General features: G+C 46.5%; 3 protein-coding genes across 6 annotated transcripts in view; 2 read left to right on the top strand and 1 right to left on the bottom strand.

Moving 5' to 3' along the window:
- LOC120643646 overlaps positions 1-1,680 on the top strand; it is a 9,027-nt gene extending 7,347 nt beyond the window's left edge. The window contains exons 3-6 of one of the 2 annotated variants that reach the window (XM_039920068.1): positions 1-298; positions 388-600; positions 680-804; positions 1,041-1,680. The exon at positions 1-298 is cut by the window's left edge and continues 2,207 nt beyond it. In XM_039920068.1, coding sequence (XP_039776002.1) covers positions 1-298; positions 388-600; positions 680-804; positions 1,041-1,450 — 1,046 coding nt within the window. In that variant the 3' untranslated portion in view covers positions 1,451-1,680. The remainder of the gene's footprint in view (positions 299-387; positions 601-679; positions 805-1,040) is intronic. The other variant, XM_039920069.1, reaches the window with a different exon arrangement.
- Positions 1,681-42,892: 41,212 nt separating this feature from the next.
- LOC120643645 lies at positions 42,893-45,792 on the bottom strand. Of its 3 annotated transcripts, none has more exons than XM_039920064.1 (3): positions 44,802-45,792; positions 44,521-44,628; positions 42,893-44,429 (listed from the first exon to the last, which is right to left on the bottom strand). In XM_039920064.1, the coding sequence occupies exon 3, from the start codon at positions 44,123-44,125 to the stop codon at positions 43,397-43,399; it is 729 nt and encodes a 242-aa protein (XP_039775998.1). In that variant the 5' UTR covers positions 44,126-44,429; positions 44,521-44,628; positions 44,802-45,792; the 3' UTR covers positions 42,893-43,396. The 3 variants fall into 3 exon arrangements, with proteins under 3 accessions (XP_039775998.1, XP_039775999.1, XP_039776001.1); XM_039920065.1 differs by having other exon boundaries at positions 44,521-44,602; XM_039920067.1 differs by having other exon boundaries at positions 44,521-45,366; positions 45,583-45,792.
- Positions 45,793-47,010: 1,218 nt separating this feature from the next.
- LOC120643644 lies at positions 47,011-61,769 on the top strand. Its single transcript, XM_039920063.1, has 15 exons — positions 47,011-47,345; positions 48,317-48,719; positions 48,807-48,984; positions 49,064-49,203; positions 50,205-51,069; positions 58,013-58,113; positions 58,291-58,435; positions 58,512-58,580; positions 58,703-58,748; positions 58,839-59,275; positions 59,360-59,439; positions 59,891-60,026; positions 60,380-60,560; positions 60,989-61,071; positions 61,156-61,769. The coding sequence occupies exons 1-15, from the start codon at positions 47,243-47,245 to the stop codon at positions 61,294-61,296; spliced, it is 3,108 nt and encodes a 1,035-aa protein (XP_039775997.1). The 5' UTR covers positions 47,011-47,242; the 3' UTR covers positions 61,297-61,769.
- Positions 61,770-71,582: the final 9,813 nt, after the last annotated feature.

The raw sequence follows: 71,582 nt of genomic DNA, 5'->3' as shown, positions 1-71,582 counted from the left end.
TGAATAGGAGACATGTAGAAAATGGTGCAATGAACAAGAGAAGATCTGGAGGGAATCATGAGGAAGCGTCGCGTCCAGGAAATACACAGACAAAGAAGCAGAGAAGGGAAAATAAAGATAAAAATGCACCTCTAAGGAATCCTAGTGTGCGGTGCGCACCGAACGATGCTGAGCAGTTAGCATCAGAAGCTGCAGTGACAGAGGACCACTGTAGCATATCCGGGATGCCAGTCTTTTCAGCATCTACAGATCAAGAACGCTTTTTTTGTCCACGACCCGTTGATAGATCATATTGGATGTATGTTAGATGCCCTCAATCCTATTCATTCTAAATCATTTCAATATTTGTCTCTGCAGTGCTAATATTTTCACTTTTTGTACTGATAGTGGAATCATGAAGATTGGCCAAGAGTATATTTCCCTGGCTGCACATCTCTCAAATCAAGCATGCAAGAAGGTGCAGGAATTATCAAGATCATTACCACCTGTAATGAAAGTAACAAAGCATTCGAAGTTGAAAGCCTGGCCAAAGAGGTGGGAGGCATCATCAGAACCTACTGCTGAAAGCATTGGCTTGTATTTCTTTTCAGATAATATGAGGTGTGTGGCCTACCCTATGCCTACTTGCTTGTTTTGTATTTTCAGCTACATGCTAGTTTAAATGATGTTGCTTTTATAGGCCAAATAAAGATCTGGATCGACTAGTGCAGTATGTCACTGATCATAGCATAATTCTGAAATATGTTTTTGGCGTTGACAAGCTGCTGATCTTCCCTTCTGTTCTCCTACCAGAGCAATGTCAAAGTAAGTATCATATTGTTGATTTCACAATGTAATTTATTTACTAGTGCCATGGATACTATATGGCATGCTTGCATTTGCATTTGGTCAGCGCAATTTTGCATTGCAGTTGTTTCTACTGTCAACTACTACACTTGAAAAGTTATTTATTTTATTGCAGTTAAGTTCTTGCGTTTTATAGTTTAGACATCTACTGCTTATATTTTGCAGTTCACTTAACAAATCCTGTTGTATTGTAGCGTTCCAAGGGAAACCCTATCTGTGGGGAGTGTTCAGGCGCAGGTCATGCAAGAGCAAAGCAGCTAGTCAAGTGAAACAAAAGGTTTCTACATCACATGCTGCGGAGAGAAAGGACCGTGAAGATAAGGTGCAAGGTGACACCCAGGACCAAGAAATTCCTGTTTCAAAGGGTACCATGCCATCTGAGAGGCAACCGTCTCCAGGCGCTGTCCATGGTGTTGGCACTGAGATTGACCCCAGTGATCATGGACAGCCTCACGCAAATTCAGAAGCTCCCCCAACCAAGCTGCTTGGCCTTGTCGTTGCGCAGACACCAAGATCGGAGCAGTTTATCAAGGAGCTGGAAAATGAAGGCGCACTTGTGTTTGCTGTGAAGGGGTTGGTGAAGCCGGGTTCTTTAGGGCTTTAGGCCTCCGATGCTGTAGGGTCAGAGAACTAACCCGCGACAACAGCGTTCCGGCTTCTGAAGCGTAGCTGTAACCTTCTGTGATGTTTAGGACCAAATTAGATGGTCGTTAATCCTGTAGGAGTGTATGATGTACCAAACTGAAGCTCGACTGGAGCTTTTTTCAATTTGTCGCTTTTGAAAAACTCAAGATTGTACTGAGCAAAGAATATAAAATTGAGGTTTCCTTATGATGTGCGCATTGTCTCTTACTCTTCCAGAATATAGCTATGTTTATATTTTTTTTAAAGTTAAACTTTTTTAACTTTAACTAACGATATCTCTAAAAGTTGTAAATTGAACGGAGGAAGTAGGGGTGCAAATTGATGACATTTAGATATACCTTCAATCCTCTTTATTTCAAAGTTTTATACTAATTTTTCAAATTGAGATCTTATTTTCGAGAAATAAAATTTTGAACTAAAGAGGATTAAAAATGCACCTAAGAAACATCAATTAACACCCCTAGGAGGGAGTATTCTCTACTGCCAGATACCAAGGAAGTGCCAGAGTCCATCAAAGCAAATTTCTTGTTTGAGTGGTTCGTAAGAGTTGTCTTTAAAGATTAATGATGCCGAACTGAGATGTTCTCTCTGACCTAACTTTTGACTTGAGAACACAGTGCAAAAGAAAATAAAACGAATTACTTTAATTTACCACATGCTGGAGATTGAGATGCCGAGCCTCGGACGCACTTTCAGTAGAGTGGAGCACCGAGCACGGTCCGGCCCTCCGGCTAGGCTGCAGTGGCGGAGCTAGGAGTGGCCTGCAGCGACCATGGCCCTGCATTTGCAGGAAAATATAGCGGTATATATTCAGTAAAGGGGGAAAAACAATGAAAGCCTAACTACTCTGTGGCCGCATAGGTTCAGTCCGAGTCCCACACAACTACTAGATGGGAGCTCTTTTATTTTTCCAACCATCAAGAAGTGGTAACCTGCTAGTGCCTTCTCAGCTTGCTTTTTGCAATTTGCACCCGGGCCTAACTCGAAATCATGGCGCCACCTCTGTCAGGCCAGGGTAGAATGCCTAGCGTCCACATGATGTGAAGAGCTACTCTATCGGATTAGCGGATCTAGTACGCTCACGATGACATCTTCGTAAAAAAAATTGTTTATACTGGATCCCTAGTATCAAATTCTGCATTTACCATCCTTTTTTATGCATGAACTTGCATTTGCCACGAACATCAAATCAATGTGTTAGTGGCTGGTACAGGGGAGGACCGAAGCAGAGGCATAGATGGAGCCATGGAGGCGAGGTTGGAAGAGCCCGGCCAGGGGAGCTTGGCGGGCATTTGTGTTGGTTGGTGTTACTCCTGGGAATGGATTGGGTCTAATCCATAGTTGGATATGGACGTCCAACTATTTTAGATGTAAGGACTGGATTTGTTGGATATAGAAAATATAGGATAATCCAAATCTTATTGGATTGCGGATGGATGAAACGCTAGACTGCGGATCAGAAACTTCGCTCTGGCCGCCAGCCGCACCAGCTCGCCGTCGATGCTGCTCGCCGCCGAACGCATCCCATTGAGCCACCCCAGCGTGATGGCGTCCCTGGTGCCCATGGCGAGGATGTTGGCGCAGAAGACCGGCCTCGGCACCGCGTCGACGGCGACCTTGGCGCAGGAGCCGAGCAGCGCACGCTGCGGCGCTAGCTGCTATCACTAGCGGCACACGACACCGCCGCGCTCGTCATGAAGGGCCCCGCCGCCGTGCTCAACTTCCCTCCTCGCTCGTCATGATGCGGCATGCATGCATGCTTGGGTCAATGGCGCCCGCCAATCACCAGCCTCAGCTCTCCCCTCCTCGCCGAGTCGCAGCTCGATCGCGCGACGGGCTCACTTGCGGCCGCGCGACGGCTGCAACGTGCGCCGCCGGGCCCGTCGCATGCTGGGAAAGACGCACGAGCTGATGACCCAGGCCAGTTGCTTCGTTCCGTCCACGTACGGCTACTATATACTAGGGAGATATGCGCGCCCGTAGGATGGAGCGCGTGAGTGAGATGGTGACGCCAAATGTAAAATGTTCCTTTGTCCCACATGTGGAATCAGTAATTTATATTGAAACCCATATATTATATAGAATATGGCCATATGGAAATATGGAATGCAAGTGTAGCAATTCCAGAAAAAAAGATATATAAAGCAATCATATGCTTCCTGTTCTTGATGCAAATGAGACGACCGATATTTGTGAGATGATTTCTGATGGTGTGAAAAAAAATAGAGGAATTACAAAATTGCACTTATATCTGGGCTTCATTGCGCAATTGAAAGAATTCAAGCCTGAATCCTAAGTCCTAACACATTTTCTTTGGTATTAGATCTTCGGCAGCTCCCCTGCAACTCGGTGGTGCTCCTGAGACACCTCCGTTGACGGTTGCGTGCACTGTGCCACCGAGGTTGCACAGCAACAGCATGCACCATTACGGTGAACAGGCTTTGAGGAGTTGGCAGCTTCAAAGCCGTGCTCCATAATATCAGTGGGCAGTGGTGGTGGCGGCGCCACCGGATGCTCAACGCCATAAAATGCTGATTTTGGAGTAAAGCCGTGCAATTACGAAAAAGAATTACTACATATAAGGTTCTATTTGGATCCTCTTGCTAAAGTTCACTACAGTTAAGGTTCTATTTTGGAGTAGTTGCTAAAGTTTAGCACTTTGAATCCTAATGATCTCGCTAAACTTTAGTTGGACGCCAAAAATAGCTTTAGTCATTAGCCAGCTAAGAGTGGCTAAATTTGCTAATAGTGAGCAAAGTCTAAAATACTCCGCAATAACACTCCACCCGCTAGCCTTGGTGAAATAAAGCATAGGTGGAGGGTTGTTGCAGAGAATTAAAAAAAGGGTAGCACGGTGATTTAGAAGAGTTTAGTAAAGGTATTCAAACAACCTCTATTAAAGTTTAGCAATCTAAACTTTAGTTTGCTAAAAAAAGCTCCAAACTTTAGTAAGCTAAACTTTAGTTGGAGAGGATGCACCAGATTCAGCGAAGGAAGAGGCACAGCCACAGGCACTCACGCACCATCATTGGTGGTATTCGGAACTGTCCTTGTTATATGTCAGTAGCAAGACTGGATTTGGGCCCTGTTTGGATTTTTGGATCCAAAATTTTGGAACAAGGAATCTTGCATGCATGGTACATTAAATAAAATTTATTTGCGAAACCTTTTCATAGATGAGTGTAATTTGGCGTGACGAATCTAACGAGTCTAATTAAGTCACGATTTACTACAATGATGCTACAGTAACCATCCACTAATCATGGATTAATATACCTCGTTAGAATCGTCTCGCAAAGTAGCCTTAGGGTTCTGCAATTAGTTTTATAATTAGACTTTATTTAATACTTCAAATGACAAGATTTTTTAATCTAAAATCTAGATCTAGACGAATCAAACGGGGCCGGAATGAGAAGGGAGAGAGAGAGGAAAAATGATGATGAGAGGTGAAAACTGTCGCCGGACATTGACGGTGCCACTGCGTTCGGCTGGTGCCTCCAGCTCCAGCGCTACAATATTTTTCTCTCACATCTCTCCAGCTCCAGCCTCCAGCCACTAGTCAAATAACAATATTTTTCTCTCACACTACTCCAGATCCAGCCTGCTGAACGCAGTGGAAGTGGGTTCGCGAGGTGGAGCGGCACCGGGGACGGCGGGGAGAACGGCACCAGGAGTGAAGCGGAGGTGGCAGGGGTGTCGTCGATTTGCTTGACAGGCAAGGAGGACACACCTAGGCTCCATTTAGTTCTCAAAAATTTTTCTATAGTACCTGTCACATCGAATTTTTGAATATATGCATAGAGTATTAAATATAGTTAAAATATAATTAATTACACAGTCTAACTGATTAGTACGAGATGAATTTTTTAAATCTAATTAGTTTATGATTGAACATTATTTGTCAAATAACAACGAAATATGTTACAGTAATTTTTCACGGATTTTCCACAAACTAAACGGGCCCTAGCATTTGGTAAATTGTCACATCAAGATTTCACAAAAAGATAAACTTCCGCATGGAGTACTAAATGTAGTCTATTTGCAAAATCTTTTTAGGGATGAGTGTAACTTTTCGAGATGAATCTAATGACGCTAATTAATTGATGATTTACTACAGTGATGCTACAGTAACCATACTCTAATCACGCGGTCAAAGGCCTCTTTAGATTCGTCTCGCGATTTACACAGGAGTTATGGAGGTGGTTTTGTAATTAGACTTCGTTTGCTGCTCTAAATTTTTGGTCAAAAATGTAAAAAAATTTCGCGAAATTTTTTTCCACCTCAACCAAACACGGCCATTGTTTGATAGGGTCTCTATTTTCCCACCGCAATTGACACAGCCACAGATACGTGCCGTGTAGTAATTGACGTATCACGCACACTAGCTTCTTTCCTACTCGCGAATTCTTTTTTTACTCACGTACAGTACTCGGTCTGGGAGGCTTCTGTTTTCTTCGGCGATAAGGAACATACTCCGTATATGATGCGACGTGGTAAATGATGCGACGTGTTCAGCACCGACCGTATGTATGTGTACCCTGCGTTGCACATACGCGTATGGCTCCAAGGGTATGTGTACTTGTGTATGCACATACACATACGTCTCGGGAGTTCGGGCCAGCCGGAGTTCGACACGTAGGGTAGCAGGAAAACCGACCGCCGGCGCCCGTGCCGCCTCGATCGCGTGCCGTCCCATGGAACCGGACGCGCACCCACCATGGACGGATCTAGAGTGGCGGGCCCCACGGCCAGCCGTAGGCCATTACGCCTCCTGTGTGCCCACGCGCACCATGTTTACCATCCCATCCCTGACCTCCCAAACAATAGATCCAAATTAATTTGAACATGGACGTGATCACGATGGAGCTACAAAATTTCCACATATTTATATTAGTTCTTCTATCATGTGAGATCCGCGAATGAATGTATCATAATAAAATATACTTATCTTTATATTTCTTCTTTTCTAGGTTATAAAAATTATAAATTCATTCCATACTCCAATTCATCTTCCTATCAATCAAGCAGTAATTACTAAATTAGGATATTATTTGCCGCCGTGAATTTTTATTGTGCAGCTACCTTGATTGCTTCTGATATTCTTCTAGAACGTGCTGCCGTGCTTGTTTCTTTTCATTTCTTTCTTCTTAAAAAATTCATCATTTGGTTGCCTTTATTGACATATGATTGCATCCCTTTCAAAAGTAGGAGATCGTGGCACATATATATGGGGTCAATGATCGCCGTATGGTGGATACCATTTAATATGCACGCACGTATCATTGCTTCCTTCCTTTGAGGCCCTGTTTAGTTTTCAAAATATTTTCTACAATATTTGTCACATCGAATCTTCAAACATATGCATGAAGCATTAAATGTAGTTAAAAAAATAACTAATTACTCAGTCTAACTGATTAGCATGAGATGAATTTTTAAGCCTAATTAATTTATAATTAGATATTATTTGTCAAGTAATAACGAAATGTACTACAGTACCAAAATTCAAATTTTTTTACCAACTAAACACACCCTGAATATGCACGCACACGAGGGACACCACAAAAGAAACTTATTGTTTCCTTCCTTTCAATATGCATGCCATGCATGTTTCCTTACATCCAGATCAATCACGAAGCGAAGCATGCAAGTATTCTTTCTCCTCTCTACTTTCTCTTCCACCTATCCATCCCCATTTATACCTTGAAGCAACAATCATGACTTGGTAGATTAAAGGAATCGCACATGGCAAAATGAAATTCATTGTTTCCTTCCTTTGAATATGCACGCGCACGAGGGACACCACAAATGAAACTCATTGTTTCCTTCCTAAATATGCATGCACGTAAGTGGATTGCTACATTTTTAATAAAAAAATAATTTAGTTACTTTAGTAGTCATTCCATGTAATCCGACTATGCCATATAAGTTATATCAAATTTAAGTCTCATGTTTTTTTAAAAAATATGATTGTTCTTTAAACACGTGTTATTTTTAAATATAATTATTTTTTAAATACATGCCTGTGATATATGCATCTCCACTATTGACTACAAACAAAGCAGATACACAACTTAGACACTCACAACACATGCACACGCCGTTATAAGTATCTTTTATAAGCATCTTTGAAGACTGAGCAGACAAATCCTCAAAATAGATGAAGTCATCTCGTTGTCGAACAACGCCTACCACTGAAAGCATAACGCCGTTAAATCCTAAAAAATTCGCTCCCAATGGAAGTCGAATACAGAACCTGAATTGCTACTAAGGCTTCTGTAACCAGTAGACTACGTAAGTTTATACTAGAGAATCACCTTCAGTTACAGAATCACCTCTCTCATAGATAAGTTTCCATAAGTATTAAAATCAGATGGAGTTCTAGTAAACGGACCTTTGCATTGGACCACCTATCATCAAATTCTAGATTCACCCTCCTCTTTTTTGGAAGCATGAACTTGCATTTGCCATACATATCAAATCAAAGTGATGCGCTGGGATGTATAGCAGCTGTTACAGGGGAGACGCATACGGAGCCATGGAGTCAAGGTCGGAAGAGCCCGGGCCCGTGTTGGTTGGTCAAGCGAGCTGCGCTGCGCCTGCGTGAGCGGAAAGCATCACACACGTGAATACGCCTTGCTACACAGAAAGCATGGAAACTGTAAATACGCTTCCATGTCTCCACCCATCCACACCAATCTTTCTTGCCGGTTGCCGCCGCGAGGGTCGGAGTCCATGATGGCTCGCAGGATGGGTGGGACCGGGCTGTGTGTTGGACCGCCGGCCCCACGGTCGGTGGCCACTTGCGGGCGGCGTGGCGATTGGCGAATTTTTTTTTTCCGATCGAAATGGGATTATATTGTATAGTAAAGCATATTGTATAGTAAAGCACAGTACAAACCCATTTTACAAGGAAGCCCCTGAGCTTAACTAAAATTACAAAACACGCACACAGGAACACAAACGTCCCCAACTCTGGCAAGCATCGCTGCCCGTCGCCCCGCCCGAAGACGCCGACGCGAAGAGAAGCAGACACTCCCGGCCAAGGTCCACCTGCCACCGCTGGAGCGCAGCTCCAAACCTTGGAAACTGCCGCAGGAGCCAAGACCGGCAAGCCATGTCGCCGATCTACTAATGCCGCTGAACGCACATCGGCGCTGCCGCACCATTGATGGCAAGGGAAGAAAGAAACTGCCACCGCCCTCATCGATGACATCGAGGAAAGACGGCCGGTAACTCGATCCGCCATCGTCTTCACAGAAGAAGTCGATCTGGAAAAGAGGCACTCCCATCCGACCGCAAATCGAAAGGAGTAAACAAAACTCACGGGTTCCTAGCCAGAGTCGATGGCCACACCACCGCCGGCGCCCCCCCCCCCCCCCCCCCCCCCCCCGGAGTAGCAAAAGCTTCACACCTCCGACGAAGAAGCTGACGCCGTCGCCGGAGTGGAAGAAGATCCGTGCCGCCGCCATCGACCGGCGGAGCACGCCTGTACAGGGACCAGCAAGATCTGGAGCGCCACCTAGGTCTTCAGATCCGCCGCCCACCGACCCCCCCCCCCCCCCCGTTCCACCGCCGTCACCGGAGAAGCTGACGGCGAGGTGGACGAAGGCTAGGAGTACCTTATTCCGCAAGAGCCGCGCCGCCGCCACCAAGCAAGCGCCGCCGCCGGGAAACCTACCCCTAAGGGACCCTAATCTACATCGCCGGGAGGACAACCACCGTTCCCCCACGCATCCGATAGCTCGGAGGCCGACGGAGGCGGGGGAGAACGGCGGCATCGCCGGCGTGAGCACGAATCGCCCTCTTTTCGCCTCTCTCTACTGTAGCAGAGGGAGAGGGTTCGAGAGAACCACTGTATGGTAGCAATTCGTTTGGCGAATCTCTCCCTGTGGAAGGCCGAGGCCCGGGCCCGCCGGCTCGGGCGGGCGGGCGTCGCTAGCTAGCGTGCACTGTGCTGTTGGGCGATGCGTGCGGCGCTTCATTATTCGCAGGCTCCCGGGTGTAACACCCAGGTGTTAATCACCTGTAATTAGAGTTAATCATATATTTAATATGATGATTAGTACTAATATTAATCATGTAAAGGCATTCAATAAAGTTAGTTAGTACTTTAACACATGAAATGACGAGTTCTTCAAATTACAGCTTTTAAATGTTTAATTTATATTTCAAATTGTAACAAACAGGTTTAAAAATAAATTTCAAACCATTACTTAAATGGACTTTTGCCCAGAACCAATGTTATAGGTTTTCGAATGTTGAACAACTTTCGTGTTCAAAATTTTTTGAGTTTGCCACACAAAAGTGGGAGAAAAAAATTGAATTCCGAAGTGTATAGGACATTTTCAAATGCACTCAAATTTCAAATTTTATCTTTCAAATCATTGTTCAAATGGAAATGTGCCTAAAATGAAAGTTGTAGATTTCGAAATTTTAAGCAAGTTTGGTATTCAAAAGTTTTTCAATTAAGGCCATGAAGATGGAGAAAAGGTGAGTTTACAAATTGGACTTTGAAACTTTGAGTTATTTACAAAACTGGCATCACCACCATCTACATCTCTCTTCCTCCTCTGTTTCTCCCCGTGACCGTCCGTGCGCTGGCGCGGCCACTGGCCGGCCGTGCGCCGTGCCCCTGGCCAAACCCGCCCTGCACGCCCCCTGGTTTCGTTCGAAACCGCTCCTTTCTGGCACCTCGCGCGGCTGCCACACGCTCCTGCCGTCCTCCACTCGCTCCGTCGCCATCTCGACGTCGGTGCCGAGCCACGCGTTGCCGCTGGAACCGTCCGTCGAAGCCAATTTGTTTTCACCTCTCCACTCTCGCCCTCACCTCGATCCCGAGCTCCCCAGCCCACTGCTCACGCGGGCGAACGCCGCCGCTGCGCGCTCACCGCGCGCCCTGCGTGCCGTCCTCGGCCATGGTCGCCGTTTCTCCAAGCTTCACCGTGGAGCACCCCTCCCCAACCTTCCTCGGCCCCAATCGACCCGAAGCTAACTTCCCCACGGCGCACTGAAGCTTTCCGGCCCGCTCGCTGCCGCCCAGGGCCACCGGACGGCCGTCGCCGCCGTGAGCTGCCACCGTCGGCCGCCTGCTCCCGTGGAGCCGCCTCCTCCGGCCACCTCAGCTCGCGTCGAGACCACCCAAAGGTAGCCCTAGGTCTCCTCTACCTCCTCCACCTCGGGCCCCTAGCCGCCGGCGAGCCCCCTCGCCGGTATCCGGCCGGCAAGCACAGCCCCTCCCTTGTTTTCGTGACCAGGGACCCCAGACAGCAATAGGGACAAATCCAGGGGGCTAAGTGCACAGCTATAGACTCATATGAATAGTGCTGCGAAAGGTTCTTTTGCAATAAATTCGCTGAAATTTTAGAAAATCATAGTAAATCATAGAAAAATAAAAAAAATGCAAACTAAAATTTGTTGGTTTTCTTGTTTTAAGATCTACAACTTTCCTTATAGGTTAATCTTCAGTTTCTAAATAGTTTTTGCTCTAGTTTAAATGTTAGTTTAAGTGGTTGCAAGCTTTGAAAATGCATAGTAAATAGTAGAAAAATGAAAAAAAAATAAAACCAGTTGGGTTAGTTTTGTTTTGGCATGTACAACTTAGAAAAAATATTTAACCTGCTATTTGTTTAATGTTTCTGTGATGTATTGATTTAAACATGGTTAATACTTGTTTCATCTTATTTATTTAATATCTACAGTTCTGGATGTTCAAAAATTATGAAATTTACGCAGTATCTTACTATTTGCATGTTTAGTTCACTATAAAAATTTCATGCCAGAAGCAATGTGCATGTTTGTAAATCTGTTTTTGTTCAGTTTGTCTTGCTGAGGATAAAATAAATACTTTATGTTATCAATAAATGTTGGCAAAATATTGTTGCATGCTTTATCAATAGCTCATCATGCTGGTAAATTTTGGTTACTAGATCATGTCTTCAAGTTAAGTTTTTACATTTATTTAGTTCCTAGCTATATCTTTCACTTTCCAAAAGTATTGCTAAGCAATTTTTTTCTGCATGGTTCAATACATCAAGTATGTCATTTTTGGGTGAATCATGTTAACTTTTGTTGGCTAGAAGGTTTGGCTAATTCCTGAATGGTGGATGCTTGCAATGGTTTAATTTAAGTTAATTTGTGTGGCATGCTTGATGTGCTTGTCATCTCCTGTGAGATGCTTGAGTGATGGTTAAGTTAAATAGCTCTAGGTGCTTATGCAAGTATGTTGTACTTTTATGAATGCCTTGCGTGTTGCACTTCCATGCATTTATACATATGCATTGTTGCATCTCATTTAGGTACGATAGATGAACCATATGAAGGACGTGTTGTTAGAGCCGAACACGAAGATGAGGTTTAGTGGACATATCCAGAAGACGGATGGATGGATCCCGACGTGCATGACCGAAGGCCGATGCTCGCCAAGCGAGTATCATTTAACTAACACTGACTTAGTGTTATTCCAGACAAGCCCCGGAGCATAACTCCTAATTTCAGTATTCAATGGTTATTATATTATTATTGTGCATTTACATTTCTAGGAGTTTATTGGAACCTTAGATGCATAATCCCTAGGTTTCCTCAGTTAGTCTACTAGTGTGCAGGTCGTTAGTACTGCAATGCTTAATTAGGTTTCGGTAGAAGTCGAGTCATTCCTGTAACTCGCGAGTTATAGGTTCTTGTTACTTCTGGCAAAGTTACTTGAGAATGAATCAATGAGGAAAGAGAAATGGAGACCAGGCGGAGATGAAATTGGTTATAGATATGAAATGGATGGAAAGTAAGCCTCCGCCTGTGTCGATTGAGGACTGTACCATTATTGGCAGTGTTGATCGAGGATTGAATAGTACTAACCGCATGCCGGGAGTAGCAGGTAGTCGAAAACGGTAAGCTGTGTACCGCTTTACAACGATACTTTGAATTCTGACTTGCTACGCTGAGCATGGAATGATTGCGGGTGTTGGATTGGATGTCGCCTCCGGGTTCTCCGGGAGTTCACCGTGAGGGGCCCTTCACCTGAGTTTTAGCAGACGTGGTTCAGGTGTCGTGGTAATGACGAGAACAGATGACACGTGTGGCCCGGCGTGGTTTGCATGTGTCGTGTGAGTTAGGTCCACCTTGCAAGGTTAAATTGGATCGATTCGCCGCGACTCGCGGTTATGAGAGCCTTGATCTCTTTGTCACATCATAGTAAAGAAGTGGAATGAGAATGGCAATGTGATGAGATATGTTTATGATACTCTTGGAAAATATAATGTGATATACCATGTTTGCTCTAGATGTTTGTGCAAACCTAGTTGATATTTGTACATTAAATTTGAGCTAAAATATTGAAAGTAAGGATCCACTATTAGTCGTTTTTCAGCAAAAATAAACTCCAGAGCCAAAAAGCTTTGCATGACTAGATAGTGGGCTAAGTATACCCATGTTGGGTAAGCCTTGCTGAGTATTAGTATACTCAGGGTTTATTGTCACCCTATTTTCAGGTAACTGCTACTGGTTGGAGCTAACCAGGATTCACATCGGTGGGCTCGATGTGACGTCCTCACGTCATCGTAGTTATCGTTGTTTTTCTAAACTAAACTTCTATTTAATTGCTGCTGCATTTTGAACTCTGATATTTTACGTAAATTTGTTTGTAAAACTCCGCATTGTAAATTAACTTTGAGAACTTTTGTCTGCTTGTAATCATCTGTGCTCGTCTTCGTGCGAGACTTCCAGTGTTTTTCGATCCTTAACTCGACAGACGACCGAATTACACCGTTTTAAGTGCGTGGTAACTTGATTACCCATTAAGATAATAGTTAGCGCATTTAAGGCGGTTTAATTTGGGCGGTTCTGTTACAGCTGTTATCAGAGCCGAAACGCACTGGAGATGATTACTTGCATGCTCAATTAAGTTTAAAACTAACAATTTACTTGCAAATTTGTTGGTTTTGAAAATTTGACGCTAGTTACGGTAAGGAATAAGATAGATAGCTCGTATGCCCTATCTAGGTTTTATTAGTTATGGTGGCATCTATGTATATATTTTATTCCAGCACTTTCAGCACGTTACTTTCTGTTAAAACTTACTTTCTTGCACAACCGATCTTTAATATCTGTAACGACGCACCTACGCTAAGGTAAGCATTCTTGGTAGTCCTTTAGAATAGCCCACGTGTTTCATACGTGCGCGGGTCCCGTATATTGAGCATACGATGAGGTGATAAGGCTCCATTCAAACAAGCCTGTTGTTATCTGCCGCCTGATATGGAGCGCGGATTTCCTACCGTGTGATTGCAACCACGGACATCTCTGTTAGTTAGAGGAGTTAAACGATTGTTTTCATTTATTTATTTTTTGGTTGATGCATTTCATATAGATAATGTATTCACTTTAGCGGATTAACCAAACTAATTTGACATAAAATTTTGGTCTGTTTTTAATTTTCAAGTAATTTGATGGCTGTTTTGCTAAAACTGAAATCTTCATAAGTAATTTATCGAAATGTAGCTCAATGAAGATAAGAAAGGGAGGTTGCTGTGCCATCAGTGGTAGTTTTGTATATTTGCATATGAAGAAATGATAAAATACGAGTAAAAGTATGTGAATTGCTATTTTACGAATTAGTTTTGTGAAGTTAGTGGTGTTTGGTGAAATCATTAAATTGGAGTGTTATTTGTTGGACTCCACCAGAAACTAGTTCTGTTTTATGAATTTTCCCCTCAGTGGTTTATATACCTGTTGTCTGCTTGTCAGCTCTCCGCAGGAGCTTTGCTCCGCCGCGTGCAGCTGTGGTTTCTTTCTCCCAGAAGGTTGTCGATGCCGGTGGGATCCCATACGAGATGCCCGTCTTCCTGGAGGATGCCGTCGCCGAGCTTGAGCTGTGATCGGTGGTGTCGCTTAGGTAATGTGACAGTGAACGGAAGTGGAACCAATTTTGGACTATTCTGGTGAAACAGTTGGCTGTTTTTTTGGGCAATGTTGTGACCGTATAAATACTATCGAGGACTAGGATGTTCTGGTGAAACAGTTGGCTGTTCTGTTTTCGGCAATGTTGTGACCATATCAATACTATCGAGGACTATGGTGACGCTGTTTTGCTGGAGCTTATTTCCCTGTTATTTGCCACCACAAAATTCAACCTTCATTTTGCCATATGGCAATATTTTGATGTTCCTGCTGTATGTTTGATTCTGCGGTCGAGAGTGGTAGGCCAAGAGCAAGGTGATTGCCAGCAAATTACATTTCAGTACCCCTTGGTCCTGACATTCTGGTTGTATCAAAGGCATTCTGATTAGCATCCACCAGCTTGAGGTAGGGAGATAGTGTAAAATATTCTTTTAACTGCTTTATTATCCGTTATGTTGAGCTGCAGTTTGTTCATAAATTTTTTGTATACAAGAGAATTTCTGAACACAGCATCGCCAGGTCTTCTCAGCTTGAGGGAACATTTGCCTGACCGTTCCGTTTTTGTGTCACAGTATGTTTTAGAGGTCTGTGTTTCTTGTTTTGACATCACTGCTCAAGTGGTACCTCACCGGACACCCTTCTTGTTGAATCGGACTTTTTTTTGCGTTAAACTAGAACATCACGTGCGCGTTGCGCGCCCTATCAATGATCATCACATAATCATCACAATAGAAACGAACATATATTTCAATAGATTAAAATATGCATAATCCTTTCTAAGTTTTTTTGCAACAACATATCCAACTACAACTGGAGCAAGAGAAGCCAATTCCTGGAGTCAACATTATATCAATCGGAGTTCAAACTCAACACGTTAATTTGCTCATAGAACAACAGAATACATTAATCATATTCTAGAATTCCTAATCATTGACGTCTCTGAGTAGAATGCCTTGATTTTAATTACATTTTACAATGCTATTGTCATCAAATACATCACTGTTAAATGAAAAAAAGTTCCCCAATTCTTGTTGCGCCTTGATTTTTATACCAGCAATGTGCTTCAGGTTTGAACTGCAATTTGGGGCTGCAAAAATCAATGAGATTGCTGCAGAATGTAGATGCCATAGAAAATGCAAATCATGTAACACTTCTAGATGTTACAACTGAAACACAATTTCACGTTATGCTAGAGTTCTATACAACTGTCAAGTGTCAATGTAACCTTCAATCCAAAAGGAGAAAAAAAAGATTAAAAAAAGAATTATTTTAAAGACCTGGCTAACGTACGGCCAGCTGTAAATTAGACCGGCCATACGGCCGGCTTGATCGACACCAGGGGCCGCCTTGTTTTTTTGTTTTGTTTTCTGCACGGCCGCATCTTTTTTGGTGCCGTGAGCTGCCTAGTTCCTCCTACCTAGGCGCCGTATATTTTTCTACACCACCCACCTGATTCACCAAAGCTGCTTTAAAATAGCACAAGCAATCATTCGATTTACTAGCAAGCACAAAGCATTCATCAAACCTCATTCATCATCAGATATGTAGTTTAGGAAAAATAATAAACATCATCAGGCATCTTAATTAGAACACAAATGTCAGGCAACATAAAAAAAATCATCAGGCACTTTGAATACACAATATCAAACCTATGGCGGGGAACATATAAATGGCACGTATCATCATGCGTCTTAGAGCACAGTTTTCAGACCATCAAAGCTCTATATTTATCTACCGACAATTTTTCATTTGTACAACTCTCCAACTGCTAAATATATTTGCTTCTAATTACTCAAAATACCTTCCAGTCTCATATTCACTGCTCTGGCGATTTGCAATGTAATGACAGAAAAAAAAAACACAAAAAATCAGAGAACATTTATAACTATGTAAGTAATGGAGGTAAAAAAAAACATTCCCTAATTAGTAGGCTGAAGAATGATTGCTTGTCTTAGCATTGCTGATAGTTGTATCAACTATTTACTGAAGGCAGCCACTAAAAAAATGAATTGTAAGGTACTCAAACAAAATTGCTTAACGAAATATTGTTATGCCTAGATAGAACAATATTATTGCTTATTGGGAACCAATATTATATCTTTTACAGGATAAATTTATGGAAAATCAACATTACTGCCTACATAGGACAACATTATTGCCTAATTCCTCCTATATTATTGCATAATTTAGAGTTATTGCCTAATAAAAAATAGAATGGAAAGATACTCATTGTTGTTCAATTTCTCTAAATAAAAGTCAAGTTGCAGCTACCTGCATCTACTAAAACATACCAGTAAAAGCTACTGGACAGGTCAAATGAGATGAACAAAAGCACATGAGCTAAAATTCCTTGTACAAAGGCACATGAGCTAAAACATACCAGTAAAAGCTACTGGACAGGTCAAATGAGATGAACAAAAGCACATGAGCTAAAATTCATTGTACAAAGGCACATGAGCTAAAACATACCAGTAAAAGCTACTGGACTAAGCAACTATTCAATTCATGGTCAAAAGCAAGCAAGCTATGGTTAAAAAATGTAACTAGCAATTGCATCACTATCACATGAAAAATTACATCTGAAAACATTATTGGATTGCTGAGCTGCTTACCACCCTAAGCTGATGACAGACACTGCTGGTGGTGGTGCGGTGGCAAAACAACCGCTGCTGCTGTGCAGATCCAACCAAACAAGAGGTGATGATCTCATTTTATCCCCGGGATCCTGCCGAAGCAGAGAAGAGAAACTATACAACAAATGCAGGCAATTCCAATCGAGCATAACAGTACTAAGAGGGTAATTCCATTCTCAGAAGCTGAACCATTTTTCCTCAGATATCCATGTGCTTTTGAGGCAGAAGCCTTTTCTTAGAAAGCAGTGAACACACAAGTAGGTTTAATGGTTGATGCTGAAAACTGACTAAGGAATTATCCTTGGACCTATTGAAAAGATGTGAATATGCCATGCTAGTACACAGTTTGGTAAAATAAGGTGGCATATTAAGAATTTAAATATGTTACCTCTGTAGCTTGTAACGCTTTGCTTCCTGCTCGGCTAGCAGAATGACTTCATATAGGAGCACAAAAATGTAATTACATATCAAAAGCCTCACTATAGATCTACTGTATGCAATTGAATGTTTAAAATATAGAAAAGGAAAATATATCATTTTTCACAACACCTTGTATCAATGTAACAATGAGACGTACTTAAATTCTCCTTCAAAGCTTATGGTGTGAAACTTGTTATTCAAGACTTGCCTAACTAAAACTAATACTTTGCCTAATCGATAACAATAATTTGCCTAACTAAAAATACTACATTGTCTGACTAAAAGCAGTACTTTGCCTGACTAATAACAATACTTTGCCTATCTAAGTGCATTACTTTGCCAAAGCAAGAATAGTACTTTGCCTAACCATGAACAACAATGTGCTAAACCAAAGCAAACAAAAACGGTCGTGGCTTTGAAGTACTGTCAGTGCTCACACTTCCTGAAAAAAGCCTAACCTCTGCATGTGGATCAAATGTAACACCCTAATTGACCATTGTCGGTACCCTGTAGCAGGGATACCCATTTCTACTGCAGCAAGGCAGGACCCGCGTAGTCATCCGTAACTACGCGATAAAGGGCGGAGCAACCGGGGGCCACAGGTCAGGCTCTTACCTCACCGGGCCAATGGCCCCGGACCCGCTCCCCACTCTAGGACGGGTCCGGAGACTCCACATGCCCCCGAGGAAGAGAAGCTCCGAGCCAACCACCGAGATCCCGGACCTCCCATAGGGGTCCAGGACCTCCTCACGACCCGTCCGGACCTCCCACGTGCGTAGAGCTAAAATACCGCCGAGGGGGGGTCCGGAGCCTCCACGTGTCCCGCAGGTGCGGGCGCGGGTCTTCTACTGGAAGGCTCGCCCACCCACCGCATTCAATGCAGGTGGTTGAGGCATGCTCTGCCACCGCGGCACGTGGGGCAGCCTTTATCAGGCCTCACTGTAGACCACGTTTTACCGAGGTACACAGTGCAGCCGCCTGCGCCGCACCCGCGCAGAGCCGTCTGCTGTATTAATTGGATACGACGGCATGACACTTTTCCATCATGCCGCCTACGCCGCAAGCTACACGACCCGTTCAGCTACGTGGCAGGCGCCGCCGCTAGCTACGCCTGGCGCCGTTTCGACAAGACAACGCCTGGTCATGCTGGACGGGGGATTCAAGGAGCAGGCAAGGAAATCCAAGAGGGAGATCCCCTTCACCTGCAATGGCATAATGTATGAACAGTACGTTATACTGCACCAGTTGGGCCCACCTGTCGGGCACCCAACGGCCATGTATGCGCCTCCCTTGAGATATAAAAGGGAGGGGCTCGCTGTACACAACAGGCTCTCTTGAGCACACTCAGACGCACGCTGGACTTAGCTCCAAGCGGACCCAGACTCAAGTAATACAGCACACAGTGGACGTAGGGTATTACGCTCCGGCAGCCCGAACCACTCTAAACCTGTTGTGTTCATCATGTTCTTGAGCGAGATCGAACTAATCCTAGCTAACCCTCGAGTACTCACCCTCTGGGCTTAGGCGGGTGCATTCCGCCACCCGGCTGTGATTTGCCACACCACGACAACCTTGACATCCAAACTTCCCACATCAAAAATTCACCCCGTCACTCACCTATGTAGTAAACAAGACCTGTGTTATTTTCTAGCTAACATATGAATTGCAATATGCACCAAGAACAAATTAAATCAGTTGAAAAATGGCAGATCAGCTTGACACCAAAAATGCTAATTAGAACACCAAATATACTAAATCAAAATACATAATTTGCTTATAGATTTCACACAAGTTGCCTATAAAAAAGTAAAAAGGCAAAATCATCCAAGGTACGAGAAAAAATGTTAAGAAGGTATCATTATTCTGCAACCAGTGGAATTTTTTCATTGTCAGTAACCACTAACTAGTATCAAAATAGTTGGAGAAAAAAATGTGTATAGAATAATTGAAAGTGAGAAATTCTGAAGAAAAAAATTAGTATATTGATGACTAACCTTTGGGAACAGTTCGTCCAAAGTAGTTTACATAAACTATTTTGGAGCTTCTTCTGCATAATCATGGTGAATTCTTTGCTGGAATGCATTATGATTGGAACATGCACACATAAAGCTAAAACTGCTAAATTACAAATTCTTTACTTTTGCATTGTAGATAATTGTAGAATAGTAGCCTAAATTGATCATACAACCAAATTTGCTTATCCATGGCTCCTAAATTTCTAAATTGCACAGCATATAATGGTTCGTTGTGGATCCTAAATTGCTTAGTTTAGAAGCTAATATCTTTACCATTGATTATTTAGAACTGACACATGTCGAGGTGGTTACAGGATAGCCCAAATGATGAATAATGTCTCAAAAATGATTAGACAAATAACATAGGTGCTTGTGATCGACCGTATGTAGAAGTAAAATATTGAATCATATGCATCATATAGATGCAACCACAAAACTAGACTACCATAGTTGCATAATAAAATAAATTGCCTAAACCCTAAATAGCCTACCCTTATTACATAACCATAACTGCATAGTGGTGGTGGCTCATATAAAATTGCTTGTAAATTCAATATAAAATTCTTAGCATGGATACACTAAATTGATCAGAAAAATGACCAAAATCTAGGCTACCAATCCCATTGCTTCTCGAACACATGCGGCAGCACATACGAATCTGGTGATGATAAGCTGCACAAACTCCCTCCCACATCCACCATTGCATCCCTGAATGGCATGGCTCCCACAGCACATGCTTGCCTACACCCCAATTGCAACGGACAACTAAAGAAAAAAGTTCCATTTATGAACACACATCAGACAATGAAAATCATGTACTGCAGAATCCTAAACACACCCATCCACATCTTCAGTTCTTCACTCACCATCCTCTAGCTACAACACATGGATCGGTTGCATCACTCGGTTCATAGGTGCCAGCTCTAGCACCAAACAACAAGCACAAAATTGATATGTAGAAATGGTAAAAATCAGAACCACGTCGAACTAGATCCCTCTCTCACCTCTAATCCTCGATCATGGAGATTAAAGCAGATCCATGGCTAGATATTGCATGGCCAGATATTGTTAGCATATGCAGTCAGAAAGGAAACAACAGAATAACAACTGTCCACTACTGATTCTGCAGCCATTTTTTCATGCCTCAAGAAGGAAATGGCATGAGAACATGGTATTCCTGCCAGTTCCCATCTCCTGCAGTCACAAGTTTTCATCTCAAGATCCACAATGTGTTGGTAATCTTTGACCTGAACTTGGAATATTCCTTTCCCAGCTGGCATTGCATAACATATGTTTGCCAATTCTGCATTTTTAGCAATCTTTTTCCTAATCTTGGGACATGTTAGAGTATATTTGGTAGGTTAGGATATGTAATCCCGGACTGCCATATGTATCGGGGAGGTGCCTTGGCCCTCCAAGTCTCTGTACTCTATATATACCGCCCAAGGGACTCAATGCAATACATCGACCACATTATACGCATCCTACTTTTCTACATGGTATCACGAGTTAGGGTTTCGACCTAGGCTTCCACTTCCGCAGCCGCCGCCGCGCCGCCCCCGGGGAGATCGATCTCCGCCGGGGGCAGCGCCCTCGTAGGATGCCCGTCGGATCCCTCTGATTCACCATGCTTGTCGTCGTCAAGCACAGCAAGGGGGCCTACCTCACCGCCAGGATTCGTCGCCAGCGTCGCCGTCGCCGCCGCAAGATCGGGGGAGCCCGACGATCGCGTGCCGCCCTTCTCTCGCCGGTCTAGCCGCGCCGCCTGCAGCCGCGGATGGATCCGCCAGGGTGGCAGTCCGGCTCCGACGCCCTTGTCATCGTCGCTAGGCTCTGGTAGCGCAACTGCCTAGCCCCGCTCCACCGCGCCACTCCACCGCCGTTGCCGGTGGACTGCAGCGCCGTGGGCGCTCCGCCCTCCATCGCCTGCTCTCTCCTCCGTGTCGCTGAGCCTGCCACCCCTTCCTCCCCAGCACCACTTTCGCCGCTGCCATGCGCGAGGACGCGGCTGCAGGGGCGCCTCATGGGGCCGCTAGCCCACCGCACCATTGGAGCAGAGACGCATCTCGGGCTGCACCCTCCCCATCGAGATTCCTCTCCGAGCGGGTCTTGCCTCCTCTGCTTTTCTCTCTCTCCCTCCATGTCTTTCTGACCAATGGGTGAATGAGATAAGGTTGGGGGGCATCGCTAGGTGCACCCGAGATGTACCCATGGTCCTCCTACTGCTGTGTTTCTTTTTTTCCGATCAGAGATCGGGTTTGCGTCGCCCTACCGTTCGTCGCCGCATCATCGTCGACACTCCCAAGAACGAGGTTGCTGTTGCGTGCCCTCACAGGCTACATCATCGACACTCGTGGTCAAGCCATCATTGCCGGTGTCGCCTCCTTTTCAGGCGGTGGCGCCATCCGCTGACGGTCCTCGTCAAGCTGGCACTTGATCCGAGTCCGCGCCTCCTGCCGTTCTCGCGCGAACACCGCCACCGATGTTGCTGAAGGAAGACCTCGTGCGCTTTTCAGCTACCTAGTCTACCATCACCATCCACCGCTCACCGTCCTGCTGCTATCCTCGGCTAGAAGCTCCTGATCTTGTGTACTCGGGTGCCTCGACAACGCTTCAGACCTGCGCCCTCCTCCACGGCTTCGACCACGTCCACCTCGACCTCGGCTACTTCGTCACTAAGGAGCTATCATCTGCATGAGCTACTCCAGTAGAAGCTTTCGCACTGGCGTTCCGACTGCTGGGGGATATCTCCATTGTTCTCCAGTCTGTCCGTTCATGTTGCTACCGCTACGACTGCGGGGGGATGTAAGAGTATATTTAGTAGGTTAGGATATGTAATTCCGGACTGCCGTATGTATCGGGGAGATGCCTTGGTCCCCCAAGTCTCTGTACTCTATATATACCGCCCAAGGGGCTCAATGCAATACATCGACCACATTATACGCATTCTACTTTCCTACAGGACAGATTTGTCCTTGGAAGCTCACTGCCTCCTTCTGCTTGTTCCAATGTTTGGTCATCAACTGAGATTTGATCCTCAGCAACATGCTAAGTACAGGAAGTTCCCTAGCCTCTAGAATGTATTTGTTGAAAACCTCACATGAATTGTTCAGCAGAATGTCACATTTAGGAAAAGTGCTAAAGAAAGCTCTCACCCAGATGTTTGGTGCCATTTTTTCCAACCAATCATAGGCATCTTTGTTTAATATTTTCATCTTGTTCATGTTTCTTTCCCACTGACTAATGGAGCTAGACCTAGCACATGCCTAGAGTTGGTTTTTTAGATTCTCATCTTTGAAGTGTCCTTGGAAGTTCTGATACATGTGCCTGACACAAAATATGTGCTCAGCTTCTGGAAACACCTGCTGAACAGCTAGTATGAGACCCTACATAAGTCACAAATACATTCAGTTATAAACACTACTCATTTTCAGATAACAAATTGCATAAGTCAATTAAGTTCTGAACTGACCTTTTGCTTGTCTGTCATAACAGTCCAGGGGTATGTGTTGTCAATGTGCAGGTCATCCTTAAGTGTATTCAAAAACCATTTCCATGTGCTAAGTGATTCAACCTCCACCACTGCCACTGCTATTGGGAAGATGCAGTCATTTGGATCAATAGTGGGGATGCACGTGCCACAGGCACACGTTTAAAGAATAATCATATTTAAGAATATTTATGTTGCATCAAGACTACTAAATATTTAGGTTGCATCAAGACTTCTAATTTGGACGCAATCTTATGTTAGGAATAAGGCAGGTTTCAATTTAGTAAATTTAGACTAATTTGGCCGCCATCTTTTGATATGAATTAGGTTGCATGAATTCTCCAACAAAGACAGTGTTAAGGAGGTGGCTTCCAATCAGAAAAGTTCAATGTTGGTGGCCGAGATAAGCTAATGTGTATGTTTTTAATGTAGTTTGGGCACAAAACCTCTTCGATCCTGGTTGTACTTTGAGGTGATAGTAGGATTTGTTTACCTGTAGCCATTTCTAACTCGTTCTTTCTTAGAGTAAGACTTGTCTTCGGCAAGTCCTTTGACTCCTAGTTGACTGATCGTGGATGAACGGGCGCAGCGGTGCTGATATCCTTTTGACACAGATGCTGAATATTGGTTGCAGTTCCCGTTCTCTCCAAAATCAATATTCTACTTTCTGTTTTCTGTTTTCCCATCAGATCCTTATCTGTTGTATTTCTATTAATATTGCAACCATCTAGTCCTTAAATGCTTCTCCATCATGGCAGGAGGCAATATTGGAATACACAGGAACCCTTGTAAAAGTTTGTCAGGACCTATAGTTATTGAAGGAACAACAAAACCGTGCATCTATCAATGTGATAAAAATGTGAGTTCTTGTACAATCAAAACAATTTGTTTTTATCTTACATCTTTTTTTTACTTGCAACCACACTGGGTCCAATGCAACTAATAACTTAAACCTGCTTGCCCTAACTTTCAAGCTCATGCAGGTTGTATGTGTGAGTTTTGGCATCTTTTTCCAACCATGAAGCATGAAGCGTTGATATCAGTTCTTAAAATTTAAGGTAGTCTTTTTTTTCATTTTCTTTGAAATTGGATGAAAGTGGTGCTTTGTGAAAGCATCTTGGAAGAACTAATGTGGACCAATACACTTAAGAGGTTGAACTTGGTACCTTATTGCTGAAAAAAAAGGTAAATTGTATGTTCACTGCTCGTCAGCAATAATGCCAAGAATGGTTGCTCACAAGTCAGATCAAAATTTAGAGTTTTTGTGACATTCTTTACTTTCTCATATCCTGGTAATTATTAAAGTCACATTATTCAAAAGTACAATGTATTAACCAATTTGTGAATGATCATTAATCGTTTGTGTCATTGTGTGGTCATATCATTTGGCTTGAATGGTCAAGTTTGCTGTTTGCACCATATCATTAGTTCAAATGATTGGGTTTAAGTATACAAGTTATGCCATTCACACTAGAATGAAGCATTCAGCTGCAAAATTTTCTTATCCTTCCAAATATTTTGAAGTCACTGAAACATATCAACCACAAATTATTCTAACTTTCAATAATTTCATTGGTAAGTTCCTCTTAACTGCTGTCATAACTTTTCTGTTTTTTTTTAACTTTCTCATATGGCACCATGTTCAAGATTTTTGATGTATCAGTATGAATTTCATAGGCATGTGCCTGCACATGTACAATCTCTCCATTCTAGATATATTTGTCCCCATCAGCCCAATTATGTGTCTTATGGTAATAACCTTAATTACTGTGTGTCAGCAATGCATTGCATTTAAGGATTTGAATAAATTTCTGATGATTATACAAGGGGGGTGGTTACAATCTTAACATCACCTTTCAGATCCAGTCCCTAATCCCGATGCTTGGGATGCCATGATGAATACCTGGGAAACCCTATGGACATGCAAGAGGAAAGCAGCTACCCAATTGAAACAAAAGGTCTCTACATCACATGCTGTGGAGAGAAAGGACCATGAAGATAAGGTGCAAGGCGACACCCAGGACCAAGAAATGCATGTTTCAAAGGGTACCATGCCATCTGAGAGGCAACCATCTCCAGGCGTTGTCCATGGTGTTGGCGCTGAGATTGAGCCCAGTGATCAAAGGAAGCCCCACGCAAATTCAGAAGCTCCTCCAACCAAGCTGCTTGGCCTTGTCGTTGCGCAGACACCAAGATCGGAGCAGTTTATCAAGGAGCTGGAAAATGAAGGCGCACTTGTGTTTGCTGTGAAGGGGTTGGTGAAGCCGGGTCTTTAGGGCTCTAGGCCTCCAATGCTGTAGGGTCAGAGAACTAAGCCGCGACAATAGCGCTCCGGCTTCTGAAGTAGCTGTAACCTTTTGTTGTGTTTAGGACCGAGTTAGATGGTCGTTAACCCTGTAGGAGTGTATGATGTACCAAACTGAAGGTCGACTGGAGCTTGTTCAATTTGTCGCGGATGAAAAACTCAAGATGGTACTGATCAAAGTCTAGAAAAATGAGATTTCCTTATATATATTTTTTTTTCAAACGAGAGATTTCCTTATGTCGCGCCCATTATATTGCTTCTCATTCTCTACTTCGTGCTGTCGTTTTTTTGCTCCGAATACAGATTATCTCAAGACTCGAATGCACATGCTGTAGGAAATGGTAAGTTCAACCTCTGAGATTTTGAGCGTGCTGTAGCTATTTCTAGTTAGCTACCGATGCTTTGGAACCAGCAGTTTTGCTTACCGTGCTTCGGTGAGGCATTAGTTTGGTTAGTGTGGCGAGCCAGCGTTATGAAGCAGCTGAGCATCTTGTATTTTTTTTTTTGATAAAAAGCATATCCGAACAAAACCATGTTCAATCAATCAATTCATATGTACTTGGGCTCACATAAATTGGGAATTTGTGCTTCACCAGAAAGTTTCTACAAGCTAAGGATGCCGACCTGGAAAATATATGATCCATAGGGCGACCGACTGAGCTTGTCATGATACACATGGCCGGCGGAAACAGAGTAAATACGCAGAAAGCAGATACGACCAAGTCGTTGACATTATACTCCGATGCAATTTGCAGCATAATCAAGACGTGGAGGAAGAAATCTGCATAACGCCCCTCCTAATTATTGCAGCAGGACTATTTCATCCTCCAAATTATAAAACTGGATATTTAACACCCTTAAGTTTGTGAAACTAACCTTGTTTTGCCGAGTGGTTTCGCATGCGTCACGTGCTGAGCTGGATAGAAACGCCCAGGTGGACCATCTGACATGTTAGGTCCGCTTGTAAGTGGCACCTCTTCTCCTCTCACCTCTCCCCTCTCTTCTTCTTCGACGCCCTTCTCCCTCACCGTCCCGACGAGCAGATCTACTTCACTGCATCCATCACCTTATAAAGCCTTGCAAGCCTAGGAACCATTGGGTTCCGCTTCCTTGTCCACCTCGGACTCTTCTGCTAGCTCTCCCGTCGCACACCACCCACTGCCCACCAGTGCTAATACTAGGGGTCACGCACGCGGGTGCGATGCAACCTGTTGCACCAGGCCCAGCTACAGCCCGGCGCCGGGGCTGCCGGGGTTAGGATTCCAAGGGGGGTGGCCGCCGGTGAGGGGTGGGATGTAGGGGGAGCGGCTGACGGCGAGGTCGCCCCGGGCCGGGTTGGTGGTCGAGGCAGCAGTTATGGTTAGGGTTAGGGTTTTAGGTCTTCGAAGGTGCGGGTTTCCATGCCTGTGGCTATATAGAGGGGAAGGTCGGGCCCCACGGTCATGGTGGTTCAACCGGCGGCTAGACCCCCGGTGGGCGGTGGCTGGCGCCGAGGGCAAGAAGAAGCCCGAGGTCGAAGGCCGGCGGCGCTGCGATGGGTGGACGGGCGCGCGGTGGCTTTCGAGGTTGTGGATGAAAGGGCGGGAGAGGATGGAGGAAGAAGATGAGGAGAGAAGGGGAAGGCGGGGGCTTTTGCGATGATTTTCATTGTAGTCACACGGATGGCCTCTAATAGCCCCCTCCCACCCACACACACCGACAAGTTGGCATCCTATTTGTGCCAATTGGGTCGGAGCAACCCTGTTAGACCATCAACAACTCGGAGCCCAGCTTGGCTTTGCACGAGCCTCAAGGCACTGGCCACTGGCCCAGGGGAGCGGGAACTGATGGCCTGACACCACCGATACTGCCCGGAAGCTCTTTGATCAGTTCGTCATCCTCTCCCCCCCCCCCCCTTCTTCCTTTGTCCTATCTACCCATTGGCCAATGTACGGCTTCCTCTCAAGTCTTCTCCTACCATAGTTGAGAGAGGGCGGTAGGAAGGCAATCCGTTTTCGACGTCGATCTCCTTTGTTCCCTCTCCCTTCTGGTGGCCTTTGTGCCATTGGAGAGGATGGGTAATGGTGGGAGAGGCGGTCGATGTATATAGCTTTTGTCTTCCTGCCGTTGGAATTTCGCGGAGGAGTCGAGGATGGTATTTGCGGGCGGCGATGGCGAGGCAGCGGTGTCATGGACATTGTGGAATAACGTCCTTCGGCCTCGTCTCTGTTGCAGCAGTGCTCACTCGAGCGCCGCTGCGAGGTCTATGAGGGTCGAGCCTCTTATTCCCGACGTGGAGCTCCTATGTCGGAGGCAACGACTGGCGACTTGTCGTCCGTGTAGGGAGGTGAGTAATAAGCTGTCTTTTTGGTCTGTAGATGTAGCGGTGGCTGTGGGGCTGCCAGATGGTAGGAGAGATTGACCTTGAGCCCCCCCCCCCCCCCCCCCCGACAATGGTCGATGGTCGGAGCGTCCCCCCCCCCTCCCCCCACCCCCACCCACCCCATCGACAGACTACCGGCGATGCCTTTATCTCATCCGTTTGGGTGAGTGTCTACTGCAGCTCTTCTCAAAGCCTTGTGGCGATGGAGCTTCGGATGATCTAGGGAAGACGGGGGTCTGACGGTGTCCAGTGGTGGCCGGTGAAATCGAGCTATGGAGGATTCGAGATGCAGAGGTTTCTAGGGACTTGATTGTAATTTTTTTGTTTACAAGGGATCTGTTGTACGGGTTCATGTACTGTATCCTTAACTTCAATACAGGTATGTTCTAATAGAAAAATGGGCCAAATTAAGTACGAGGGACGTGGATTGTGGCTCACGAGATGCATTGGTTCCTGCAAGGGCGTGCATGTTCCTGTCAGGCTGTCAAAGTTGAGTCTTGTGTGGCAAGATACAGATACATTTGTTCAGACATTCATTAGTAGGCTTTGTAATTTTTAGCCTTCATATTATGAGCGATCTCCACACTTTTTTCCTTTTGTGACGGATCACTTTTCTTTGAGTTACTGTGTAGCTGCACCAAAACATTGTCCATAGCAGTTGTTTTAATTCACTCTGTTTGGCATGTTGGTTAGCCAACCAGCTAACAGTGTTTTTCTCTCACACTAAAATAGCATCAGTCACCAGCCGGCCAACAATATTTTTCTCTCACAACAAATCACCACCAGTCACGGCCAGCAGAACAAAGTAATATTTATTTAAAGTCAGTTATCTTAACTTTTATAGGTCTGAAATAGGCAAGTACATTGTACTGCATTTTTTAAGTGTAAATTGAATAGCTACAACGGAACCTACCTGTCTTGTGGCTTAGGACTTTGGATCCGCAAACTAAACTTTAGCTGACTAAATTTAGATGACAGGGATCCAAATGGCCCAGCTAAAAGACCACCTAAAATTTAGCATAGCTGGGTCAGCTGGAGGACCCAAACTGTTGGAAATATGCCCTAGAGGCAATTATATTTCTTTGTATTCATGATTAATAAAGTATTCCTTGAATATCCATGGATGACAACTTGTATTGATTAATGCTTATGTGAAGTATTTGTGAAACTCTTTACTTGTATGGATATTCTAAAATGTTCCTAGTCAGAGTTCATGTGGGGACACACATGAATATTAAACTAGCACATGTATTAGTTGATTGACTACGTTTCACAAGTCATGGACATGGGGATGTCAAACTAATAATGTGGGCTCATGTGAGACATGAGACTGAACTGACCCAACACGAGATGATAACTTCTCATTACACAATATGTACGCTATGTCCTAAGACCTGAGATCGTCGTATGTACTCAAGATATGAACCGACTTACTTAGGAGCCATCAAACGCTACACCGTAACTGGGTAGTTATAAAGGTGGCTTTCGGGTCTGTCAAGAAATATGTTGTGAGACATAGTCGGTCAAGATGAGATTTGCCCCTCTCTGCAAGAGAGAGATATCTCTGGGCCCCTCGAGTGATTTGGATCAGAAAATGCATGGCCATGCTGGGGTTAAGAGTTAACCAAAGATTCCGAATCACAGGATCGAGAAAGAGTGGTTGGCTTGGAGCTAGACCAAATATCGTGAGGCAAAAGTAACAACATGTATATGACATTGTGACGGCTCGTCTGCTATGATCTTTGCGTGCGTATAGGAGTTGACATATCTTGCTAGAGGCTGCTGTCTACTATTGGACCGAGTAAGAGTACTTGGGCCATCTCTATTCGCATGTGAGCCTATAGGGTTACACAATTAAGTGAAAAAAGCCTGATAAGGATGAGATCCAAATTAGACTGGGCTTAGACTAATGGGCCTCTCAGACCCAAAGAAGGCGCCCAAGGGGAGCCCACCTAAGGGAGCGCCCAGAGGCTATAAAAGCAAGGGGAAGGGGGCACCCAAGGCTAACTCTAGCCTTTTTCTCGTGCGTGAACAGTACAGCACGTGAACAGTAGTGCTGCTACAGTACCGCACACCTCCCTCCTGTGCACCAAACCCTAGGTTGCTCTCGCGGACTTAGCAGTCCGGATCGCGACGCTTCTTCCCGTACGTGTGGATACCTTGGAGGTGCTGCATCTGCTGCACAAGGACGAGCCGCACGTGAGGAGGATCTCGCAACTGCACTGCCGGCTTCCATCTGCACTACACCGACGCGCTACAGAAGTTCCGCACCCACACGTGTAGTGGTAATCCCGTGATCTATAACAGCATTAGTTTCTGAGTATGGGTAGAAAATTTTGTTTTTCGGTGCCCGTTTCCCTACACAAACACCCTGGCTAAAGTTCAGTTTTAAAATTTTAGCTAGCAAGTACGTGCCCCTTCTCGCTCCTTCTCCCCTTTTCCCCAACAGTTCTCGAGAAAGGCGAAGAGGTGCGGAGCCAGTTCCGGCGTCGATCCGCCCGATTCCCCTCGCTGGCGGCCTCTCCGGCGGCTGTTCGGCTAGGGAATCGAGTGGATCGGCGTCCGGCGTAGTTTTAGCTTCTAGTTTTAGGTGGTTAGGGCTAGGTAGCTAGGGTTGCCGGTGGAGTGGGCGTCGCTGCCTTCGTTCGTCTGCGGGTGGAGGTGGTGAGGCTCGATCCATGGCGGCGCGTTTTGCTTCCGGCGGTCTTTGGGCTGTTGGTGTGCGCTGTCTACCCGTGCTGCGTGTCCGCCGGCGGCGTTGAAGACGGCGACTTCCGGTTCGTCTGCTTCTTCTCCTTCTGTGCCGATGCCAGTATGAGGTGTGGGTTTCCCGGCGGCGTTCGGATGAGGGAGTTGGCGTCGCGTTCGTGGAATAAGGTACTCCGGGCTTCTCTCTTCTTCGCCGTCGTGCGCTCCGACGGTGGCGTTGGGTCCGTGAGTTTGGGGCTTCCTGGATCTGAAGTTTCTGTGCAAGCTCTCGGTTCCTCAAGCCTTTGTACAGGAGTCTTTTCCTCTTTGACGGACGTGCTGGTGCTTGGTTTGGGGTTGTTGGTGCTGCGCTCTGGTTCTTCTGGATTTGGATGCTTCGTATCCATGGCGGTAGAAGGTGGTGAGAGGGCCAAATCGAAGCGGCCGACAACTGCAGCTCTTTCAACGGATATCTCTTGCAGTTTGCCAATGTTTGGAGTCCGCCCTTTGATTTGGACGGGCGAGTTTGGTGGCTTGAAGCTCCTGTGTGCAGTATCGATGCCTTTGCTCTGGTGTCGTCGCTATGTCTGGAGGAGGAAGACAAACAGTAGGGTTCTTGTTGTATTTTTGGCTTTACTCAGGGACTTTGCTGTTAGATTGAGATGTACTGTGCTACTTCGGTTTTAATACAGGTTGCATCTCTTTCTCAAAAAAAAAATTAGTTGGGGCGTGGGTCCAAACATGCCCTGTATCTGGTCTGATCAGAGTGAATACCCTGTATCAGAAAGGCTAGTGCAGCACAAGCGTTCGTTACTAGGCGCATGTTGCCACCACACCCAGGACCTCCACCACACACGGCCACACGCCCATCGCTGTGTGAATAATCCTGGAAGAAGCATGCACGATGTGCTCGTCCCCTATTGAGAGTCCGCCCTCTCGCTGCACAAGTGAACCCGATGCCGTAGCAAGACCGTCGGAAATAAAGGCGTAGTGATCGACTTCGATTTTCCAAAGTCAGTAGCTCTAAGTTGAAGGGAGAAGGAATGTCGAAAGTGATGTGTGCAAAAACTTTGGCTTCTGTTGGTAGAAATGTGGTTTGTAGGCAAGAAGACAAATAGCATTAGACCCTTTTTAGTTGGCGAAAAAGTTTCTATAGTATCCGTCACATTGAATCTTTGGACACATGTATATTTTAAGCCTAATTGATTAGCACGAGATGAATATTTTAAACCTAATTAGTTCATAATTGGATATTATTTGTCAAGTAACAGCAAAATATGCTACAACACCAAAATTCAAACTTTTTCACCAACTAAACACTCTTATTGCCATGACACATTGGCACTTTTTAGGCTTCCAAGCATGTGTGTAGTTCTAGAAAGCGACATAAAGGAACATATCGTACATAGACATCAGATCGACACCAAAGAAATTTTTGCATGTGCTTAGTCAGAGTTGTCTACGGAACCGAGATATTCTAATTCTGCCTAAACTTTTGAGAACACCGTGCCAAAGAAAACAAAACCATTGACTTACTTTACCGTATGATGGAGATGGAGATGGAGATGCCGAGGCCATGCGGGTGGAAGATTCAAACCCTCCATCGGCCGATCGAGAATGATTGCTCGATGAACTAGAGCAGATTTGCAGAAAATTGCAAGGAAGCGTTATTTCCAGAAAATTCAAATCACCACCACGTCGAAATGATCATACACAGGCAAAGGAAAGCAGGAAAGGGCCAACTAACAAAGATTTTTTTATTAAAAAAACACCTTTGGACTGTCCACCACTCTTGACTGGAGGATGATCGAGTTCAGCTGGATGATGTTGCATCGGGCAGTTAGAATTACGGAGTAAAATGCTCTTGTTGCTTATTCTCTACGGCCAAATAAAAAGATGAATATAGAATAGGCAGTATGGCACAAAATGGAAAACCACTCCAAGGGCCAAATTTGCCCGGTTTTGACAGTTGGATGACCTATGTTGTCCGGTTTCGTAGTTGAAGGTTGAAAATCGGGCTTTTGCGATAGTTGGAGGGTATAAACCGGACTTTTCCCAACTTTAAAATATGTTGTTGGCTTTTACAAAGATACTGATCTTCCCTTCTGTTATCCTACAAGAGCAATGTCAAAGTGTCATATTACTTATTTCACAATGCAATTTACTAGTGCCATGGATACGATATATTTTGTACGTGCACTTGGTCATTGCAATTTTGCCATACTATTCTTCTAATGTGTACTAGTACAATTGAAGTTACTTATTATCTTGGTTAAGTTGATCTTCAGTGTTCCAAGCTAAACACTAGATGCAGAGAGCATTCAAGCGCAAGAATGTCTACAAACAAAGCATGTACATGCTACGGACACAGATCCTTCGCAGTACTTCTCCATGTAGTTGGGTCACTAACATGTGGGCTTGATTCCACATGTTAGTGAGAGAGGAGTACTGCAGAGGAATCCTATCCACATGCCACACCTTACGGTGACACTAGCGGCAGATACCAAGATGGACAATGGCTAAGATCCAGCCTAAAGTACCCTACTCGCGTATCTTCATCCTATAGATTGAAACTGACATCTCTCAATTGCCCACGACAACTGTTTTGCAAAAATATTATGAGCTGCAAGAGCTGATTCTGGCTAAATCCAGTAGAAGCTCTGCCAAATAGTTTTTTTTAGAGAGAAGTGATTCTTACTGGTTCTATAATAAACTAAGAGACTGGAAGTTGAAAAAAAATAGATTCTCTTGATTATGTGAAATGATTCTCCATCCTGGTTTTAAAAGTTTATACTATAGAATCACCTTAGGTCAGAGAATCACTTTTTCTCAAAAATCAGCTCCCATAGATAATTAGAATTAGATAGAGCTCTAGCAAACAGACTCTTATATTGGACCACCTAGCATTATTTTTGGAAGCATGAGTGAACTTATCAAATCAGAGTGTCCAGGGATGGGACGGCCGAAGCAGAGACGCATTGGAGCTAATGGGGGCGAGGGCGGAAGAGTCCGCCCCGGCCAGCGAGGCGGCATCTGTGTTGCCATTGCTGGTCAAGCGAGCTGCGCTGCGCTGCGCCTTCTTGAGAGGAAAGCATCACACGCCTGAACACGCATTCTTACACGGAACATATCGAAACTGTAAATACGCTTCCATGACCATGATGACTCGCGGGATGGTGCGGTGCGGGCCCAACCGGTCGGTGGCCAGTGGCCACTTGTTTTTTTTTTTTTGAGAAATGCGCGATGGCTTAGCTACCCCGTGCTGCTTCATTTGCACGATGACATGCGCGACGCGTGCGCCGCCGGGCCCGTCGCTCCGCACGAAAAGAAAAGCCCCATCGGTGCACATATACGGGCGCGCGGCTTCCGAGGAGCGAGATCGACGACGCTACCGCTCGTCGACGGTGGAAGGTATATGTATGTTATGATGTGACCTCTGTTGATCCCGATGTTTAGACAAGTTGGATGGATACGATCTTTATTTTGCGCTGCATGCATCAGTAACGTAAGCTTCTCCAACAACCTAGCTATCTTGACTTAACTAGCTAAAAAAATACAAATACCTCAAAAATCTGGAACCAACAGACTGGCTATCCGGCTCATCTCGGTATCCCCCTCGCCATCCCACGCTCCTAGATCGGTAGTTTTGCCTTGGCGCTCCCGCTCGGCATCGGCATCGGCATCCAGGGCCCGCCGGAGGGAGGGCGAAGGACGCCCAGCCGGTTCCGCCGCGGCCCAGCACGGCGTGGGGCGAGGACCTCTGTGCTGCCGCTTGCCTCCGCCGGGGCGCGTCTACTCGCCTCCGCCCACCACCTGCAGGTGCCGTCCTCGGTGTTCAACTCCGCGCGCCGGCGTGGGCTACTACTGGCCAGGGTTCACCAAACCGGTCCGGCCGGTTCCGGTTTGGACCGGTACCAAACCGGACCAAATTCAAATTTAAATTCAAAAATGAAAAATTCTCAAAAAAATCATAAACATACTTTAAGGTGCGACGAATTTAATGGTGTCAAATTTTCTCAAAAATTCGTTCATTTAGTATAGTTTGCGGCGATTTGAAGTTAAAAAAAAGCGTGCATACAAAAGTATACAAATACAATGTAAAAGTAGTAAAAAAATAATTGGAGGGTTCATTTAGACTAAAACATGTTATACAAACATTCATTTAGTATATTTTGCGGGCATTTGAATTTAAAAAAAAATGAATTTGGCCGACTACCAGTCAAACCGACAGGTATACCGGTCCGAACCGATTGCACGGCGGCTTTTGAATTCAAATTTGAATTTGACCGGTTCCGATCAATTACCGGGCAAATCGGACCGATATACCGGAACCGGACTCCTCCGGTTTGGCCGGACCGGTCGGGAAGGTAAACCCTGCTGGCAGCTGCTGGCCCCGCCGTCACCAGGTCCTGCTCCCATATGCTCCGTGACAAGTTACCAGATGATGTCGCACATGTCCGCCATGACCCCATGGTTGAATGCTCCGCTCAGCAGCTCGATTAGCCCAGCTTGAGGCGTTTCAGTTCGATTTCTTCCATGAGATGCTCCGGCAAGACCTCCCCTACGAGCTCCCCCAACTGGCCAGCCTTGGATCTTGCCGAGGTGGTTGACCGCCGGTTGGCTTGTTGCCTTGGCCCATCGACGTCATCTGCCGTTAAGGCCGCGCCGCGCGTACCGTCGTCGAGGCCGCGCCCGCCGTCGTGCCAAGCCCGCCCGCCGTCGCCCCGTCGATCGAGCTCCATGACTCAGTGGAAGGGGATGGAGTGCGGGATCCACACGTCAGTGTGTGGAGGAAAAGAGTTAAATAAATAGATAGTTAATTTGTTGGAGAGTATCACAAAATAGAAAGACAATCCTAACTAAATAAGAATTTAGCTAGTTTGATTTGCCTAGACTCTTGGAGATGCTCTAATGTGTGAGCACTGGCCTCTTCTCGCCATGGCTTGGTGTGCAGGATATGTGTCTAAGAGCAACTCCAATAGAGAGAGCAAATGAGCTTCCATATGAAGATTTAGTCGGTGGACATCAAAAATCAATCTCCAGCACGGGGAGCAAATGGCCTGCCATTTTGGTAGGTCTTCCAAATTTCTCCCTCCCTCTCCCCAAATTTGGTGGCCCTCTATTTGGGCTGCCAACTGTTGGAAGCCCAATTTAATCAGCCTGCTAGAGTGGTGGCATATATTTCGATGACTAAAATTTAGAAGTGGACTTCTAAATGGGCATTTGCTCACTCAAATTTAGCACCCCTACTGGAGTTGCTCTTATAGTGTGTGTGCCCCTGATTAATTTTGACGCCACCCAGTTGCTTCACGATCTGATGAATTCCTCAGCGTTGAATAGTCAAAAGCTCTACTCCTGACGTGGCAGGCGTGGTTGAACGGTCAACAGCCATCCGTGCGCAGCTCTCCACAGTCCACCCCTGACCAGCGAAGCGTGGTGTGGCGAACCCCTGACTGCGCCGAGCGCAAAATGATGCGACGCGATCAGCACCGTACGTATGTACTCCGACCCTGCGGTCCACATACGCGTATGTATGGCTCCAAGGATACACATCTCGCAAGACGGTTCGTGCCAGCCAGAGCTCGACACGTAGTGTAGCAGGAAACCGGCCGCCATCCGTGACGATGACGCCGCCCTGCGTGCCGTCCTTTCTTAATGATCCAGAGTGGCGGGGCCCATGTCCAGCCGTAGGCCATTATGCCTCCTCCTTTCTTAATGTCTCGACTAATCAGCTAGATCTAGAAGGTTACGCCACGATTAGCGGGGTTGACACCGTGTTACCCGCAAGTTTTCGTTCCCCTTAATCTCTTTCCGTTTGAACGAGTAAACCAAGCGGCCCAACACGTTCCCTACGATATATTTATGGAGAGCCTCACTCCCAGGCTGGCTGCACCCCCACAGTCTTGATGTGACCCGTGACCTACCCAGCTCTCCTTTTTCCCATCCTTCTTCTCCCAGAGCCTCATCCTCTCCTCTTCCTCCCTAGAGCTTCAACGCCTCTGCCATGGCTCGCCGTAGATCCGGCAGACTCTCTTCCAGCCTTCCCATGGAAGGAGAGGCCGACAAGCTCCGTCGCTCCTCCTGCGGCGCATCAGGCTCATCCAACTTCCAACCTCGTCGGAAGTGGCGCTGCCTCTCCGCCGGCGCATCAGGCGGCGCGCGTCTAAAGATGCGAAGCCTCCCCTCTTTGTCACCCATCCAACTTCCAACCAAAGATATATGTGCGAGCTTGAAGCCCTACCGGCGACCTGACTCCGCCATCTCCTGGCATCGCAGGTGGAGGGCCTCTGCCGGTTAAGCTATGGAAGCCATGGTTCCATCTGCTAGTAGAATCCTGCGTTAGCCACACGGATCCGCCCGTTCTACACAGATCTGAAGCTAACCGTGCATGGATCTAGCCGGAAAGAAGATCAGTTCGATTCCACTTTTTTAAGCTAATTTCTTCAGACTTTTTAAATCTTCATTCATTTATGTCTCCTTTGCCATGCAGGATCCATCCTCCGCTGACCCGCGAGTCCCTAGCAGATCCATCCGGTGGAAGCTAGAAGCACCGGGTACCACCTCATAGTCGTTGACATGCGGATCTATCCTCCGCTGACCCGCGGATCCCTAACAGATCCATCCGGTGGAAGCCAGAAGCACCGGGCGGTTCCATACCCGTCTCAGCTAATAGTTGCTGACATGCGACCCTTAGGTGCCCCCCGAGCCCTCCTTGCTATGCTGCTCACCTGCGCGTCCAGTCCCGTCGCTGGCAGCTGACCGATCGATCCTGACTGACCGATCCAATCCAGGGCGATCCTGACCGACCGATCCAATCCAGGGCGCACGAATCAGACGGGTGGTGGATATCAAGCTCCATCTGCCGCCGCCGCCGACTTCCCCTCAGAACCCTCAGAATCAGGAGCAGTCACATCTTGGCCAAAACCCTCTCGCCCGAGATTTCTGAGAAGGCGCTCCCATGGAGGAGGAGGCTGCGGCTGCGGCGGCCTTGGCGGCGACCGGTGGCTGGGTATTTCCGTAACATGTCGTCGAAGATCTGGTATGGGATTCAGAGTGTGTTTGTTCTGCAAGTTTGGGGTTGAGTTCGATTTGGTCTTTGCCTGTGTTCTGGGGTTGAGTTCGATTTGGTCTTCGCCTGCTAATCTCCTCGCTAATCTCCTGTTGTGCTTCCAATTTCTAGCCTGACCCCCCACCGGCTCTAGCTCTGTACATGGATAACATGGCCTTGAAAAATGTCTACTGCACCATGGCAATCATGGTAAACCAAGTTTGGAGGAGGCGTGCCCGGGATGGAGTCGTCCGTGACCGCTCATCTCACCGAAGGGAAACCAACGGTATGAACCCCCCCTTATTACACCTGCTCAAGCTTTATACAAAGATAATGAAGCTTTGAAAAAATGTGTACACCTCAATGGCTATTATGCTATTATGGTATTGGTTCATCCAATTTTATCATCTTGATGTCATATTGAATCAGTGTAGCTATCAGTGATTTAGGAATTGCTTCAGTCAAGATGGGTAAGCCAAAATGATTTGTAATTCGGCAACTTTCATGTTGCAAAATCGGTGCCCCTAACTTGACACCGATTTCCAAAAAACGATACCAATGTAGTGTGATATCACTTCTTCTGCAAACCCTATACCTACATTATTACACCAAGGACACTGGTACGAAGGACCAACTCTACAAGAGGACTCAACTATTTATTCACCATAACTTAGTACAACACAAGACTCTTACACTCTTTATGTTGCTACCCTACCATGACACTACTACACTAAATGTCAACCTTGATATCTTATATCATCGTATCAAGAGGGAGGAGAGTACCCCTATTTATAGGACTCCATGGCTCATATGGTTTCACCATGTGTTCATCTTCTACACACTTCATTCAAAATATCTGAATCTAGAATTTTCCTCATGGTTATCTAACCTTCCAAATATCTAGTTTCTAGAATATATTCCATATTTTACCATGAAGCATGACAACTGTGGTTCTTGCATACTCTCAAATTTCTAGAAGTTTCTTACAAGTATGTAATGCTATTTTCAACACTCCCCCTCAATGCATACATGTCGCCCCATTCATCTCTTGTGCTCTGCCATTCCGAGCCTTCTTCTTCTCTTGTCCTGGCAGTAGTCTTGTCATGGCAATAGCAAATCTAGGATGTGAATTTAGGGGGGGGGGTTAATTTTCTCCTCTTCTTCTTCCTCCCTTCTCCTTTTTTGTTCTTATTTCTCCTCCTTATTTTCTTCTTCATTCATGGTTGACAATTATCGGAGGGGGCTTTAGGGGCTCCATAGGGTAGGGGGGCTGGAGCCCCCACTGGCTCCACCGCTGTGTCCTCTATGTCTTGGTGATATGTTTCAATCTTCCTTCGGCTCATTGTTGGCGTCTACCAATGTCACCAACGATGACGCCCGCAGACGCCAATTTGGGGTGGCACTATTTCATGAACCACGAATAAATCCGCAAGCGCGCGGAATACCGCTGTAGCATTTTACTCGGGAGTATACCAGGGTGTCATTTATATTTCCGCAGGGAAGGCGGTGAGTAAGAAGATATATAGATTAGTTGGTGAACTCTATCTAGATTGGATATTCTCATGCATAAACAGGGGTAAGATAATAATATGGTAGGAGGTAGTGTGACACACACAAACTACCCTCTTGGATAAATAAAAGATAAAAGAAAGATAAAAGATGCTTTAGGCCGGGAGCAAGGTAGAAGTCAGAGCTCGAGTCAGTTGTGTTAGGCTAGTTATATCTACACTTTCTCATTGGTTAGCTCGTCAGAGATTAAACTACACAACAGGGAGATCGCTATCGAAGTAACGGGAGGAGCCCGTATACCCCGGCGACTTTACGTACCTCCTACCCCCCATACCGAACGTGGAGGATTACTCGGGCTCGGACAGGGTTGTCACCACCTGCCAGCTACCTCTACAAACCGTGGGTATAGTTGACATCCAGCAACACTTAGCTAATCTAGACACCATGTCTACACTAGTAAGGAATACTCTAGTGTCCCGCGCGGAGCCCCCACCCTCCGGATGGACAGACATCACTCTAGAGCAATCATACGAATACTGGAGCAGTTGATAGAGTTCTAAGAACAAAAGACTAACTATCTCTAGCACAGGGCGATCATACAATGTAAGCATGGAATGATAACGCAACCATGACAAGAAGCATATACCCGATAACTTAGAATATACTTCAAGCAGATATCGATAACCATAGTCTAATTCTATTACAAACAACCGAATATTACAAGAGAGAGCTAGAGATGAACCCATACCAGAACTCTCGAGCAACTCCGGCGACTCGATGACTCCTAGACTTCTCCTAAACTCCACTAAGCCTAAAGACTATGCAAGGAATGCAAGAGAGGAGAGATGTGAGGTGTGTGGTGTGTGTGTTCTAATCTCTACCCCTTGTATTTATAGCAGGGAGCCACAGGGTGAAGCCATCACAACTGACATAGGGGACCAATGGGGAGACGCCACGTGCCCTGGTTGAGGCGGTGGGGCCCACGGGCTAGGTCGGCCGACCAGGTAGGTCAGTCAGCCTGCCCGGGCCACCAACCGCCTCCAACTTCTTCTGGCAGGCTGTCTTGGGCCTCCTTGTCTGATACACGTTGGGATTGGCCTGTCTTGACTTGTTTGGATTGGGTTCTTGCATCATTTTTGGTCCATCTGAGCCTGAATCGGTGCTCTGATAATTTCTATGATTTTTATGTCGGGCCAAAGTGTGCTTGTAACCTGCATGTTAGCTTGAAAACACAACTTGCATATTCTAAAAGGTAAAGTGTAGTTTAGAGACTTTATTGGATAAGGATGCGTGTAAGAAATGTAAACTCTTATGATTTTCTGATCAAGTTGACGCCTGGAAATGATCGTTATTGAGCGTAAACACTCATACTCCTTAACTTTCAGTTGGAGCTTCTGTGCAGATTTGATGCACTCATGCACCTTCTCTTTCTTCTTCACTCTTCTTGGTATCTTCCTACTCGATTTGAAATGTAACATAAATGTTAATATTATTTTATATAAATTTGGTCAAATTTGAAAACATTTTGTATAAATTCGGTCAAATTTGAAATCGTTTGACTTCACCAGAAGCGAGAGTTGCACTCTTTCTGGACGAAGGAGTACAAGGTAAGAATGCCGACGAACTGCAAAACAGGAATGCTAGCAATCAGGCGTCCGACGCATCGGACGCACGACCCCAACTGCGTTGGCCCACCAATCCGTGCCTCCCATGCCCGACGACCACCATGCTGGGGTGCTCCGCGCGGGGAGCCGTTCCCACGCTTGCTCCACGCGCGCATTTCTAGCTGGCAGCACACCCTCCGCGGCAGCGGCTGCCGAGGCCACCGAGCCCTCCGTGCTGGGCGCGCGAGCTTCCCGTGACGCGCCATCCCGGCTGCGGTAGCCGAGGTCGGCAAACCCTATGCGGCGACCGCGCGAGCTCCCCAGCGACGCGACCTCCTAGTGGCGAGCTCCTCGGCAGCGAACTCCACCGGCTCCCTCGGGTGGAGGAGTGCAAATGTGGAAGACGAGGTGGAGCTTGACGACGCCCATGTTGCAAATGTATGTTTTGAAGTGTTTCAGATGTTTTAAATGAATGTTGCAAGTGTTTCACATGAATGTTGCAAAAGTAGATCTGTTGCGATGTTGCATATGCTTTTTACGTGTTGCAAATGTTTATCTGGATGTTGGGTCTTCAATGAGACATTTGAATGGTCCATGCAACATGAAATGGATGTTGCGGCGGGTTTTTTTTCTCATCAACAGATGGTTACTAACTTCTTTTTCAATATTTTTTTGAATGTTGCGGCAGTCTATCAATGAGCTGGAAAATGAAGGCGCACGTGTTTGCCGTGAAGGGTTTGGCGAAGCCCGGTCCTCTAAGGCTCTAGGCCTCCAATGTTGTAGGGTTAGAACTAACCCACGACAATGTCGCGCTCTGGCTTCTGAAGTGTAGCTATAACCTTTTGTGATGTTTAGGACCGAATTAAATGGTTTTTTTTATGAAACGAATTAGATGGTTGTTAACCCTGAAGGGGCGTATGATGTACCAATCATGAAGCTCGACTGGAGCTTGTTCAACCTGTCGTGGATGAAAAACTCAAGATGGTACTGATCAAAGTCTAGGAAAATGAGGTTTCCTTATGTCGTGCGCGTTGCTTCTCATTCTCTACTGCGTGCTGTTTTCTGCTCAAATGTTGTAGGAAATTAAATGGTATGGTGCAACCTCTGAAATTCTGAGCATGTTGATTATGAAATGCCCTTCAACCCTTTCAAATGTTTGTAAATGCAACTATTTCTAGTTTCGCTGCCGATTCTTTGGAACCTGCAGCTTTGCTTGCTGTCCTTCGGTGAGGCATTATTTTCAAATGCCCTCACACTTTTTCGATTGTTCACCTATGCTTACGCTACCCGGATCACACGACAGAGAATATCTGAATATACATATATGTAAATAGACTTAAAGCTAGATTCTATCTACAATTCTTGCCCGACTATTCTCATCGATCTCCCTGCCTCGATCCCTTTGCGCCGCCGGTGCCGCCTCCTCGTCGTCGTCGGTGACCTCGACCTCCTCCTCCTCCGCATAGCCCAGGGCGAAGTACTGCTGGACGATGGCCTCGTACTTGTCCCGGATCGCCTTCATGGTGGCTGTCGCTGGAGCCAGCGCGATGCGGAGCTGCTCCCTGGTCTCGGGGTCCCGGATGTTCTTCTCGAGCTCCTCGGGGTCGCCGGGGAAGGGCTTGAAAGGGTAATCCTCCAGGAGCGAGTCGACGTACGCCTGCTGCACCCTCATCGTCTTCATCCTCGTCTTGGCCCCCGCCGGCCTAATCTTGGCCGGGGGCGCCGGCTTGATGACCCTGCCCTCCGCCGATGCCCTCATCGTCTTGGTCGTCCTCTTCTTGCCCTCCGCTGCCTTGGTGGCAATGGCATAGACCTTGCCGCTGCCGCCGGCAGCCGCCGAGATGTCCTCCATGCCGGAACTGATCTGCGGCGCCGCAGGCTTTCCGCCGTCCAGCAGCATCTCCCTGGCTAATCCGGCATTTGCATCCATCGCTAGCTTTATAATGCCGCCGCGGACGCAACCCTTGGCACGTCAGACTCCTGAATCGACACGTCAGCTCCTCGTCTAACACAGTACCACCGGGCAAGGTGGCAACCTATTTGGGCCAATTGGGACAGACCAATCCGGTTAGATGGAGTAGTAATTCAGAGAAGGATCAACTGAAACCTACCCAAAATACCGTCCGTAGCGGTTATTTTAATATTTTTTAAAAATCCAGTTACCTTAATTACTAGTAGTAGAGCTCTGGTACAGTCAAGGCATTCAATTTTTACTCTTTTTGTACAGTATAAACCGACCCACTACAGTGAACCTGTCCAGTGGCTAGTGCATCTGGTGAGATTCGAGTGAAGGGGCACCCTTGTTTTTATTAGTGTTTCAGAAAGGCTAGTTCACTGAGTTATGCAAAGTTCATGCTTTCACGATCTCGTAGCAGTATTCTCGCTTATACCAGAATGACATGGCTATCAACATCAAGCAAACGTGATACCCATGTGAAATGAATAGTTTGAAAATCAGATACCCAGTTGAAATAAAAGGATGGTATGGTATACAATATATTGCAGAGAAAAAAGAGCAGGAAGACAAGAAATGCCTGTCATTTCAAAGGAAGACAATAAATGACCTGAAGTATGAAGCCTGGCAGTGGTAGCATTTGACATACATGTTCATGCATCTGCAGCTGCACCACACCCAAAGAAATATCTATGCTAATTGAGAAGTTAAAACATGGTGGGGAAATCAATCAACTAACTGACCAAAAGATAGTTGACTTTGGTGAAACCCACAGCTGAGCAGATCCGACGTGGTGTCGAGGCACTAGAGGGCTCAACATAAATCCATGATTCTAGACGGAAGATTCCAGGATCATCCTTTGTTGCATGATGTACTGATATGATACAACAAACATATATGATCAAAACTGTCTCCGATCAATCGATTTTATATACATTTGAGCTCTTATACAATCAAATTGGTCACTTGTGTACCATCAGAAGTATTTATGAGCTAAGAATGTTCAGAACAGTAACCCTGCTTTGAATCAACCTCGTGAAAAGAAATTCAATCCCATCTTCAAGATCTCCTATGCTGTGTTCAAGCGCCTGCAATTGCTGCTCCTCACATATAACTCTCGTTTTCTGGAACTTCTTGGAGACGAGAGACCATTTGCTGGCAATGGGGCTGCCAATTTGCTTCGGCAAGAGGGCCAAGAGCAACGATGTGGTTTCAAGAAGAGACACAGCTGTCTCTCGGCCTTCAGCCAGCAGCTTGACCACTCTGCAACTGCAAACTTCAGCAGTAGCTTTGCTGGTCGTCTTCTTCAAAGGCTTCTGTGTCTTCTTCGCCAGGCGAACAAACGACTTGATCTTAAGCTGAGCTGCCACACTGTCTCTCCTCTTGAGAACCAGACACAGCTCCTGGACGCTTGTCTTCAGCTCTGCCAAGCTCTCTTGCATGGTGTTGCAGAGATCAATCAGCACAAGGGACTTCTCCAGTTCTTCCTCCACCATCTTCCTTTGGCCTGTCAAGGCTTGGTTGCTGGGCAAGCACATCATCTCCTCTATGCAGCTGTAGACATCTCCAAGCCTCCTCAAGCCATCGCACGCTGTGCCGATGGTTGCGGAAGGTGAAGAGGTTTGTGCTTTCAGGGTCTGCAGCTCCTGCTCCACATTGAGTTCAGTGGAGTAGGAAAAAGAAGGCAAACTCGTGGACCTTTGATGGCAAGCCATATCTGTAGTGGATGGTGTGATGTGGTACTTCTGTTTTCTGTATGGAATGGAAGAGAAAGGAGGCTCTGTTTCGTTTGTGCTCAGCCCTTGTGATGCACTCTATTTATAGTCAGGAAGTGTGACGCAAATGGCAAGTCACCCCAGCCACCATCGTCCCTCTATTCTCAAATCTCAAAAATTGAGAAACCCCCACGCTGCAGCATAATCGTCGGTTCAGTTCAGTGCAGCAAACACCAATAACTGACCCTAACAGCATGTGTTGTCTCAAGCAGTTGGCTGCAAGTCATATGCTCGAGCAGGTATACTGAAAATCCAGGTTGGCAAGCCACAAACGGAAGTAAATGAAATCTGACATGTGAAAGATATGTATTTGTTGAGTGACCAGTTGATTTCACCTTCAAACAGCTGTTATCTGATCCTCAACAACTGACAGCTGCACCTGCATCTCAATCCTTATGAGGTAGTGCCGGCATCCATCTGTTATTTGCAACACAATAAACTGCCTATACAGTACAACTGCTTATAGATTAGTAACAAGTAATTGAACATTAATTGCCAAGCATTCGCACGAGTGCTTAACTGAAATACAGATCAGCCAATCTCAAGCAGAAGCAAACAAAAGCCAATTATGTAACTGTCTAACTGATATATCAGTTGGAAGATTAGTTGACCTCACCTTCCAATAATCAACTAGTACCACTTTTTTTCAGTATCTTATAGTTGCACCTGCTCTCAACCCTCGTGCAGCATTGTTGGCATGTCCCTGCTATCTGCAACACAAACCACCACACACGCGTTGCAATTCTTAACAATTGTCTTGGCCTTTTCTTTTAATATACAAGATCAGTGGATGGATACATTTTCAGTCTCAAATAAAATTAGAGCATACATATCTTCATAAACTATTCAAAATGCCTTTTTTTTCTCTTGTGAAATAAGAGAGTAAGTTCATGAGTTCATGGATCTTAACATGGGACATAGAAGGTCATGGATCAATAAAAGCACATGCTCAAGGTGATAGATTTCCAGCTTCTCGCTTAATATTACGGGATAAGACAACAATTATTAATACTTAACATTGCTAATTCGTCATTCTAGGCTACAGAACGAGTTCGATTCCTGAGGGAAACATTTCCAACAAATTGACAAGCTGTTAGGAACAGGTAAAGATGGCCTCCATAAAAGAGTTCAATGCTCAACCTCCACAAACGTGTTCAACACTCATTGCTGGCAAGTTTCATCTGCCAGAGACAAGATCCATCGCAAAGAGATCAGTATAGTTGAATATGATCTGAATCAAATAAAATATTAGGGACTATGGCGCACTGTTTCTACTGCAAAGATCCGAACTGTTGATATCATTTGATTAAGTGACTTAAACTATGTCTATTTCTTGTATATACAATAATTATGCATGTGCATACTAGTCAGGCTAATTATGAGCTACAATGTACTACCACATGGCCTCGAGCTGGCTTGTTCATCATCGTCAGTTGCGACATGAAAACCCAATGCCTTGATCACAATTTTTAACTGCTGGAGGTAAAATGGCCAACTTCAAAGTTCAAACCAAGCAGTGATTGTCTGTGTAAACCTACAGCTGGAAAACAATTAGTAAAGCAATGTTTGTCTAACATCAGTGACTATTTCTTAAAGAAATCTGAAGCAGAAAGGTCCCGAGTTCAATTCTCGCTTAGGGTGCGAGAGGTCCCGAGTTCAATTCTCGGAATGCCCCCATTTCCCCCCTTTTTTGTGTTTTTGGCAGAAAGGACGTTATATCTCTGTTCCTTCCGTTCTTTTGCACAAAAACACATTGCATCTTTATTAATGCTTAGGTAGTTCAAAAAAAATGCTACGGTAGTTCAAATGCAAATAATACGAAGTCAACTTTCGAATATTTGCTAGGCCTAAAACACCATGAGTATCATGCTCTGTTTAGCTACTTCGAACAAAATTCCTGTGTTCTATATGAAAATCGGGAATGTTGCATGATACGTACTACCTCCAGTCAACGCACTCTGTTTTGCTAGCTGCGGCTAGTGGCTGGTGCTGATTTATTATGAGAGAAAATTACTATTGATTGGCTGGTGGCTGATGCTGATTTGGTATGTGAGAAGAATACTATTGGTTGGCTGGAGAAACGGCCAGCAGAACAGAGTGATGATTTTAGCTGGTTTTCTTTGTCCGCGGCGTCGTTTATTATTGCCCCGAGGGAGTATGTGCTAGTTCAAGTCTCGCTATTCTAAACTTGAATTGCAGCTCTTCCGAAGTTATAAGGTAAGAGCTGAGTTTCTGCAGAAGTCAAAAGATGAGTAGCCAACTTCGTTCTGGCGATCTTGTTGGTTTTGCTTCTGAAAAGAAAAAAAGAAAAGAAAGACAAAGGATGTTCTTTCATCTATTCTTTTTTTAAGAAAAAAGGCCGCTCCTGCTCTGGATTCATGTGAATCTACGCCACAACATCGCTGTCCCTGTCCTCTCCGTTCTATCTCTCCGTTTGCCTATCCGGAATCATCGGCCCTGGACTCCTAGGACTGCAGCATCATCAAAAAAAAAAGGACTGCAGCATCCCTGCAGGCCCCACATGTCGGCGACACGCAACCTGCAAGATTTCGTTATTGACCGTTAGAACCAGCCACTCTGCTCAGCACGCCCACTGACGCCGGGTCCCACAACCTCCCAGCGCGCGAACCAGGTCCCCCGCATCCGCGCGGACTCCCGCATCCGGCCACCGTCCCTTCCCGATCGGACGTCCCAAACGCTCCTGAGCGGGACCCACCGTCTCAGCGGGGCCCACATGGCAGACGCCCGCGTGCCGCGCACGGACTCGTCGCTGGGAAGGAACACCGCGCCGCAGAGCACAAAGGCTGGTTCGACTCGGGCACGTTGCCGGATTCAAAGGAAATCCAAAAAGAGAGAGAGAGAGAGAGATAAAAATAGAAAAAAAAATCGCCGTCGAGACACCTCGCCGCCGCGCTGCCACGCCCTCCGGCCTTCTTCTCCGGCGACGGCGCCCGCGGCGGCGGAGCCCTGCGGGGGATCTGCTACCCAGCTGGGTCCCTGCTGAGTGAGCCCCCCGCCGCCCCCCTCGGGCCGCGCCCCGGCGGCGCGCGGGCCGAGATGCGGAAGAGGATGGAGAGCGTGGACGATCTGATCGAGGAGGCCAAGCTGCGCACCGTGGGGTGGGCGCTCTGCGTCTTCGCCGTCTCCTACTTCCTCACGCGTGAGCGCCCCCCTGACCCCCCTCATTTGGGACCCGATTGCTTCCCTGTTTCCTGGAAGTTTCGTTTTTTTTTCTGTCCCCGCAACACCGGCCTGATGAGGGGTTTCATTTGCTTGGCGCTGTTACTCTGTCGTCCCATGATTATCTGCGGAACGCAGCTGCGATTAGTAATGGACTAGGCGTAGTTGCAAGAAATTTTGGGTAACGGCTGCTGTGGATGCTGGAATCGTGAGAGAATCTGCTGGATGCCTGGATATCGCGTCACAAAGCTGGAACCTTTTGTTAGCCGGGCAGCTTGAGCTTGTCGCTACCCCATTTTTCAGCTCCTAAATGTATCCAATGGCGAGCTGCTCTGGCTGTTAAGAGGCAATTTTTTTTAATGATAGTTGCTGTTTTACTGCTTGCATTCAATTTAGTCACTACTACTACTCGTTTCTACTTTCTAGGGTTAAAGCGGAGATCATTAGTAAAGGAGTTTGTTGAATTAGCTTGGAATGCTTATGAGAGCTTAAATTTGGGTTAGTTGTACTTGTACAAAAGTAATTACTAATAGATCCCACCACTTGTGAAACCGTTTCTAAAGTGTTTGGCCAGTTGTTGGTGGAAAAGTAGCTTAAAAAAATGAACATTATTTTAGCATCACAGGGGTAAAGCTGAAGTGAAATAAGTCAGTATTGAGTCATGTCTAACTTTTTATATGCTAAAGTTAATATATTTTCTCCAATGTTTTAGTTGTAATCAGAATGACCTTCTTTCCTTTCTTTTTCTTTGTTTCACTTTGCAATCTCTGAATGTGTTGGCCACCTGTAAGTGCCTATAATTATTTGTCTTTCGTCTTTTATTGACTTATTATCGCTGTGTGCAGAAGTTTCTTTATGTTTTTATGCTTATTAGTATATTTCTTCTTATCTTTTTCTTCAATAAATGATCCTGTGTCCATGCTAAGATCCATATCATTTTATTTCTAATAGATACAAGTAAATCGATGTGGACAAATGTGCCCATGTCAATCCTTATACTTGCATTTCTCCGATATCTCTCCTTCAAAGTGGAGTTCCGTTGGAGGGAACAGCCTGCACGGAAGCATACATATTTGTCTCAAGTATCAAAGAAACAGTTATCTGCTAATGACCATCGTCTTTCAACCGTGCTGCCGGTTTCAAGATGGAGAAGGAAAGTTGGCTCACCTTCCGTTGAGGCTGCTTTTGAAAGTTTCACTGACAATATTTTGAGGGACTTTGTTTTAGACTTGTGGTATTCAGATATTACTCCTGACAGAGAGGCCCCAGAACTGATACGTGGCTTAATACTTCATGCTCTTGGTGAATTATCAGGCAGGGTGAAAGAGATGAATCTAGTTGACTTGCTAACAAGGTGAGTAAAGACTTCATTTTTTACCTAGTACACCATTATTTAGTCAGTCGTTTCTCTGTTAAAGTGTTCCTTTCCCCCTATTTTCAGGGATATGGTTGATTTGATTGGTGAGCATTTAGATATTTTTCGGAAGAATCAAATTCTAATTGGTGCTGATGTTATGAGGACGTTGTCTTCCGAGGAAAGAGATGAGAGACTGAAGCAGCACCTAATAGTTTCACAGGAACTTCATCCAGCACTGTTATCTTCAGAGCACGAGTACAAGGTAAGAGCTAGCAATTTAGGATTCATCATTCATGTAATCTATATTCAACAATACAACAATTAATTAATATGGTTTTTAGGTTCTTCAAGAAATTGTAGGGGGCATTATGGCTCTAGTTTTGAGACCACAAGATGCTCAGAGTCCACTACTTCGCTGTTTCTCCAGGGAATTCATGACCTGCCTTGTCTTGCAGCCAGTGATGAACTTTGCAAGTCCAATGTATGATCTCAACTCTTATACTTCACTTTATTTATATTTTTGCACTCCAAATCAGGTTCTCAAATGTTAAGTACTGCCTAGCTGTGCACTTTGGGTCAAGACATACAACAACAACAACAACAACAACATAGCCTTTTTTCCCAAGCAAGTTGGGGTAGGCTAGAGATGAAACCCGAAAGAAATAAGTTCAAGGTTCAGGCACATTAATAGCTAGTCTCCAAGCGCTCCTATCCAAAGCTATCTCTTTAGAGATGTTCCAATCCTTAAGATCTCTCTTAACCGACTCAACCCACGTCAGTTTAGGTCTACCTCTACCCCTCTTTACATTATCGACTAGCTCAAGGACCCCATTACGCACCGGCGCCTCAGGAGGCCTTCGTTGGACATGTCCAAACCATCTCAGCCGATGCTGAGTAAGTTTCTCCTCAATTGGTGCCACCCCGACCCTATCCCGAATAACTTCGTTCCGGACTCTATCCCTCCTTGTGTGCCCGCAAAACCACCGCAACATCCGCATCTCTGCTACACTCAGTTGTTGCACATGTCGCCTTTTTGTAGGCCAACATTCAGCACCGTATAACATCGCCGGACGAATTGCTGTCCTATAGAATTTGCCTTTTAGCTTTTGTGGCACCCTCTTGTCACAAAGGATGCCAGAAGCTTGCCGCCATTTCAACCAGCCAGCTGAAATTCTATGCCTAACATCTTCATCAATGTCGCCATCCTTTTGTAGCACCGATCCTAAATACCGAAACGTATCCTTCTGGACCACCACTTTGGGTCAAGACATAATTCAAAGGAAAACTGTACATTTTGTTTCTCAAGTTCCCTTAGTGTCTTTTTATCTCTGCTTAGTAATCATACACTGCTGACTGTAATTAGTGGACGTAAGTTTTTATTAGCTAGGACTTCTGGCAATGTGTTGGCTTAAAGCAGCATATCAGTTGATTATCTGTAAATGTAAGTACCAACCCTTTCTTTTATGTTTGTTCTTGTTTCAGCTATATGAATGAGTTAATTGTCTACCTTCTAAACAACAATGACACGAGCAATGTAGGAGGCAATGCAAACATGGCTAATACTGGAACTGTGACGGTAGTGCATGATCATCCATCTTACAAAGGCAGTTCGCAAGGTTCTCAAAAGGAATCAAGGAATTTGACTTTAGAACCAAGTGGCTTAGTTCCAGGAAATAATTCTGGCATGAGGACACTTGTTACTTCTGAAGGTGGAAAGTCAAAAGTGTTGCAGGATGACCATGACAGTGCCATCCAGCCTCGGCAGCCGAACTGGGCAGTGGTATTGGATGCAGCTACTAAAAGAAGATCAGAGGTTCTTGCCCCTGAGAATCTTGAGAACATGTGGGCAATAGGAAGAAATTACCAAAAGAAAATGGTTAAAGCAAACCATTCATCAAGATTGAAAGGTTCTGGTGGTTTAGATAACAGTCCAAGTGCTGGGGCAGTGGGTAAAGAGCTATCCTCTAACTTCAATGAGAGAATTGCATCTGTTGATGATAAATACATGGTGAACATGATGCATAGTACAAATAGGAATGTTCAATCCACATTTGTCACAGGCAGTCATCCTCTTGCTTTACAAAATAAGAATGAAGTGAAACCAAAAGAGGTGAATCAAGTTAGTTACAGCAGCAAGGAAAAAACACATGAAACCAGCAACATTGCAAAAGAGCAACTAAAGCGGTCTAGTAGTACTCCTGATATTGAGAAAAGATATTTGGCCAAAAGTAACCACCCCATGGTTTCCAGTGAAAGTGGAAATGCAAGGAAAAATCAGGATGATAAGGTTTCTGGTCTTGCCTCTCATGGTGAGGTACTGTTGCATGTTCCAAAGATAAGATGCAGAGTAAGTTTTCCTGCTTCTATCACAAGAACTCATTCCAGTATCATTTTCTTATTCACAGTAATCAGGTTGCTTGGTTTAAGTTTAATAGCATAAATTTGATGAATCCATATGGGTTAAGTTGCTGCTCACTCAGTTAATAAGGCATATTTTGATTTATAAAGTCAAATCTTGGACCAACAGTTAGTCAGATTATATGCATATATTGTACAGAAGTTGTATCAATATTTTGTATTTCAATGTTTTTTCAGGAGACAATATGATGTTGATTGAGTAGCAATTGAAAATATATGTAAAAGAAATTGATAGTCAGTGCCTACTTCCAAAGACCTTTTCAGGTCAAAAATATGCCCTACACCAATGGACGGAAATAGTAATTTTTGCCATAATTTCTGGTGAAATATAGGGATAGTAACATTACTCCATTAGGAACATCTTGCTATCGTGTGAGATATAAGTTTCAGATGTTCTTAGCAATTACAGCGCAAATTGATTGCTGATTTTTTTTTGTTTTTGGGGTGTATATTGAGTCCATGTATAGAGGCCCATCTAGAGACCCATGTATAGGAACTATATATCCCACCCTTCTAGGGTTTGGAGGAATACATCTCATTATTCTCTCCTACATGGTATTATTAGCCTAGGGTTTTCTCTTCTCTCCCTCCCATCTCAGCCGCCAGCAGCAGCCGCCGCCGGCCTCCTCCTCCCTTCCCCTCTCCTCCTTCCCTCCCCTCCCTTCCTCTGCTCCGAGCGCCGCCTGGGCCGCCGCGGGCGGGGGGTTCCCGGCCGCCGCCGCCTCTGCCGCGCTCGTCCTCTTCGATCCCGCCCCGGACGCCGCCGTCCTGGTGCCCCTGCCTGGCCCCGCTGCCGCCGCTGGTGCTGCAGGTGCGGGGGCCGCCGCTGCCGCCGCCCTGCAGCGTGCCCCGGCCGCCGATCCCGCTGCCCTGCAGCGCGCCCCGGCCGCGGGCGCGGGGGGTGCGGCTGCCGATCCGGCCGCCCTGCAGCCCCTGCTGCAGGCGCCGACCGCCGATCCCGCCGCTGCCGCTGCGGCCCACCGCACCGCGGTCGCTGCGGGCAAGAAGCCCGCCGCCGACGCCGCCCTTCCTGAGATCTTCCCTGCGCCGGCCGCGCTCACGCCCGCGTGGTCTGGACTCGGGATGGCGCCCGCGGATGCGCCGCTCGCCGCCGCCGCTCTCCGTGGCCAGCAGGCCGACGCCGCTCTCGCCACGGCCCTCCTCGCCGTCGACGCGGGGGGTGCGGCTGCCGATTCGGCCGCCGATCCCCCTGCCGCCGCTGCGGCCCACCGCACCGCGGTCGCTGCGGGCAAGCAGCCCGCCGCCGACGCCGCCCTTCCTGAGATCTTCCCTGCGCCGGCCGCACTCACGCCCGCGTGGTCTGGACTCGGGATGGCGCCCGCGGATGCGCCGTTCGCCGCCGCCGCTCTCCGTGGCCAGCAGGCCGACGCCGCTCTCGCCACGGCCCTCCTCGCCGCCAAGTCGGAGGCTTCGGCGGCCCAGGAGCGGGTCTGCGTGGCTGCCCTCGCTTGGGAGCGCGAGCACGCCACGGCCGACGCCCTCGCTTTTCGGGTCGCCGAGGCGGAGCACTTCCTCCGTGTCTCCTCTGGCCAGCAGCCCGTCATCCCCAAGCACGGCGCCTCCTCTTCCCACCAAGCCCCGGCCCCTGGATCTGAACCTCGGCACGACCCGACCGACCCCATGGTCACCCAGCTCCACCTCCAGGCCGCCGGCGTTCAGAACATCCGGGCCCTGGTCACCGTCCTCCTCAACCCTACGTCCTCCTACGGACGCTGGCGGGATCAGGTCCTCATCCTCCGCCGCTACGCCCTCGACGACCACGTCCTCGTCGACTCGCCGATCGAGGCGCGGGACGTGGTGTGGCTGCGCCTCGACAGCGTCGCCATGTCCTGGATCTTTGGGACCATCTCCCTAGATCTTCAGGACCTCGTCAGGACCCACGGCGGCACCGCGCGACAGGTCTGGTTGGCGCTCGAGGGGCAGTTCCTCGGCAACGCCGAGTTCCGCGCTCTCCAACTCGACGCCACCTTCCGCACCTTCGAGCAGGGGGACCTCTCCGTTGGTGAGTTCTGCCGGCGGATGAAGGGCATGGCTAATGCTCTTCACGATCTCGGGTGTCCGGTGTCCGATCGGTTCTTGGTGCTCAATATTCTGCGGGGCCTGAGCAGCACCTATGACCACCTGAAGACATGGATCACCCGCCAGAGGCCCTTCCCCTCTTTCCTGCAGGTTCGGGACGACCTCACCCTCGAGGAAATCACCAGGTGTCTCGCGCCCGGATTGTCCCCGTCCACCCCTACCACGCTCATTGCTGCTCCACTGGCTTCCTCCGCCGCTCCTGCCACCTCCCTCCTTGGCGCTGCTCCCACCGGGCAGACCCGAGGTGGGGGGCCGTGGACGTCGTCGGGGGGGGGGGGGGGACGGGGTGGTGGTGGTACTGGTGGCCCTGTTTCTGGGGGTACCGGTACCGGTGGGGGCCGTCGGGGCGCGCCGGCTCCGGCTCCTGCCCCTGCCCCTAGAGGTACGCTCTGGCCATCTTTCAGCAACCCATGGTCAGGGCGCATCTCGATGTGGCCGTTCCAGGGTCCGGGGGGGCTCGTCCTCAGCTCCAGCCTGCGGCCATGTTCACCGATGTGCTGCTCCCCTCTTCGCGCCGTCCCGGCCTGGGGGTGGGACCAGGCCGCTCTGGCGCAATCTTTCTGCACCATGGGACTGACGTCGCCGGTCAGCACCGAGTGGATCGCCGACTCGGGTGCCTCCTTCCACACCACCCCAGATGCCGGTATCCTCTCTTCTGTCCGACCCCCACACCCCTCTTGTCCTTCCATCATGGTTGGTGATGGGTCTTGACTTCCTATCACCGCCGTTGGTTCTGCTCCTGGCTCTTTTTGTCTTCCTAATGTTCTTGTTACTTTTAAGATGGTTCGCAACCTTCTTTCCATTCGCAGTTTACTGCTGACAATTCCTGTTCCATCGAATTTGACTCTTCTGGTCTTACTGCGAAGGATTCGGCTTTCCGGCGTCCGCTCCTCGGATGTGACAGCTTGGGGCCCATTTACACCCTTCGTCTTCCTGCTTCTGCTGCTCCGCCTTCAACTTCTTCTTCGTCTGCTGCTTTTGCCGTGACGCCATCTTCCACCACCTGGCACCGCCGGCTTGGTCACCCCGGCCGCGACGTTTTGGCTCAGCTCAGTCGTAGTACCGATGTTCCATGTACTAGGACTCCTGTTGAGCACCTTTGTCATGCGTGCCAGTTAGGTCGTCATGTCAGATTTCCTTTTTCTTCTTCTTCGCATGCCTTTGATCTTTTTCACTGTGACCTGTGGATATCTCCCGTACTCAGCATGTCTGGTTATAAATATTATCTGGTGGTGGTTGATGATTTCTCTCATTACTCTTGGATTTTTCCTTTGTGCGCCAAGTCTGAGACCTTCCCCACCCTCCTCCACTTCTTTGTCTGGGTGTCCACTCAGTTCGGCCTCACCATTAAGGCCGTCCAGTGTGACAACGGGCGTGAGTTCGATAACTCCACCTCCTGTTCCTTCTTCCTCTCTCGGGGTGTTCAGCTGCGTATGTCTTGTCCGTATACCTCTCCTCAGAACGGCAAGGCTGAGCGGATGATTCGCACGACTAACTGCGCACCCTTCTGATCCAGGCCTCTGCCCCGCGCTTCTGGACTGAGAGCCTCCACACCGCCACCTATTTGCTTAACCGTCTTCCGTCCACTGCTTCTCCTGCTCCCACTCCACACCACTCTTTTCGGTACTCCTCGCTACGACCACCTTCGGGTCTTCGGGTGTGCATGTTACCCTAACATCTCCGCCACTACTTCTCACAAGCTGGTGCCCCGCTCGACTCGTTGTGTATTCCTTGGTTACTACCCTGACCACATGGGGTACCGATGCTTTGACCTCACCTCTCGCCTGGTCCTGATCTACCGACACGTCGTGTTTGACGAGTCGGATTTCCCCTACTCCACCTCCTCCACACCTTCTCCTGACCCCGAGCTGGAGTCTTTGTTTTCGACTGACTCGGTGGTTCAGCCACTTTTACCTGTCTGTCCTTTTCCTACAGGTTTTCCCGGTACACCGACACCGCTTCCGGTGATCCTTGCTATGCCTAGCGCGGCCCCGATGCCCGCTGTCGCGCCACGCGCTGCCCCCAGAACTCCGGTCGTGCCGCGCGCGGACCTGGTGTCTCGTGCTGCGCCACCCGCGGCCCCGGTGCCTTCCCCTGCACCTGCGCGATACGCTCAGCCGGTGCAGGTGTACCGGTGTCGTTCGGCGCCGACTCCGGCTCCCGCTCCTGCAGCGCCTACACCGGAGTCGTCGCCTCCGCCACCTACACCAGAGCCGCGCCACCGCCGCCCCCGACTCGCTCTCGAGCCGAGCCGGCGGTGTACCACCCGCCAGCCATCCATCGGGATCCTCGGCATATTCATCCCATGGTGACTCGGCGGATGGCGTCTCAGGCCGCGACTCTCTCCGCCACCGAGGGAGAGTCGCGGGTCTCTCCGGTACCATACTCTGTCCGCGACACCCCGGCGGATCCTCACTGGCGGATCCTCACTGGCGTAGTGCGATGGAAGAGGAGTACGCGGCTCTCCTTGCCAACCAGACGTGGGACCTCGTGTCGCGTCCGTCTGGTTGCAATGTGGTCACTGGCAAGTGGATCTGGACGCATAAGCGTCGAGCTGATGGCACACTAGAGCGCTACAAGGCTCGCTGGGTTCTCCGGGGTTTCACTTAGCGGCCTGGTGTGGACTATGATGAGACCTTCAGTCCAGTGGTGAAGCCTGCTACTGTGCGCACGGTCCTCTCGCTCGCACTCTCTCGCTCCTGGCCTGTGCATCAGCTGGATGTGAAGAATGTCTTTCTCCATGGCACTCTGTCAGAGACAGTCTACTGCAGTCAGCCAGCGGAATTTGTGGACTCGAGTCGTCCGGATATGGTCTGCCGGCTCAACAAGTCCCTCTATGGTCTGAAGCAGGCTCCTCGAGCTTGATACTCTCGGTTCGCCACGTTCTTGCTGATTTTGGGATTCACCGAGGCCAGGCTGACACTTCTCTGTTCATCTACCACCGTGAGGATGAGACTGCCTACCTGCTACTCTACGTTGATGATATTGTGCTCACCGCCTCCAGTCAGCAGCTGCTTGAGCGCATTATCTCCTCTCTGCAGCAGGAGTTTGCTATGAAGGATCTTGGTCAGCTCCACCACTTCCTGGGTGTTACTGTTGAGACTCGTCCTTCTGGCCTGTTCCTTCACCAGCGGCAGTATGCACTCGACATTCTGGAGTGGGCTGGGATGACCGATTGCAAGCCATGCTCTACTCCTTTCGATACTCAGGCGAAGCTGTCTGCTGATTTGGGTGATCCCGTTGCTGATCCTACTGCCTACCGGAGCCTCGCCGGTGCCTTACAGTACCTCACTTTCACCAGGCCGGATCTCACCTATGCCGTTCAGCAGGTCTGTCTTCACATGCATGATCCCCGGGAGTCTCACCTTGCTGCACTGAAGCATTTCCTCCGCTACGTCCGTGGCACTGTTGGTTTCGGCTTGGTTCTTCACCGCTCTCCCACCTCTGAGCTGGTGGTCTACACCGACGCTGACTGGGCTAGCTGCCCGGACACTCGCCGCTTCACTTCCGGCTACGCCGTCTTCGGTCGTCCAAGCGGCAGCCAGTTGTCTCCCGCTCCAGTGCTGAGGTGGAATACCGGGCGGTCGCTAACGGCGTGGCGGAGGCGTCCTGGCTCCGACAGCTCTTGGCGGAGCTCTACAGTCCGCTCGCCAAGAGCACGCTCGTTTACTGCGACAACGTCAGCGCCGTGTATCTCTCCACTAACCTTGTCTAGCATCAGCAGACGAAGCATGTGGAGATCGACTTGCACTTCGTGCGCGACAGGGTCGCCGTCGGCGATGTTCGGGTTCTCCATGTCCCGACCACCTCCGAGTTTGCCGCTATCTTCACCAAGGGCCTTCCCTCCTCGACGTTTTTGGAGTTTCGCTCCAGCCTCAACGTAGCCAGTGGATAGTTGTGGTTACGGGGGGAGGGAGATATTTGCCCTTTGTACTTTCTTGTTGTCCAGTCTTGAACACCGCTGCGCCGGTAGTTCTGACTGCGGGGGGATGTTGGTGTATATTGAGCCCATGTATAGAGGCCCATTTAGAGGCCCATGTATAGAAACTATATATCCCACCTTTCTAGGGTTTGGAGGAATACATCTCATTATTCTCTTCTACAGTTTTGCATGTTATTGTTTTGTTATTTTCTTTGTACCTGGTGATTTAAACATTTATGGGTACGTGGTTTGAATTTCTCTTGCTCTCAAGTTGTGCCTTTATACTCAAGAAATCAATCATCGCCTCATTGGTTGCTTTCCTTATATCACTATCCCGTATGTTTTCCCATTTTCATCATTCCATAAGTAATTTTTGCTATGGGCACCATGCTTCTTTTTAATCCTGTTTGGCACTGTTGGATAGCATATGGGCATTATTGGAGGTCTGGTTTTGTTCGTTTGTAAGAGGTATGGCGCGTCTTAGTTTCATGGGGTTGCTTTGAGTGGGTTTGTGGTGTGTGCTGAGGTTCTCTAACCTCTGTACTTTCTTTTCTCTCTTAAATGAAATGGCACGCAGTTCTCCTGCGTCGTTCGAGAAAAACAAAAGTTTTAGTACTGGGTTTACGATGAGAACTGTCAAGTCTATACTATATTTTTTGGCTTAATTTGTATGCAGTCCTTCAGTTCTTAATGATCAGAACTAATTTCTACAATGCATTCCATTTCTGCATGATTGCTCAGGTCTAACAATTTTAAGACCTTCGGTCCTCTTGCTCTTGATGCAATATGCATTGATATCATTTCTCAACAGCTGATGTGATTCGTCTGGTTGTGCCATTCTTATTTGCAGGTTGTTGGTGCATATTTCGAGAAACTAGGTTCAAAATCTTTTGCAGTTTATTCTATTGCTGTGACTGATGCAGATAACAAGACCTGGTTTGTGAAAAGAAGGCATGATTTTACTTTGTGTATTTTGTAAATTAATTGCAGCTCCTAAAGGCCATGTTGTTGTTGTTGTTGTTGTTGTTGTTGTTGTTGTTGTTGTTGTTGTTGTTGTTGTTGTAATTGCAGCTCCTAAAGAGTATGATGTATGATGCTGAGTTGCTCACCTATAGCTTCTGTTTGTAGATACCGAAATTTTGAACGTCTTCATCGACAGCTGAAGGAGATACCTAATTATTCATTGCATCTACCTCCAAAGAGTTTTCTTTCATCTAGTGTTGATGATTACCTTGTGCACCAACGATGCATTCTCCTGGACAAGTATCTTCAAGTATGATTTGTTTTCTAGCATATTTCCTCATATTTTACTTCAGATATGTTGACAATATTCATGTTGTGTTCGATAGGATCTCTTGTCTATAGCTAATATTGCAGAGCAGCATGAAGTTATGGATTTTCTTAGTGCATCCTCAAAGGTGTGTAGTTTACACCAACCAAATCCTTACAAGTGTTGTCGTTAATAACAAAAGAATGTGCATATCTTCTTTCAAAACTTTATTGAGGTTCTTAGCAGTTTATTTCTTTTGCATTTTTGTAGAATTACTCTGCAGGAAAGTCCACCTCTGTTATGAAAACTTTGGCTGGTATGCTTTATCCTGCACTTCTTTGTTTCCACTTAAAATTTATGAGCTTTCTGTTCTTTTCTTAAAGATATTTTATTTGTTCTGCAACAGTTAATGTTGATGATGCAATGGATGACATTGTTCGACAATTTAAAGGAGTTTCAGATGGTTTGAAACGGGCGGTTGGCACATCACCTTCTAGTGCAACTGCAGAATTCATAGATAATAGAATGTCTCTGCCTTGGAACCAAGAAGAGACAGATAACCACAACGTGCATCATAGAAACTTGGAAAGGGTTCATAGCCTTTCTGATGGTGATAGTAACTACGAAGATCTCACCTCATCTGTAAATAGTGGATGCCACTCAGACAATGAGGTGAATAATAAAGGACATACTTCAAATGATATTAAGCACATCAAAACATATGCCAGTTTTGATTCATCACAAGTGAGCGAACAAATACAAAAACCTGTGAGGGCATATTCTGATTCTTCAAACATGTCATCTCCGAATACATTCGAGGATCCAACAGGAATTCCTCCTGAGGTACACCCCAGCTACTACTATATATTTTATTTGATTCAGACGACAGGCAGCTTTTGTTAATAAACCTTCTATTTTATTTGACAGTGGATGCCAACAAATGTTAGCGTGCCTTTATTGAACCTGGTCGAGAATGTATTCCAGCTAAAGCGACGGGGATGGATACGGTTAGTTCCTTTTATCATGAACCTTATCTAATTTGTTCCTCAGAATCTGCTTTCTAGTTTTGGAGTACTGTTACATAACAACAACTGAAGTAAATGACCCAAAGTCATTTCATTAATCTGATTGGACTGGTTACTAGATATCAGTATGGTTGTCACTTGATGTATTTTGGCACTACAATTTCTGATGTTTGTTTACATGATACTGAGATATGGATGAGGTGTCGCTTCAATTATGCCATTCGCATTTATAACTTGTTTGGATTTTCTCAAATTTGGACAAAGATTCATTGTTTGATGTCGGTATCTTTTTCTGCTGATCATAGCCCTGTGAGACCAATTTTAAACATTTTCACCATCCATGTTTTGGTAGCACAATTTAAACATTCTTTTGCAACCCAGTTGTTTCCACCTTTCTATAGCAGGACATGATTAATATGTATGGCATCTGCAGGAGACAAGTTCTTTGGATATCGAAACAAATTTTGCAGTTGGTCATGGAAGATGCAATCGATGAATGGATTATAAGACAAATCAACTGGCTCCGAAGAGAGGATTTCATTGTTCAAGTAATACGTTGGATTCAAGATGTAAGGATACTATCTTTTTCCTTCACTAGGTTTAGGTTCTCTTTCTAATTTCACTTTGAAATTTCAATCTTTCATACTGCCTTTTGGGGTGTGGGTGGGTCGGTGGGGTTGGGGGGGGGGGGGGGGGGGGCTCTTTGTAATATATGCAGTCCAATAATTTCTTGATCCTTTAAGGTCCATAGGTTATATGACAGAAGTACTACCCACAAAGGTTATGCCATGATTGGTTATTTCTTTCTGCTGGGGCCCAACAGGGACTGAGGTCAAGTTAGAATTAGTTGTAAATCATACGTAATGGATCTCAAACTTCGTTCTCCCCTATTTGTGCAACTAATGGATTTGTCATTCAACAGACCCTTTGGCCTAATGGTATATTCTTCACCAAGTTGGATGGTTACAAAGGGAATGGCAGCTCAAGTCAATTCGACAAGCAGTCATCTGGGACTGGGAGTGCCAAAAAGAGTGGTGCAAGCTCATTTGAATTTCAGCTTGAGGCATCTAGAAATGCCAGTGAAGTTAAGAAACTTCTTTTAGGTCAGTCTTTGACCTTTTTTGGCTCATTTCTTTTAAATTCTTTCTTTGTTTATGTTTTCTCTTGAAAAAGTTAAGGATTGATGGATGATGTATGTGTGCAAATTTATATGGTGTCTTTCAAGCAAAAAATATGCAAAATCCCAGGTAGTATGTGTGGCAGCAATAGTTCTGAATATCTGATGCATTGGCGACGTCTTCATTGCCTCTGCAATGGATAACTTCGTACAAATAAAAAAAGGAAGCATCATTACTGTGTTCTTCCAGATTCTTTACTTCCGGTTAACAACTTACTCCTTTGTTTAGGCACTTATTAAGTGGATTTCAAGAAATGCACCATTTAGGCTACTGTTTATGCCTACAGCACCATGTCATCCAGCTAATATGATTTGCTAAGGAAAATGCTAATATGATTTGCGATGACCTTTCAGATGGAACTCCATCTACCTTAATCAGCATAATTGGGTACAAGCAGTACCGACGTAGTGCAAGGGACATGTACTACTTCCTCCAAGTAAGTAAAACTCAATATCCTAGTATCTTAAGGTCTCAACAAGACTTCCTTCTGATTAACATTATACATTACCCTGTGTTGCAGTCTAATGTCTGCGTTAAGCAGCTCTCGTACGCAATGTTAGAACAGGTGATCGTGACAATCTTCCCAGAGCTCCGTCAGCTAATCGACGACATCCATGAGAAGGGCCGCAAGGAGCAAGCCTCATTCACATACCATCTCTGAGCCGACCCAAGAGACTGTCTCCTTGAAAGAGACGCGTACCATTTTCAACCTGCTTCCTTTGCTCTGCAGTTGGGTCCTGAATCTGAAACACAGATGGTTGGCAAATGCATTTCGACGGCCCAAAGTTGGATCAAGGAAGCACTTGTTCCTTAACCAAACCTAGTATACCCCCACAATGGTATGTACAGATGTAAATCAGCAGCTGTGTAAATTAGCGCCCCCTGATGTAGTAAACCCGAACAACTTATAGTGAGATCTTGTAGGTGTTGAATGTATCGTATCATTCTTTTAATTCTTTGTTTTACCTAACATTTTAAGCTACCATTTTGCTCTCCTAGGCTGAGGGTTGTAAAGTTCCGGAGATTGAAGTGTATAGGTGGTGTCCTGCGCGTTGTTTTGCTGAGGAAATCAGACCATTCAAGCTGTACAGATATTCTCTGGGCAAGGCATGCTTCCGTGATGTCCTGATCATATCCATCTCAATGTGCTCTTTCTCATGTCTCCAGCTGCAGTCGTTGTTGGCTGACTCTTAACAGGCAAAACTTTGGCATGATCCTGGAGAATGGAGAGGTACAGCTAGACGCAAGACATGAACCGTCGTAATCTTGGGTTTGTTTCTTCCTTGATCTTCCTGTCATCGGTTAATTGACTTGGAGGACTTTGGGATGGACGTGGTGACCACTCGTGACAGATAGCAAAGTGCAGACAGGGCCAGTTGATCCTTGCACACTGCGCCGCCGATGATCTCGCGTGAAAGAAAACCACATGTGAGTGCACTTGCAAGAATTTCAGCACAACACTTGGCGTGCAAATGTTTTGGCCTTGTGTGGGTAGATCGTAAGCATCTAGCATGCTACTTTTTTCCATGCCGTCTACTTAGGGAGGTCCCCCAACCCAAGCAAAGGCCCTAGCTACGCCCCACGGATGTCGTCCTCAATGTGGAACAGAGGCCAAAGGTGACACCAATTGTGCCTATTGTCTGTCGTGTGGGGAAAAAAACGTTGAGCACGGGTGTGGATATGGATAAAATCCGCGACGATACCGACACCGACAGTCACTGACATGCAGGCCCGGGGTTTGCACTATAGTGGCTTGAGATTTAGAGTCGCCGTCCATGAAATCCTATGATCAAGCACGCGTGACAGTGATTCGATCGGAATCAAAAGAGAACAAAACTCAAAAGAGGTTCCCGTGCATGGCCGGTGCACGCTAAGATCGGTTGCACAATGGAATTTGGGCACAGGGATCCATGTTTATCGTGACATTGTACACTGGTACATCTCTATTATTATATGTATATTGTCATGGCGCCCACACCGACAGTCACTAACATGCAGGCCCGAGATGGTACAAAATCGGATAGATAGTCTCTGTTTGGCAGAGCTTAGTTCCTAATGATGGAAGATGTGATCAAAGTGGTGGTTGCCCTATCGCTCTCTGGCCGGCTGTTCCAAGAGGATTGGGATTTGATTACGGGATGCTGAGTTTACAGTCGACCGTAACATATCCCCTCCAGCGGTCGATTTTTTTTCCATCCATGTGCGCGAAGCCCACGGGACTTTATCCTCCGCGCTCCTCCTCTCCTTTCCACCGCACACGTTCTTCCCCCTCCCTCCGTTTGGATCTCGTCTGCTCCATGGCCCCCCTCCCCCTTTCCTTCTGCTCCATGCGGCCTGAGAGGGGGGTCGGCGGGCTGGCGGCGGGAGGCCGCGCGGCGGGACTGGCGAGCCGGCGGCGGGGCCGGGGCGGGAGGCGCGGCGGGGCCGGCGGCGCGAGCAGCGGCCCGACCCGCGGCAGGGTTGGCGGCGCGAGGCGTGGCCGCTCGCCACCAGCGCCGCCCCCTGCCCAGATCCAATTTTTTTTTGTTGTTTGCATACAATTTTTTAAAAAAAATAATAGCCGAGTTTTTTTTGGATGTACATTTTTTGTTTCTTCCATTTGATAAATTTCTCTCTATCAAAATTTTTCTCGTAAATTTTTTTTATCTCACCAATTTGATTCTTTAAATTTTTTCTACCCACCAATTTTTCACTTGAAAAATTATTTGACTCATAAAAAAATGTCTGAATTTATTTTTCTCAGAAAACGACAAAAAAATTCTAAAAACAGGAAAAAAAATGCTGTCGGAAAATCGACCGTACGGGAGCCTTCCGTACGGTTGACCGTAAACTAGCAATACCCATTTGATTATTGTACATTGTCATGGCACCCAACAGCTAGTTCGTTGTTTGGAGAGAGGCATCGGACTATCGGAGACTTGTTTTGGTCTAAATGCACTTGATCAATCGAGCGGACCAGCGGCGGATCCAGCAGTGGGTCTGGAGGGGCTCGAGCCCCTCCTACCGCTGGAAATCCCATGAAGCCCCCCCTAAGCCCCTCCTATAAATTTGAGGAAGAAGAATGAGGGAAGGAAAGGTTGGAGGAAGAAGAGGAGGAGAGCCCCTCCTGTGAACTCAATCCTGCCTCCGCCGGCGGTGCAATTTTGAATGTCCGACATGTGGAAAGATAACAGTGTTGGCACAGTGCAATAGCAACAGCCAGATCCTTGTACAAGTGTGTCGTGTTCTCCAGAATATGCTGCCGTGGAAGAAGCTTGTTCAGGAGCCCCAATATGAAGGTTTCAATAATGTCTTTGCTGAAGTAAAAGAATTGTTAATCTTTCCTCGTCAGCTCAGCGTTTTGGAGCAATTGATTGGTGCGTGATGAGGCGCAATTTGTTGACAATTGCCATGATGATTAGCAGATTATAACTGCAGCTCCTTAGTCCCTACAACTTAATTAAAGTGGGGGTCTAGGTCTATCGCACCATTCCCCCTTATCGTCTAGGTCTATAAACTCTCAAAATAATCATCTATGTCTTTTTAGCTTTTTTGTCGTTCACATTATTTCAGATTTAAAATTAATGAAACTCGAGTGAAATATAACGAACCACTCGAAAAGTTGGAGAACCTAGATGACCATCACTTTACAAGTTAGAATACGAGAATAGTTTAGGAACCCGCGGTGCATTTTGCTCGTCTAATTATCGCCAGTTGCTCATGCTAATTCCCCGCGTTAACGGAATACATGCACATAGTTCGTTGCTGTTACTTTCAGTGTGTCCATCGATGACGATGCACCGATCGATCCGTGTCGTTTTCACGTCAACAATCTACGCATCATATCCGCAGATAGATGACGATCCTTTTGCACCCACGATCAGCTGGTTCGCCGGCCCCATTGCCTGCACATCGTGTCAATGGATCGATGGACCACCCGAGAACTAGTGTCATTCCGAGTGAGTGGCCCGTCGCTTCACTGCTCTGCTTCCGATCGATCGATCCCAACGCGCAGAATGAAAAGTGGCTGCCCGATCAAGAGATGATCGTGCCAAGGGCACTCTAGCTAGCTTAACTAACGAACGGCCTATGATCGATCGAGTACAATACTATAGAAGAGACCTTTGATCCCCACATTTGTACTAGATATGGACGGAGATCCAATCCCGTCCCGGGCGACACACGCTTGACATGACAAAACCCGTCCGCGTGTCCTCGATCAGCTCCAACAATTTTTTTATACAACACCACTTGTTTATTAATTCAAGAACATCGCTCTAAATAATTAATTAGAACTCCTAATTGATCTCTTATAATAGGGTAGTGTATGACAAATGTCTGACCGGCCGAATGGTTCAGGATTCAGAGACGTGCAGCAGTCACGTCGACGGATCAGCTAGCCAATCACTGGATGCATATGCATGATCGATCGGCTACTAGCTAGTTTATAGTGCACTATTGCTGTGCATCCACTTGATCTTTTTTTCTCTCTTTTTCTCTTTATATTATTGGTCTTTTAGGCTTTATGTATGATGCTCGGATCAATAGCCGGGATTATTGCGCATGTGGGGACGCAGGCGCGTGTCGCATTATTATTGCTCACTATATATGTCGTGATGTAATATAAAAGTTTAATAATAAAATTAAATCCACACGCTGCGGCCCATTATATATACAGTTTTTTTGTTGTTGTTTGTTTGTTGTTTGTGTTTTTCTGGTTGCCATTTTGTACGATTTCGCTGAGTAGAATTCTGTAAAATCGCTATTATTATGGGAGAAGCATCGCTAGTTAAAGTGAAATGGTGAGACATCAGAGACCTATTGTACTAGTGGATTTCTCTAGCTACAAGGGCATGGTGATGAATTAATATTGATGATGATGATGAAAAACTTAAGATAAGGAGAATTATTTATGATGGACCTCAAGAAAGATCTTTTAATTTGCGTCCACCTTGAACTGCTCCTCGTGGACAATGGTGATCATCAACCCCTGCATAGTTGAAATGTGCCTTAGTTGACCAGTTATCCAGTCCAGTCTCGTGTAGGGCCCTTTAATTTATTTGAGTAAATAAGTACGTGCCCTTGTCCTACAAGGCTGCGCCTGCCGTGATGAAGACCAAGATCGGGACGTCTCTCTCTCTCTCTCTGGTCTTCTTGACCCAACCAGATAACCTTAGCCTAGTTAGAGCGCTAAAGGTCCCTGTCCTATACCTGTTTGGACACGGACTTAGGATCGCCTCAAATCTCCTCTGCATGCATGATGTACACAGCGTGCCGATATATGGGGCACTGGTTAGTGTCCCGGCCCCAACGATTCAAAACGCTTGTTATTTAGCTGGGGCTGGGAGATGTGTCTTTCAAAGTCTCGACTGCAGCTTATCGTAACAAAAAAAAAAAACAAAGAAACACAACTACTAGAGGACACAACACATCAACCATCAACAGTATTCTCTCTTACTCACAAGGCAAAGGGCGGCTTCAATTTGCGCTTTACTTTGATTCTTCAGTGAGCTCGTGTTTCAAATGTTTCGGATCAAAACAAACAATGTTCTCAAGGCACAAGATTTAGATATAGTCTAACCGAAAACTAATAGGCGAGAAATTTTTTAACAATCGAAGCAGTTCGGTGCTATGCGCAAACATCTAGTACATAAAATTAAATTAAAAAGTATCACTAATCATGCACATAGATAAAAATCCTAGGTGGACACTGAAAAAAGAGAAATCCTGGAAATTCTCACAAAAATTAGAAACATTCAGCCATCAATCTGACAACTCTAATCATAATAGTCATTGAATCTGTTACCTTTTCTATTAAATTACCCACATCTGCCATTATGAAAATAGACTAAAGTAGCCCCTAAATATATGTCTCAATTACCCACCTCTGACGTTATAAAAACATCTAAAGTAACCCCCTAATCTTCATGTAAATTACTCACATTTGCTATTATAAAAATAATGCAAATGACCCCCTAAATTTTCATATAAATTAGCCAATTGTATCATTTTTTTGTTGAAGTAACCCCTAAATCTGAATCTAAATTATATAATTATAATAAAATATTAAAGTGCACCAATATAAAATTCTAAATTACTATTTCTATCATTATTAATATATTATTTATGTTATTGTTTATCTAAAAATACTACACACGATATGTGTCACCATGTATTTATGTATGATGGAAGAGATAAGAATACCAATTTATAAACAAATGGTTCAATTAAATATATATCAAACACACATGGAGGTGAGATGCAAAATGCAATCTATTGCAACTAGATAATGATAAATATATATTTCAGAGAAAGTGTTAGAATATTTAATAGATGAAAGAGGGTGTGAGATAAATAATTATAATTATTAGCTATAAGATTTATTTTTATATTAATTCTAATTAGTTTGTGCGGCACAGCAGGTTGATAGGCTAGTGTTGATAAATTTGAAGTCATTTTTATATGTTCACTAAAAGTCATAGCAAAGAAGTGCACGTATGACAATTTGTTCTTTTTTTGTCGGGATATGACAATTTGTTCTGAATCAAGACCCTGCTGGTTAATAATATACATAAAGAAGAAATCATATGGAAAAACTGCCGTCTTAGTAAGGCGTGTGGCGCCGCAAGATCGACACCGAAAAGTAAGGCGGCGACTATCATGCATGGTCCATCAGTCGTCGCCGGGGACACGAAAGACCCGCATAAACTTATCCCTGACACCTTTCTTGTCCCTGTCTGGCATCATGTCTCTCGCTGCTTTACGCATTCGTTCGGGCATCAGGTGAAAAAAAAAACTGCGACGATCCCTCGCTCGTCACATCCAGGTAGATTTCACTCGGCAACTGACCCGGCAGCGAGATCTGCCGATGGGACTCACGGCTCCATCGTTCCCGTTGATCACCATCATAACCTCCAAGCTACAGTAGATGCAGAGGTAGCCGCCGCCCCGCCGCTAGCTAGGTGCGCCGAACGATCAATGCGTGGATGCACTTTCAGCGCGATGCAAGGGCCGGGTTTGCATTGTCATGTCAGTGGACGCATCAGCAGGTGTGTGTAGTTGCTGTTGTGCGTTGGACGCATCATGTGGTTTGCTGCGAGAGATCATGTCATGAGTCATTGCCCGCCACCCACCCCGATTTCCGGTCTAATGCAATGGCGGGCAGCTCTGCTGCGTGTTCGAGAAAAGAACCCGGCCGCCGCGTGACGGTTGTGGTTATAAATGATGTTCCTTCTTTGGATTTGTCGAAATCGCTGCGGTAGATGAAAAAACACATGCAACGAGTGGTTCTGAAAAGAAAAAAAAAACTACTATTAGTCGTCAGAAGAACACGATGTAACGGATCAGCATTCGTACGCGGTTTCTCGATTTGAGAAAATTATTCAAGCTGATCGCGATCGCCGCTTGCGGCATCATCCATCAGGCGGCAACGAGCTTCCGAAACGGCAAGCTCGCCGGTAGAAAAATTGCCCGGCCGGGAAAGCACCGCTGGCTTTTTTCTCCTTGGGTGGTGCAGCAAGCCACGGAGCGCGACGTGTGCAAGGGAGTAGGAAGAGGTCCAGGCGAGCGAGAGAGAGAGAGAGAGAGATGAAAAAGCATAGGGGTAGCAGGAGACAGGGGACTACACTACTAGCGTTGTTAATGTTCCTCTTTCAACTTTGGTTTTAACAAAGACTGCTGGAATGAATCATTGGCCCCCTGCAGTGGCCTGTGCACGCACCATGCATGCGTATCGAACGCTCGATCGGCCGCACTTGTCATCTGATCGAGGCAAGCCGCACTGTGTTTTGCTAATGTCTCTCAGCTGGTGTTCATCCATCAAGCAACACCATCACGCACGCGCCCATGTGTTTTAATTACCATGATGTTGAGATAACCGTTTAGCAGTTAAACTAGTGCAATTACCCTCTAGTTGGGAAATGTCAAGGTATTCAGGGTAAGAGTATGTATACTGATTTTTACAGGTCATGGCGCCGCTACGGCTCGCCATACTGGTGGCTCCGCCGCTGCATCGTGTGTCCACGTCTCTCGCTCGCTCGTCTTTGCTCTCCTTTCAATTGGTTTTTACCATGATGGCTTTATTTTTTTTCTTTTTGAGCGGGGTTTTAATTACCGTGATGTTGAGATAACTGTTTGGCAGCAAATTAATTAAAACTAGTTCAGTCCTGTAGCTAGTTGGGAATGATCAGAGCTCCGGCGATGCAGACGGATGCAAACCCAGCGACCTCCCACCGGCGCTAAATAAATGTCCAATTCCCTTCCGACGAGCTAGAAACCGCCGTGGGGCCACCGGCGACAAGATCTCATGGCGTCCTTGCCCAAGGCGCGCGCGCCGGGTCCGGGAAGAACTGCTCTCACATCCTGATCCTGCACGCGTGCCCGCCCGGACGGATCAATAACTCCTCCGATAACCCCTCCCTCCATTATTGGACGTCGAGCCTCCCTAGCTGACGCCGATCGATCTCCATCGCCGGACTGTGCGGATCAGCGGAAGGGGAAGGACGGAGGAGCTAGCCGTGGGATCATCGGACCGGAGGAGGACGACGAGCCCCCGACAATGGCGGCCCCCGCGCCCCCCCTCACCTGCCGACACGCCACCGCGCCCGCGCTCCGGCCGGCGAGCGTGCGTGCGCGGCTCCACCCTCCTCCGGTCCTCCCACTCCACGCCGGCGGGGGCCGCCGCACGAGCGACAAGCGCCACGCGGCCGGTTCCCCCGTGGGCCCCGCTCATATTCCTTGAAGGTGGGCCAGGCAGCGGGGAAACTGGCCCGTGGGCCCCACCAGGACAGCGACGCGCGCGCCGAGCTGCCGACCACCCCGGTTGGCCGCGCGCTTGACCTTTTCCGCTTCCCCCGTCGGCCGCGGGGGCCCACGACAGCGACGCGCGGGCCCACCGCCGGCGCCCCGCCCCCACCCCACCGAATCCCTCGGGATCCTCTGCGGCCGCGCCGAACCAGGCCCTGCTCTGGCCCTGGCGCGCGGTGTCCTCGACACGTGTCCCCGCTAGCGCGCGGTGTGAACGGCGTAAAATGGGTGGGGCCCGGCCCAGCGGGCGCGTGCGCGGGGCTCCGTCAGGGTGGTTGGTTGCCACGTGGGGAAGCCCACCACCAAAAGCGACCCGGGCAGGTGCCGGCGGCTATGACGGGTGGGATCGAGGACAGGCGGGGCCCGGATGCCAGCGAGCCCGAGAGGATGAAGGGCAGGTGCGGCGCGGGCTGGGGCGACGTGTCACCGTTGCCACCCCATGCGGCGGCGCGCCGGGGATGGAAGATTTTTTTTCTTTTGGTTTCGTTTTCTCGTTCGTTCACGTTTAATTGCGGCGAACGAGCTGAGTGCTGGGTGGTAGCTCTGGCGGTGCCTGTGTAAGTTTCGGCAGGCGCGTCCTTAGACTTTCTGGCAGCTCATTTGTGTTGAGTGCGTGGTCAGCGTGGATGCTCAATTGAATTTTTATATAATTCCTTCCCCAGTGCTCCTAGGTGCTTTAAAAAACATTTAATTGTGTTCGCATTTCTCTTAATTGGTACAGCAGGAGTACCATTAAATTTCGCTACTGTATCATATCTTGTTTGCATAAACACATTTTTTTTCAAGGTAATCACGCTTTTCTTTTCGAAAATTAAGGTACATGATGCATAGGATAGTTCAAGAAAACAAAATTGGGTAAGCTCTGACGTAGAATATTAGGGGTGTAAATTTTAGATACAGCTCTAACTTTTTTAATTCAACTATTTGTACTACTTCTTTAAAGTAAGATTCTATTTTCAGAAAGCAGTACAAATATTTGAACTAAATATATAGAGTTGGAGTTGCCGCTAAGGGTCGCTAATTTGCACACTCGAAAAATACAGAGAAATATATGTATTTCTTTTAGTGTTATTTGTGTTGCGACAACCGCACCAAATTGCCAGCAAAACCGACAGAGACGTCTGGAGGTCAATAGAGAGAATGCATCTCGCAGCAAGATTACAAAACGATAAAAAGCGTGCATGGGAAAGATGGGGAAAAGGGACGATGAGCGGGAGGCTTCACCATGTTGGGGGTGGAAAAGGAATGGAATAGGGATCAGGGTTATGTGGCTGGAACTCGAGACAACCGATAAATATCGGCAAATGAGACTCTGCGGATTGCGGAGTATGCACCAAGCAAAGTGATAATGCCGCACCCAATTCACGCATTTTATGGTGTAGATGGCCCACTTCTCTTTGATTCCCCAATTCTTGATCTTTTACATCTTAAAGCTTTGTTACATACCATCTCTCTACTGCTACAACTAAACATGCTTAAAGAGCAACAAATGTCTTTAGAAAGTCTGCGACAAAATCATCACAGAGTGGGATAACTGCATATATTCCAAGGGAAATAAAATAAGCTGGCCCCACATAAATATTTATGATGAAAAAAAATATGTGTAGTGGTGATTGTTAAGCTGTACTTGCATTGATGTGACGGAACCGTCAAATTAAAACTCTAAATTAAGCGCGCATTAGTTTAATGATTTAATTTAGCGATCCTTTCTCAACCCACGGCCCGATCGAAACAACACCGGTAGACACACGCGAAGGTGGGAGCAGATGGTACAAGCACGACAAATACTTGAAAATACAACAGCGACAAAAAGAATAAAACATAATTTTTTACAAACCAAGTTTAGATACAAAAGCTTTACAATCTGGTCCAAAGACACACATAAAATACAAGTTTTACAACTATAAAACCCATAGTTTAAACAACGGGAAAAGAACTACACTACACCATTACCAACTACCCTGCCTTTACACCACCGGTCAGACCGGTTCGTCCAACCGGTCAGACCGGTCTGCATGAGACTCTCCACGTAGCGACCAGTCAGACCGGTCACACCGACCGGTCAGACCGGTCTGAACAGACAGAGGAGCTGCACACCTCGCCCACAAGTGTGCAACTCACCAAAATCCTAGTCTAGGGGTCTCGCTCCACCACCTTCCACTC

This window comes from Panicum virgatum, chromosome 8K, assembly GCF_016808335.1.
Source record: "Panicum virgatum strain AP13 chromosome 8K, P.virgatum_v5, whole genome shotgun sequence".
Lineage (NCBI taxonomy): Eukaryota > Viridiplantae > Streptophyta > Magnoliopsida > Poales > Poaceae > Panicum > Panicum virgatum.
This window is presented reverse-complemented; position numbering and strand designations above follow the sequence as displayed.

What these genes read in the sequence shown, in the direction of transcription:
- LOC120643645 (XM_039920064.1), bottom strand. Translation starts at nt 44,125, where the DNA reads ATGGCTTGCCATCAAAGGTCCACGAGTTTGCCTTCTTTTTCCTACTCC.
- LOC120643644 (XM_039920063.1), top strand. Translation starts at nt 47,243, where the DNA reads ATGCGGAAGAGGATGGAGAGCGTGGACGATCTGATCGAGGAGGCCAAG. An exon ending in TTCCAAAGATAAGATGCAGA is followed by an intron (nt 51,070 to 58,012) that starts GTAAGTTTTCCT and finishes TCTTATTTGCAG; the next exon opens with GTTGTTGGTGCATATTTCGA. An exon ending in TTCTTAGTGCATCCTCAAAG is followed by an intron (nt 58,581 to 58,702) that starts GTGTGTAGTTTA and finishes GCATTTTTGTAG; the next exon opens with AATTACTCTGCAGGAAAGTC.